Source organism: Malaclemys terrapin, chromosome 12 (genome assembly GCF_027887155.1).
Source record: "Malaclemys terrapin pileata isolate rMalTer1 chromosome 12, rMalTer1.hap1, whole genome shotgun sequence".
Lineage (NCBI taxonomy): Eukaryota > Metazoa > Chordata > Testudines > Emydidae > Malaclemys > Malaclemys terrapin.
In genome coordinates this window covers 48,190,137-48,261,086 of record NC_071516.1, presented here as the reverse complement: position 1 = coordinate 48,261,086, position 70,950 = coordinate 48,190,137, and the positions used below count along the sequence as shown (strand labels likewise).

The following is a 70,950-nucleotide window of genomic DNA, read 5'->3' as shown; positions in this document are numbered from 1 at the left end:
TGCACAGAACACAGACAGGATTGGTTCCCATATGGTTACAGAACTGCAGTAAAGGGGAACAATTTTCAGCTTGTGTGATTGGAGGATGTCTGGATACATATTATAAGACTGTCCCACATAAATGAGGAAAAGTTTATTATTCTTTTGTTCCACTCTTTCTTTCTATGGGGAATTTGCCAATGCAATATCACTGTCTTCCTTTTAAACAAATAAAACTAAAAAAACAAAAAACCAACCAACCAAACAAACAAAAGGCAATGGCTGTTGAAAATAGCAATTCCAGTCCTAATAACCACTGGGAAGCATTTCTTGCTCAATTTATCCTACTTTTTCTACAGCAAGTTCCAGTGGATCAGTATATTTGATTGGGGAGAAATGAAGTAACAGCTGCCCAAACTGAGCGTGAGCACTCCTGAATTTTGAGGTGTTCAAATCTGGAAGGCAGGTGCTAGATTCCCTTTCTGAATATTAGCTAAATCTGGAAAGGAAAAGTCAATTTCTGCTTCCATGGCTCAGAAGTGGAAATCCTCCTACGTGCCTGGTACTGTATCTAAAGTTGCCCAGGTCCTAGCAGAGCCTCCCCTCCCTTACTTGTCATTTTGAATTCTAGTGGGATCCACACACCTCCCTTTCCAGGCTTCAGATAGAGAGGGGCACTGCCCATTTAGTGCACCCAATTCTTTCTTTGGGGGCTGCAAGGTGAGGACACACCAGTATCCCTAATCCAGGCCGGGGATGTCTTCTGAAGGGGATATCTGGGGCAAAGCCGCCTACTCCTTGGGCTGGGCACACATGTCCCCCACTCACAGTGCCACCCCCTTCTAGCAGCCACCTCTCCACCCACAGCAAGCTGCAGCATGGCTCAGCTACCTCACTCCCTCCCCCTCCCTTTCCTGTTGATAGCTGCCAGGGAATGCTGGGAAATGTAGTTCCTTCCCTGCTCCAGGGTTGGCTCTATAGGCAGGAAGCTAGGCAAGGAACTCCCAGGATCCCGTGGGTTCTCCACTTCTGCAGCAGGCCCCCAAGCAAAAAAAAAAAAAAGAAAAAAGGATGGCCCGAATGCCAGCCCCTGCAAATGTGCTGCCTCAAGCACCTGCTTGCTTTGCTGGTGCCTAGAGCCGGTCCTGACAAACGGGGAGAATTCATCTGGGCTCCAGAATTGAAATCTCAGCTTGTCTCTACCTGCAGAGAATTAGCCACGGTGCATATGGCCATAGGACCATAGTCACGGCCAGATGGGGTTAGACCCAAGTTCCATCTAGTCCAATATCATCTTTCGGACAGTGTTTTGTCACAGATGCTTCAGAAGAGAGTGTAAGAAACCATGCAGGGGGCAGTGTGTGGTAATCTGCCTTCCACATTAGATCTCATCCTGATGTCCAATAGTGAGAGACTGGCTTAAACCCTGAAGCACCGGGTTTAACATCCCTTTCAAATATATGTTGTGATGAGTTATGATAACTCTGGGTATTCTTGAGATCCGTATAAATGTCCTGTCTCTTGAAGTCACGATTTGTGACAGGAGCCCTGCCTCTCATCCCGTGAAAGCCGGAGAGGAAGGATTACACTGTGGTTAAATCACTGAATTGGAAATGGAGAGAGCAGAATTCCTGTCTTCACTCTGGCACAGGCTGCCTGTTTGGGCAAACCAGTTAATTACTCTGTGCCTCAGTTTCCCCACCTGCAACATGGTGGATACTGATACTTTGCTACCTCTCAAGGGTGTTGTGAGGGTAAAATGTATTCATGATTGTGAGGTGTTGAGATGTGAGGAACATGGATCTGGACATCAGGCCCTGAAATAAGGGTTAAGCACGGCAGAAGTATGGTCACTTCTCTTCAGTGTGCCCCCAATGGTGGCATCGTTAAAGGGGCATTTCCTGGGCCAGAATACTGCAGAAGAAGTTTTCGCAGAGCGAGCTGTTTGTGGGGAGAGGGAAGGGAGGTGGAGCGGCCCTGAAAAATGTATTATTCTCTGGATGTAAATATTTAAATATTGTTTGGTTTCTGCGAAATTAACGGACAGAAAGAAAACATCAATGCAATTGATTTCTTCCTTTGTCTCGTTTCTTGTTGTTGAGGTAATTGTGGTTTATAGCCCTCAACCATCCCCCAGGGCTGAATATGTTGTTTTCAATCTACAGCGGGAGGTTTTTGCATGAGTATAAATTCATTTCCCCTCACTGTGTGTCTTGCACAGTAATACCGGGCAGTGTCCTTGGGCTTCAGGCCGGTCACTTGGAGATACACCGTGTTGACGGCGTTGTCCCAGGAAATGGTGAATCGCCCCTGAACAGCCGGCGAATAATGTTGCGTGGATCCAGTCAGTTTGCTAACCTAGGGTTACCATTCGTCCGTATTCCCCCGGACAAGTCCGGATTTTTGAACTAAAAATAGCGTCCGGGGGGAATTTGTTAATGTCCGGACTCCGCCCCCCCCCATGCAGAGCACGCGCGGCTAACAGGGCAGTCGGATGGTGCCACTTACATGGGGCTCCGACAGCGAGAGAGAGTCCCTCCTCCCCCTGCAGCAGAGCTCCCTCCCTCCCTCCCTCCCTCCCTCCCGGCATTCGCCTCCGGCAGTCTGGAGCTCCTCCCCCACTGCTGCCCAGCGTGCCGGGAGAACGGCTCCGGCCGTTCCTGAGCAAGCTCCCAGAGAGACCTTAGGAGAACCGAAGGCCAACGACAAGGGAGCCAGGGGGTCGGAGAAGGGGCAGGGAGGTTCTGGAGGGGGCAGTCAAGAGACGGGGGGGAGGTGTCGGGAGTTCAGGGGGGGCTTTCTGGGGGTGTGGATAAGGTTTTGGGCAGTCAGGGTACAGGTAGGGTCCTGGGGGGCAGTTGGGGGGGTCTTAGGAGGGGGCAGTTAGGGGATAAGGAACAGGGAGGCTTAGGTAGGGGGTGGGGTTCTGGAGGGCAGTTAGGAGCAGGGGTCCCAGGAGGGGGCAGTCAGGGGACAAGGAACGGGGGGGGGGTTGGGAATTCTGGGGGGGGCTGTCGGGGGCAGGAGTGGGGAGAGGGATCGGAGGAGTCAATGGGACAGGGAGCAAAGGGGTTTAGATGGGTCGGGAGTTCTGGGGGGGGGCTGTCAGGGGGTGGGGAGTGGTTGGATGGGGCGTGGGAGTCCCAGGGGTCTGTCTGGGGGTGGGGGTGTGGATAAGGGTTGGAGCAGTCAGGGTACAGGTAGGGGGTAGGGTCCTAGGGAGGCAGTTAGGATGGGGGGGAGGGTCTCAGGAGGGGGCAGTCAGGGGACAAGAGGCAGGGAGGCTTAGGTAGGGGGTAAAGTCCTGGGGGGCAGTTAGGGGCAGGGGTCCCAGGAGAGGGCAGTCAGGGGACAAGGAGCTGGGGGGAGGGTTGGGTGTTCTGACGGGGGCGGGAAGTGGGTGGGGCAGGGGCGGGGCTAGGGCAGGACAGGGGCGGGGCTCCTCCTGTCCTCTTTTTTGCTTGCTGAAATATGGTAACCCTAGCTAACCAGAGCCACCCATTCCAGTCCCTTCCCTGGAGCCTGTCGGACCCATTCCATCTGGTAGTTGCTGAAGGTGACCCGGAGGCTTTGCAGGAGAGGCGGAGGGAGTCTCCGGGCTTTTTCACATCCCCTCCGGACTCCACCAGCTGCACCTGGGACCAGACACCTGAGAATAAACACATGTTAATAATCATGTTAGTTTCAAATATGACAAAATTCCTCTGCATCCCCAGTGTACTTAAAGAGAGAGAGAAAATACCTTCCAAAGCTGCCACAATCAAAACTAAATGGAGCCAAAGCCTCATTTTCCCAAGAGCTGGAGGGGAAAGTTCTCAGGGGACTGGCTGGTCACTGCACAGACCCAGGGGCTGCGGATTGTGTCTCCGGGTGCAGCCTGGGCAGAGAGGGGCACCAATTTAAACAGGAAACTGTCTCCCTCATTTGCATGCCCCGCATTATAAGAGACACACACTCCTGCTGCCAGTGATCTGACTGACTCGCCCTAGGGCTCCGGGTGCGGGAGTCAGACTGTCCCGTCCCGTGTGTCTGTGCAGCGCCGGGCACAGGGCGCTGGGTCCTCCTGACACTATCGGACCCCTGGGAGGAATGAACAGCTCCCTGCAGTGACTGTATTTCCTCACCCAGGAACTGAGGGCCTGGCTATTGTGAGGTGACATTGGGGATTGGGGGGACTCAGTTCCGGAGCCCCGTTCCACGTGCACAAGGGCCATGAAACATCCGGTCAGGGGGGTCAGTGTCTGGGGAGGGGTCGTGCCCCAGGGATCCATTGGGCTGGGCCACCCCCTGGAGAGGGAAGATTTCCCGTGGCGCTGGGAGGGATTTGGGATGGAAGCCCCTTTCCCTTCCCGGCAGTGACTGGCTACATTGAAATGATCCATGACACTAGGAACGTGATCTGAGCAAGCCTGGCTCATGTTTTGGACCAGGTCTGGGGCCGCCTGTGGGTGCAGGTGGGAGAAGCTCGGGGGGCAGGGTGGGAGTCTGAGGACAGAGTTAAGGTTTTGCAGTGGAGCCTCCCTGACATTAGTGGGCCGAGAACAGCATGTCTGGGAGTTTTTCTTTAGGGGAGAGTCGAGGGGAGATTCAGGCTACAGTGAAGGAAGATTATTCTGCATGGCTGATATTTATATTCGTGTTTATATTCTTATTCCCAGTCACACTCCACTTCCCATTTACACTCGGATTGTAAACTCGGTGGGACTGAGAGAGGTTTTATGGTCTGTGTTTGTACCATGCCTAGGACTATGGGAGCCTAGACTATAATTAAGGACATAAGAATGGCCAAACTGGGCGAGACCAAAAGTCCATCTAGCCCAGTGTCTTGTCTCCCAACAGTGGCCAGTGCCAGATACCCCAGAGGGAATGAACAGAACAGGGAATCACCGAGTGATCCACCCCCTGTCGCCCATTCCCAGCTTCTGGAGACCCTAGGCGCTAGGCCCACAACCAGCACCAAATCTGTCCCCACTAAGTATCATCATACAGATCATTTACTTAGTTCATTATTAATAAGCAATAAAGTGTAGACAGAAGCTTTCTCCTGGTTGTGTTTAAAGAAGTTGTATGACATGAACACTATGTATTTCTAAACCATCCCCAAGATGTAATATTGAGGGATACCAACAAAAATATTTCCATTCCCACTGACTTTCAGACCAGTATCATCATTCACCCTGAAACACAGATCTCCATTCCCATTACCACCCTTGTTCCCTTTCATATCCCCACACTCATTCCCACACACTGGAGAGAGAGAGAGAGAGAGAGAGAGAGAGAGAGAGAGAGAGAGAGAGAGAGAGAATGTTCTCGGGGAACGTTCCATAGACAGTTTCACTGAAGGATGCTCAGAGGATGAGGGTGGGTGGCTGGCTGGCTCAGTGCTGTAACAAGGGCCAGGCGAGTGAGGCACTTGCCTGTGGCACACAAAGTCAGGAGGGAGCAGAAAGTGGTGGAGAGGAAAAAAAAGCTGCTGGCAGGGAGATATTTATAACCCAGGTGATCTCCCCCCCCCCGACCCCCGTCCCTCAACCTGCTTCCACCCCCTCTTTCTGACCTGGAGCACTGGAGTTTGGTGGCTTCCCAACTAGACCAGGAGACATTATGGTAGAGGAGTGGGTCAAGTCTGTGAAGGCGGCTCTGCGTGTGCTAAGAGTACCTGAGGAAGATCGTGTGGACTTCATAGAGGAATACCTCAAGGGCCAGGCCAAGGCCACAGTAAAGTTCATGGCAATGGCAGACAAGAAAGATGTGGAAAAGGTGTTTGAACTCCTCCTAAAAGTGTATGGAGACAAGGTACCTGTTGGAACCCGACTAAAGGAGTTTTTTGAGAGAAAGCAGGAGCCTGGTGAAACTGTCCGGGCATACGCATATGACCTCCAGGAGAGAACAAGCAAAGTGGAGCGGCGAGACCCTCAGCGAGTTCCAGACCCAGATACGGTTCTGAAAGAGCAGTTGGTGTTGGGGCTCCGGGACGACTCCCTCCGACGTGAAATGAAAAGGAGGTTTAAGGAAGAGCCCAGTAAGAAGTTCCATGAACTCATGCAGGCTGCCATTATGTGGTCGGAAGAAGAGGAAGTTCCTGTGGCAGAGACGGCCAAGCCAAACCCGCAAACACAAAGTGGGGGCCTAGTGAATGCAGCTGCTGGGGAAAAGCTCCTGCCCCAAACACAGTTAACACTGGAAAGATTAAGTGAAGCTGTCCAAAAACTGGCAGTCCAACAGGGGGAGATGCTGAAAGTGATGACTGAGGTGATGAAAGGAAAAACCTCCATTAAAATGCCAAAGTATCCAAGGACACTGGGCAGGACCAGCTCTAGGCCCCAGCAAAGCAAGCACGTGCTTGGGGCAGCACATTTCCAGGGGCGGCATTCTGGCCATCCTCTTCCCAGGAGTTGAGGCTTTCGGGTGTTGCAAGGAAAAGAGCACTGGCCCGTGTGCTTACTCGAGATTCACGGGGTTTATTGTACAATTGCCCACTAGAAAAGAGAAGCTGGGTGCATGGAAAGCTAGAAGGAGCTCAGGTGCTGGGAACAGAGTCCAGGGCTGGACCAGACAAACTTCTGCAGGGTCTAGTTCTCGTTAAGATCTTCCCTTCCTTACTAATGGGACTGACCCCACTGGCTCTGGTGTAACAATTTGTGGGGTAAGGATTACTCAGGCTAGGAAGGGTTTTCAGGGCCACTCTCAAAATCCCAATGGAGCTGAAATCAAGAACCTCTCCGAGCGCAGACCTCACTGTCTCCAATCAGGTTTGCCTCTCTGGGCTCCAATCCATGTAGGGTTTAAACGGAAATCGGTACCGTTTCCAATCTAACCAGTTTGCATCACACTCAGAAACCCTCAATCCTGAATTTCAGGGGTGTGCAAGGGGCCATCACATCTGGGAAGAGGAGAGCACATAGGGGCTAGCACAGACGTGTCAGCCAATGCAGGGTCCCTTCGCTGGGCTGTCTTGTAGCCGCAATGGTTTATAATGTAAGAACGCAGTAAGGCACCTGACGGGAGAGATCAAACAGCTGGTTTATGGCTCTCCAGAATGAAGTTCAGCGTGACAGCTAGATCCCACGTGCATCGACCCTGTCCTCTAAGCGAACGTGGACTGGACCTTGGCAAGGCTAACACAGAGTTCAGAAGATTTCACACTCGTGTGTCTGGATGGAGAGAGAGATTCCAGACCGGGCGCTCCTAGGGAAACCTAGGGGGACCTGTCTGTACAGATAGGCAGCGTACACAGAGGGTCAGGCTGATGTACCCAGCCCCATTTCCGCCCCACCATCACCGCTGGAGCCCAATCCCCCAATCGCTCTGTATGGCTGTAGCAGGCTGCCCTAGCCAAAGGTGCCTGATCTGACAGAGCAGTGTCAAAAGAAGACATGACTCTAAAGAAACAGTGACTGGCCAGAGGGACAGGGCATAAGGACACGTTTCCAGGAGAGGCAATCTCCTCTCTCTGTGTCTCTGTATTTCTGCAGCACCCCGATGCTTCCACTGAGGCGGCTTTGGGAGAAGCAAAGACTCCCGTGAACGTAACTGTCAGACTCAAACACACTCCTAACAAAGGCGACACCAGACGCCATCCCGGGCTCATTCCACGCTACTCTGGACACCACGAGGCGAGTCAAGGACAGGCTAACTCCCCCCGCGTGTTCTTTGCTTGTCTGAGAACCAAGCGCTTTCCTGAGCTGCTGCCCATGGTGCTGGCTTGCAACCAGAGACCCACACGTGCTCCCTCCTGAACACAGCCCCTCTTCCAAGCAGCGCCCCGGAGAGATGGGCAGGTGCTGCCCTTGTCGCGGGAAAGACGCGAGGCGCTGGGTTGCCTGACAATTGGCTCCTCTCCCTCTCCTGTGCGGGCACATCCACACAAATACAAGATCTGCAGCGGCACGTGCTTTGCAGGGCTGCATGGAAAGGCACAGGGCTGGAGCCTACCCCCACGGGGCACTCAATGAGAGTTTTGCCCCAGGAAGGGCTGGAGAGAGAGGACTCCACCATCCTATTTCCAGCCTTACTCCTTCCCCAAGCTCACGACGGGTGGTGAGACCCCGCACAACACAAGCCCTGGGAGAGCTCCCCCGTGTCAGGGTGTAGCTGACAGTGGGGAGGGGGCCACAACAGATGTATAGATCCTGTCCAGACATTCTTATAAACTCCTGGGGAAGGAATCGACAGCGGACTGGCGGGGATCCGGATCAGTTCAGTACCAGGACAGGGTCCTTGCTGACAATGTTCCCCCAGAGCTGGCACCTTCCTGCTCATGGGGGGGGGTCCAAGCTCAGGAATTGGCCCGTGGTTTCCCTCAGCACATCAGCATCCACTGGCCTGTTGCACTTCGCAGCCATGTCCTCGCCGCGGGTGCTCGATCAGGGGAGAGAGGAAAAGGACCCCGCTAAGGCAGAGTTTTGTCCTCCCCTGTCCACCCAGCAGGGCAGAGTCTAGGGAAGGCAGGTTGTGTAGGTGGATGTGGTCTGTGGGGGTTTTAAGAGCGGGTCACTTGGTCCTGCAAACAATCGCCCTGTTCACCGCTATGGAAGCCGTGTGTGAAGCAACCGCAGCTCCCCCAGCAGGGATGTCACCGTGTGGAAGAGCTCATTGGATGTCAAAGGAGAGAAAACTCCGTCTCGGCCTGGGGCAGGCTGCTGTTTATACCTGTTGGGACTCCCCCGGCCAGCCAGTCGTGCTCAGGAACCCAATCCCACAGTGTCATGCGGGGATCGACAAGGATCTGTGCTGACTTCTCTCTCATGAGAGCAGGATCGGGGCCGCGGGTGGCGGAGAGAGTCCCGAACCCGTGTCACTCTTGCTAGGTGTAGCTGAGAAACACCTTTGGGGGCAGCTCCTCAGATGGTGGGAATGGTCAGCGCTGAAGTCAGTGTCAATTCACACCAGCTGAGGATCGGACGCTGCTTTCCTTTGGTCTTTTTGCAGAGCGATCAGAGCTGCAAAACCCGGAGAGGGAGGGGATACCCAAACCCAAGCGCCTTAAAGTGCAGCCCTGCTAGCGAAAGAGCATCCAGTAACTCGTGCGGATTATTGTCGAGCTGCGTGTAAGGATGCGGGACTCACCGCTGCAGCGCCTCCTGCTGGTCATCCTTGGGAATTAGCTCGCCAGCCATCGGAGCGCCCCCTGCAGGCCAGTGATCCACTGCTGCTTGGTCCCCGTGTCCCTCCCGGACCCTGTGCCCTGTTGTCTGGGGTGCTGCCCCCTGGCAGTTACCCCTCACAGCTCTGGGTCTCCCCCTCCCAGGGGAACCCCCACCCACTATCCCCACTGCGCCTCAGTCTTGGCTACTGCCCAGTCTCCATCTAGCCCCCGTTCACTGGGGCAGACGGCAGTGTCAGCCACTCATCACAGGCAAAGGGGTTCGGACCTGCTGCCTCTGCCTACCCATGGGCTGCCCCCTGCAACCAGGAGCGGTGCCAGGGTTTTTGCCGCCCTAGGCGGGGGTCCTTCCGCGCTCCTGGTCTTCGGGGCACTTCAGCTGCGGGTCCCGGAGCGATGAAGAACACTCCGCCGCAGAATTTCCGCTGAAGACCCGGAGCGAGTGAAGGACCCCCCGCCACAGAACTGCCGCCCCCCAAATCCTGCTGCCCTAGGTGACCGCCTAGGTCGCCTAAATGGAAGTACCGGCCCTGCCTGCAACCCAGTACCTAATAGGCCTTACCAGGCCTGCAGCCTGGGGCTTTCCTAGGCCGGAGCTCCCCGGCTCCCTTGGCCTTTCCCCAGCCCTGCTCCACTCCAGGCAGGAGAGGTACAGAGGGAAATTCCCCTGGGGTTCGATTCTCTATAACTGCCCCTTGCAATGTTGATGCAGTTGGCGTTACCGCTAGAGGAGGTAGGCGAATGGACTAGTTTGGTGCCTGTTCTCATCCACAGTGACAATGTCCATCTTCCTACGGAAGCCTCCTTTGTCCATTTGTTAACTATTTAAACAAGTAGCCATCTGCTTTTCCCCGCGGCTGCCCCTCGCCTTGGGAGCGGGATAGGCTGGGGGGAGTGGGGAATTTGGTTAACGCTGCTCATTATTTCCCTTCAAAGCGCTCCTAAAATCCTCCTCTGCCCTGGAGCATAAGAAGGTATTGACAACGGGCGGCTGGTTTGCTGAGGGGTCCCTGCCGATCATGCTGATCAATATTGTCTCACTGGTTCCTTGTCTCCCCTCCCCCATGTATCTCCCCCTGCCCATCTGTTGTCTCTTGTCTTACGGTTCATAAGCTCCGTGGGGCTCTGACCGGCTGTTTGATCTGTTTGTGCAGCGCCTCGCACAATAGAGCTCTGGCCCATGACTGTGACTCCAGGGGCCATCATGCAAAATGATAAACTAATCATTGACTTCACTTGGAGCAGTAGGAGCAGCTACTCCCTGGTGCCTGAGAGAAGCAAATAAATGTCACATACTAATTAGTGCTTAACTGTTTTCCTTTCCCGGCCTGTGTTTGATTGAGGCAAAGGAAGACAAGCCGCAGGAGAGACAACCTGGCCCTTTTGCACGCGTTTGTTTAAAGGATTGTGTCAGTCCTGTTGGTGCAGGGAGAGGAGGACGAAGGAGACAGACCAGCCTGTCCCGGCTGAGTGTGTTTGCTGCCATGGGCTCCCTGCTGTGTGTAGCTCCGGAGTGCCACCTGCTGGGGGCTTCTTTTTAAATTAACACCGGGGGAGGTTTGTGTCTGAGCTCAGACCGGCTTCTCCTCACTGTGTCCCTCGCGCAGTAATACACGGCGGTGTCCTCCGCTCTCAGGCTGGTCATGTGTAGGTAGAAATTGGAGCTGTCCTTGGAGGCTGTGAATCGCCCCTGGATGGTCGGGGAGTAGCTGTTGCTAGACGATGAATAATAATAAAGCAGCCACTCCAGCCCCTTTCCCGGAGCCTGTCGGACCCAGTACATGGTATAGCTGCTGAGATCAAAGCCGCTCACGGCACATGTGAGTTTAGTGGATTCCCCGGGTTTCTTAACCTCCGGGCTGGACTGGGTCAGAGCCACCTGTGCCCGGGCCCCTGGAGAGAAACAAAGCGGGCTGTTAAAAGTAATGTTTAAAAACAACAGATTAGAGACACTGACAGATACGGGTCTGTCTCCTTCTCTCTAGTGTATGTAGAGATTAATCTAAACACGCCCTAGTGACTCCCCGGATCTCAATGTCTTCCCACACAGGATGAGTTGTGGAGGGGATTTTCTAAAGCACTCACATTATTTGGGAGCACGAGCACTATTGACTTTCCTAGATACACGTTCCAAGATAACTTGGGAACTTTAGGGAAAAACCCTCAGCCCATGAACTGCAGAGTGATCTAAAACCGACGGGTGAACAGAGAAACAAACTCACCTGAGAGGCCAAGCAGGAAAACGCAGATTCTCAGCAGACCCAGCATGGTGATGGGATGGGAGCGCAGCTCTGTAAGTCCCTGGGCCAGATGCGGGGCCTTTGGCTGAGATGCCGGAGTCAGCGGTTAAGTAGGGAGTCGGATGTGGCAGCTTTGCATATTCGGGGCGAGCCGGGCGGGTGGGAAATAAAAGGGTCTGAACTCAGCGAGTGGGCAGGGCCGGGCGAGAGGCTGATGGGGGTGGGGGCGTGGCGCAGTGAGGGTCGGGGGGTGACCTGGTACAGTAGAGAAGAGACCAGAACTCTGAGCTGGAGAAGGGGGCTATGTGAAAACAGAAGGGGAAGAAGGATTCCCTGCCCCAGACTCGGGACAGGACCTACAGACAATCTGAGAGCGATGCTTCCTCACGGCCTGTTCCTGTCAGTTTGGCCCCTGGACCAAACCCCTCTCCACTGCTGTTTCCAACCCGCTCGCCCTGTCGAAGCCCATTGCATGAGAGCCCTCCCCAGGGATGTAGAACATGAAGCTGGGACAGGCACAGGCCCCACCAGTCCCTCTCCTGATGCTCCAGAGTTTCATAGTTCTCTGCAAAGAGCACGATGGGGTGTTTTATGGGCTGTGAATCAGGGACCCTGGGGTCAGTTTTGTCTCTGCTACAGATTCACTTTGTGCTCTTGGGCCAGTCACTTAGGCTGAGATTTTCAAAGGAGGCCGAAGGAGCGAGGAGTCCCATTCCCGTTGCCAAGCAGTGGGATGCAGGTACCTAAATCATTTGGGTGCCTTCGAAAATCCCAAACGAAAAGGGCTCGGTGCATTTCTTGGGCAGTGTCCGAAACAGCTGTGTTCAGGTGACAGCCAGGTGGGTAGGAACGATCCTGAAGTTACACAGGAAGCAAAACTGAACCTTTAACTACCTCCCCCCACTTGTCCTGATATATCACAGCCCGGTCTTGAATTGTTCAGCAGCCACAACGTGCTGCACAAGCACCATTCAGCCTTCTGCACATCTGTGCGAATAGTGGCAAAATGTTGGTGTGCAAACACTGGGGGGAGAGGGGATATTCCACCACCAGTCGTTATACAATGTCTCTGGCGTTTCTTCCTCTTAGTTCATGTTTACAAAGCGGGCTGAAGGGACGAAAGCTCATTATTCATAGTAACTGAGGCGGATTCTATTTCTGCATTGCCAGCCACTAAATAAGATTCTCTCTATTCCAGGGGTGGGCAAACTTTTTGGCCCGAGGGCCACATCTGGGTGGGGAAATTGCATGCAGGGCCATGAATGTAGGGCTGGGGCAGGGGGTTAGGCAGAGTGTGTGGGGGGTGCGGTGTGCAGGAAGGGGATAAGGGCAGGGTGTTGGGGTGCAGGGTACAAACTCCGGTCTGGTGCCATTTACCTGGAGTGGATCTGGGGTGGCTGCCACTGGCACCCTGTCCCCACTCTGTCCCCACTCTGCTCCTGGAAGAAGGCTCCACGTGCTGCCCTCATTTGCGGGTACCTCCCCGGAAACTCCCATTGGCTGTGGTTCCCCGTTCCCAGCCAATGGGAGCTGCGGGGGGTGGTGCCTGCAGGCGAGGGCAGCGGACAGAGCCCTCTGCCCCCCTTCCCCCAGGGGCCCCAGGGACGTGGTGCCGGCCGCTTCCCCTGTTTAGCCCTGCGGCACCATGGGGTGGCAATCCCGTGGGCCAGATCCAAAGCCCTGATGGGCCGGATCCATCCTGCGGGCCATAGCTTGCCCATTCCCTGAGCTAGGCCTATCCACGTGCTCCGGTATTGATTCACTAAACCCCCAATCCTGCAAACGCCTCTGCATGGGAGCCCTCCACAGGCACAACTGTTTGCAGGATCAGTGTCTAAGACAGAGCAAATAGCATAAGCAGCTTCTTAAAGTGACACCAATGAAAATACAATCACAGATCGATTTCTTCAAACCTTGGATTGCTCCACTTTATCCATACGACCACTCCCAGGTAGCCACATGCCCCCAAATGCCAGCAACTCGCCAGAAATCTTGGCACCTCCCCACGAAGCCTAATTCCCCCACCCCCACAGCCTGCTCTCCCCAGCCCCTCCATCTCCTGCAGCCTGCTCTCCCCACCCCGGCTGGGGCTGGGACACTCCAAACCCCCCACCCCCACCTCAACCCACTGACCCACCCATATCTCCTATTTCTCCCATCACCTCACCTTCTTCCACCTCCTCTCCAGGGTCCAGGAGGCACCTAATTAGTCGAGCTAGCCTAAGGGGCTCCGTTAATTAGGTGGGGGGGCCCTTCATTCCCTTCAGCAGGAACGTCAGACCGGGGCTCCTCCGGGCGGGGGTGGGGCTGCGTCTGGCTCCTCTGGCTGTGGGGCGTCTCCAGGCTTCGGCCGCGGGGGAAGGGTGCAGGCAGAAGGGGTGGAGCCGGGGGCTAGCCTCCCATGCCAGGGTGATTTAAAAGGGTCCTTTACCCTGGGTAGGGTTACCCACACGTCCGGGTTTCCCCTGGACATGTCCGGCTTTTCAGTCTTTAAATAGCCGTCCGGGCGGAATTTGTAAAGTTAAAAATGTCCGGATTTCCCCTGGACGGCTATTTAAAGACCCAAAAGCGGCGGTGAGCTGGGGCAGGGGGGCGCGGGGAGGGCTGCCTGCAGTAGGTAACCTGGGGGGGGCGCGCAGGGGAACCCCGCCCCAGCTCACCTCCGCTCCGCCTCTGCCTGCTGCCTTGAGCGCACAGCCGCGCCGCTCCGCTCTGCTTCTCAACCCTCCCTCCCAGGCTTGCCGCCAAACAGCTGTTCGGTGGCAAGCCTGGGAGGGAGGGGGTGAGAAGCGGAGCGGCGCAGCTGTGCGCTCAAGGCAGCAGGCAGAAGCGGAGCGGAGGTGAGCTGGGGTTGGGGCAGGGCAGGGAGCGCAGTGAGTCAAGGGACAGGGAGCGGGGGGTTGGGTGGGTCAGGGGTTCTGGGGGGGGGGCTTGTCAGGGGGCAGAGGTGTGGAGAGGGATTGGGGCAGTCAGGAGACAGGGAGCAGGGGGAGGGTTGGATGGGGTGGTGGTTCTGGGGGTCTGTCAGGGAGCAGGGGTGTAGAGAGGGATTGGGGCAGTCAGGGGACAGGGAGCGTGAGATGGGTTTGGGGTTCGGGGGGGCAGTCAGGGGACAGGCAGCGGTTGGATAGGTGTGGGAGTCCCAGGGATCTGGCGGGGACAGGGGTGTGGATAGGAGTCAGAACAGTCAGGGGACAGGTAGGAAGTGGGGTCCTAGGGGGGCAGTTAGGGTGGGGGGTCTCAGGAGGGGGCAGTCGAGGACAAAGATAAGGGAGGCTTAGATAGGGGTCCTGGGGGGTGGTTAGGGGAAGGGGTCCCGGGAGGGGGCGATCAGGGGAAAAGGAGCAGGGGGGGTTGGATGGGTTGGGGGTTCTGTGGGGGGCAGTCAGGGAGCGGGAAGTGGGAGGGAGTGGCTAGAGGGTGGGGCTACTCCCTCCCCCAGAGTGTCCTCTTTTTTCTAAATTCAAATATGGTAACCATAGCCCTGGGACAATTGCCCCCTTTGCCCCCGCACCCCACAGGATCAGGCCTGGGGACCCAAGAGCCCAGGAGGGGTGGGAGGCTGGTTGAAGTGGCCCATGGACTCCCAGAGGGAGAAACCCGGGGCCCAGTACCCTCACAAGGGAGGAGGGGAACTGAAGTCTAGCCCCTGAAATGGGGAAGGACCTTGGTTCAGAGCTGCCCTTGGGAGGGGACTGAACTATTGTGTGATGGGCTGAGACCAGGAGGCCCAGTGGGAGAACCTGGAGAAGACACTGGCTGGGACTGGCCCTTGCGGCTGAGAAGGGGCCAGGAGAGGGGTGTGAGAGGAGCCGTCCCCTGCAACTCCCCATCTGGGCAGGTGGGGCTGCCCTAGAGGTAGGGATGCAGGTGTAGAGATGAGTTAGGTGCTTGATGATGGGGTCTGCAAAAACCAGCGCAGTGAGCGGGGAGCTGCCTCATCTACCCCCTAGGACAGGGGTGGGCAAACTTTTTGGCCCGAGGCTCACCTCAGGGTTCCGAAACTGTATGGAGGGCCGGGTAGGGAAGGCTGTGCCTCCCCCAACAGCCTTGCCACAGCCCCCCCTGCCCCCACCCACTTCCCGCCCCCTGACTCTCCCCTCAGAACCCCCGACCCATCCAACCCCTCCTGCTCCTTGTCCCCCACCCCTAACTGCCCCCCAAGGACTCCACTCCCTATCCAACGCCCCCTGCTCCCTGTCCCCTGACTGCCCTGACCCCTATCCACACCCGCTCCCCCTGACAGCCCCCTCCCGGGACTCCCATGCCTATCCAACGCCCCCTGCTTCCTGTCCCCTGACTACCCCCCGGAATCTCCTGCCCCTTATCCAACCCCCATACCCCCTAACCATGCCACTCAGAGTACCAGGACTGGCAGCCGCACCGCCCAGCCAGAGCCAGCCATGCCGCCACACTGTCTAGAGCACCGGAGCAGGCCGGCGGCTCTCGCAGCTGCCCTGCCTGGCAGGAGCTCGCAGCCCCACTGCCCAGAGCGCTGGTGGCACAGCGAGCTGAGGCTGCGGGTGACGGGGAGAGCGGGGGGCTAGCCACCCTGGGCCAGCTGGGAGCTCAAGGGCCGGGCAGGACTATCCCGCAGGCCGTGGTTTCCCCACCTCTGCCCTAGGAAATGCTGAGGAGCGGTTTCAGAGGGGTAGCCGTGTTAGTCTGTATCAGTAAAAACAAGGAGGGGTCCTTGTGGCACCTTAGAGACTAACACATTTATTGGGCACAAGCTTTCGTGGGCTAAAACCCACTTCATCAGATGCATGGAGTGGAAAATACAGTAGGCAGCTATAAATATACAGCACATGAAAAGACGGGAGTTGCCTTACCAAGTGGGGGAGGGGTCAGTGCTAAAGAGGCCAATTCAATCAGGGTTCAGAGTAACAGCCGTGTTAGTCTGTATCCGCAAAAAGAAGAACAGGAGTACTTGTGGTTAGTCTCTAAGGTGCCACAAGTACTCCTGTTCTTCAATCAGGGTGGAAGTGGCCCATCCCCAACAGTTGATGAGAAGGTGTGAGTATCAACAGAGGGGAAATTATTTTTTGTAGTGACCCGGCCACTCCCCGTCTTTACTCAGGCCTAATTTGATGGTGTCAATCCTGCAGATTAATTCCAGTTCTGCAGTTTCTCGCTGAAGTCTGTTTTTGAAGGTTTTTCTGGTTGAAGAATGGTGACTTTTAAGTCTGCTATTGAGTGTCTGGGGAGACTGCAGTGTTCTCCTACTGGTTTTTGAATGTTACAATTCTTGATGTCTGATTTGTGTCCATTTATTCTTTTGTGTAGAGACTGTCCGGTTTGGCCAATGTACATGCAGCGGGGCATTGCTGGCACATGATGGCGAAGAAGCAGTTTGCTAGATCAATCACTGAAAACCACTTTGCCTCGGGCGGAATACTTTCCATCAATGCGGTCATGTCTGCCACCACTGGAGCCCGCTGTGGGGTGCAAGCATTGATCCGGCCGTAGTCTATAGTTAGTCGCCAGGTCTTCCCGTCTGCCTTGCGGACCGGCCAGGTGGGGGAGTTGAAAGGAGAGGGAGTTGAACGAACCACTCCCTGGGCTATCAGGGCGTCCAATGTCTCACCCACAGCGTGCTCTGCCTCAGGAAGATACTTGTCTTGTTCCTGGGGCGGCACCGGGGGACCCTGAACGACAATGGGCCCCCCCTTCCAGAGACCACAATCGGATTTATCCTGAGCCCCGACCCCGGGAATCTGCTTTTCCCATTCATCTGTCTCTGGTACCTCCACAGCTGCCACCCCCAACATAGAGCGGGTTAGCACCCCAGAGACCCTTCCTTGTAGATCTTCCCCCCAACCCACAGCGGGGACCTGCCACACGCAGCGACTGGCACAATCTACCACCAAACGGAGCTCTCTGGGCTGATCAATCCCCAGGATAACTTTGCCTGCCATCCGCCAATGAACCCAGGGGAGGTTAGCCACCAAATCTGCCAACTCCCACCTAGGTGCTGACAACAAGTTTCCTCTCCCCTCCTGGTCCCCATAAGCAGCCAGCACAACTGACCGAACTTGCACACATTTGGGGGGGGGGAGGGTAAAAATAAAACTGCTGCACCAGTTTCCACCAGTGCCACGCAGGGGGTCCGTGTCATTCCTACCCTCATTTGGACTACTAGACGCCCTTCTGATTGGGGGACAAGGTGGCTACCCATCGCCACCTGTCCTCTGGGCATCTGTCCTCCTGTGGGCTCCCCCAGGGGACTTGAACTGGCCGATCCAAGCCGGCTGGTGCTGCTCCTGATGGGGCCGGGACACCACTCTGCTCCCCTGCAGGAAGGGGTATCCCCAACTGCACGCACCGGAGCATCAGCTCCCCAGTGGGTTTCCCTCCCCCTGTTCCTCCTCCTGTTCCAGCAAAACCCACCAGAGGTTATTCCGCAGGCAGGACTGCCCCCTCCGGTTTCCAGACCGAGAGTCTGGTCTGCTGAGGTTTCTGTGATCTACTGCCGCCCCTTAGAAGCCTTGCCCATTGGTGGTTGTGGCACCGTCGGGGCGCTGAGAGCAGCCTGCCTGACTGCGTCCAGCTGGGCTTCCACATCCGCGGGTTCCCCGGGTCTCCACCTCCCGATCGCCTGCTGTACGTGGACTGGGAGACCCTGGGCGACCAGCCTCAATTCCTCCGGAGGCAGGACTATTTGAGCTATGGTCGGGGGAACCTGCCCTCCCTCTATGGCAGCCACACCCCGGCCACACAAACATGCCAGGTGAACCATTCTCTCCATGAACCGGACGGGGTCTTCCCCAGGCACAGCAGCCACCGAGACAAACTCTGCCAACAACGCGCACGGCCCCACGGCAGGCGTCATCCCCGCCAACATATCAAAGATACTATTGGGTGCGGCATGACCAGTTTGCTGCCGAGCCGCCCCTGCTAAATCTCCTCCCAACCCGGACGTGGCTTTTAACACCCGTCGGGTCTCAGCTGGGTTCAGTCCCTGATCCAAACACAGGGTCACCATGTCCCAGGCCCACCCGCTGAACCCGGAGCGCGAGGGGCCACCCAGGGTTTTTGCTAACTCTATTGCTTGTGTGGGAGTCATCTCAGTCTCTGCCATAGTGTGTCCAGTACTTGGGGCTGCCCCGCCCCTGGGGGCACAGGCCCATAGTTTTGGACCACCACAACACGGTGTCTGGGGTCCGGCCACCCGGGGCCTGGATCCAGGGGATCTGGATCACACCAGATATCCCCGTCCCAATCATCATATGGTCCCACCCCGCCCTGGGCTTTCACCCCAATGGCGGTGACCCAGGCTGAATAAGCCCCCCGGGCCCTGTTCTCCCGGGCAGACCCCTCCAGGACCAGATCCTTCAGGCAGGTAACTGCCTGGTTCAGAGCGGCTCCTGATTAACGTAGGTGCTTCTCAAAACTTCACAGATCAACATCATTTCTTCAGTCAGTCGTTTTCTGTCTCTTTCTCTATTTCTCTTTCCCGAGCAGTGTGGAAGGACGGGGTTTGCTAGTTAGTTTCTCTCTCAACCCCTTGGAATGTCTGTAAGATTGAATTTTGCTGGACTAGAACCAGTAGCGATTTTAGAAATATTGCGACCAGGGGGTTGAGGCTTGTCACTAAAGCTCATGATCCTCCTCTTTGTTACATCACTTTGGTCCACAGATATGTAGAAAATTCCCTCAAATTCCTTACCCGCCTCCCCTTCCATTTTCTTTCACTTACATGCATTTCAATGATGGGAATAACAGCTCTTTCCATTCTGATTGTCTCCCTGCACTGGTCAGAATATGCTTCCCCTTTTTGTACCAGTCCCTGCTTTGCTGTGTCACTGTGTCTCTCTGGCACAGTAATACATGGCCGTGTCTGCAGCTGTCAGCGAGCGGAGCTGCAGGGAGAACTGGTTCTTGGAAGTGTCTTGTGTGATGGTCGTTCGACTCTGCAGAGAGCTGGCGTAGTTAGTGTACCACTGGCTCGGTCTGTAGTAAATGCGCCCTACCCATTCCAGCCCTTTCCCCGCGGGCTGCCGGACCCAGGTCCAGGTGACGCTGGTGCTAGAAACTGAGTCTCCAGAGATGGTACAAGTGAGTGTCAGGGACTCCCCGGGTTTCACCGCTCCTGGGCCCGTTTCCTTCAGCTGCACTTGGGAGAGGACACCTGGGAAGGAAACACAGAATGAAACCATGAGCCAGGCTCCTAACCCCTGGGAGTGGGGAACATGTGAAAATTAAACATCCTGAGACCGCGCCTAAGCTAGCGAGACACCCAAATGCCACTGAATTACATTAGGATCCGGGCACTTCATTCCCTTAGGCTGCCTTGAATGGCTGATCTTCTGCAGTCACTGCAGCAATGAACCCTCCTGACCCCCGATAGACACGTACCTGAAGGGGCCTCCAGCATGAACAGGAAAATCAGTAGCAGGTTCATTTTAAATGAAGATGCAAACTGTCCCCAGCAGCCAGGCCCGGGCAGTTCTGTGTCTGGGGAGAGACTGGGGCTCTTCCAATCCAGGGTTTGTATTTAAACAGGAACCCGTGGGGGGGCGGGGGCAGGGATTTGCATGCCTGTTTCACAACATGAATATAAGAGATGACAGAGTTTGATTTTTGTCTACACACGGGGATCTCGCCGTGGGACGCATGTTCCCCTGACACAGTGAATTCAGCTCAGCAAAGTGTGAAACCGCCTAAGGTATTTGGACGCCCAAATTAAATGTAAATAAATAGGATTTGGTCATTTAACACTCCTAGGGGTCTTTGAGCTTCTCAGAGAAATATAAGTGCAGGACAGCACCTTCTTAGGAATGAAGGAATATTTGGAGAAGGGAAATTATACCTCTTTTCTTGTGGTTTTCGTTGGGATTTCAAAAGAGCCCAAGGGAATTAGGCACTTAAATGCTAACAAAATTCAGTAGGATTTGGGCCCTTAGTTCCCTTACAGCATCTCTGAAATCCTATTCCTGTTCGATAGAGATTAATTATTCTGTTGGCAAAAGCACTATATTTACTGTACAGTCCTAGATCCATTTCCAGTTAATAAGGGCTTGATTCAAATCAGGTGAGTGAAATGGGAGTCTTTCGGCTGATATCAATGTGCTTTCGATCACATGAGTTACTGGAGTTATATTTGCTGCCTTCAGAAGATAGTAATCGTCTGAGAATATAAGCACTACAACAAACAAACAAACAAAAACCAGTGCGGTTAGTCTGTGTCTGCATCTGTGTGTGTGAGAGTCACAGACAGGCAGCTGAAGACAGGAGTTTTCTCGCTCAGTGTCTCTCCGCTGCGAGCTGTAGAACTCCAGCGCCCCCCAGTGGAGAGTTTGTGCTTAGCCAGCGAGGGCAGGTTTTTGTCTGAGCTCAGCCCGGCTTCCCCTCAGTGTGTGTCCCGCACAGTGATACCGGGCGGTGTCCTCGGGCTTCAGGCCGCTCATTTGCAGATACAGCAGGTTGTTGGGGTTGTCTCTGGAGATGGTGAATTGGACTTTCACTAAGTCTGCATAATACTGTTGGCTCCCATCAGAATAAATGCATGAGACCCACTCCAGCCCCTTCCTGGGAGCCTGTCGGACCCAGCTCATAGTGTAGCTGCTGAAGGTGAACCCGGAGGCTTTGCAGGAGAGGCGGAGAGAGTCTCCGGGCTTTTTCACATCCCCTCCGGACTCCACCAGCTGCACCTAGGACCGGACACCTGGGAATAGAAAGTTATTATACATCGCATTAATATTCAGAGCAATAATAGACAGTTACCTTCCCCCGTCCTCTGCCAATGGGTGTGAGGGGAGAAAATACCTTCCAAAGCCACTGCAAGGAACACTACATGGAGTCAAAGCCTCATTTTTCCGGGTGCTGGAGGGGAAAGGTCTCAGGGGACTGGCTGGTCACTGCACAGACACGGGGGCTGAGGACTGTCTCTCCGGGTGCAGGCTGGGCAGAGAGAGGCACAGATTTAAACAGGAAACTCTTACCCTGGTTTGCGTATCCTCTCCTTATAAGACACACAAACTCCTTCCCTAAGTGATCTCATTTCTTGCCCTCCGATTCCGGGAGAATGTGTGTAGCGCTCTGACCCAAATGCCATTGAAACCCAAGGGGATGTTTAAGTGGCTTCAATTGATATCAGATCAGGTCCCATGTGTTTGTGTGGAGTCCAGCACAATGGGAACCTGTCCTGACTGGCTCCGGAAAGGGGCTTTATCAAAAAGGAGAAACAGAGGAAGGGGGAGTGAGGGATTGTAGCATAAGAGAGAGAAAGGGAGCTGCAGTCCTGCTAATGACAGCCCAGTGCCTCTAATTCCCTGTGAATCATTATTATCATCTTCATCATCGTCGTCTTCATTCTCCTCTTCATCGCCATCTTTGGCACATTCTCAAACTTTAACAGCAAAAATTTTATATAATTGTTCTTGATAGCTCCTCATCTCTAAGAAGGGGACAGCAGCATTTCCCTGTCTCACGGAGGAGTTGTGAAAGCAACTACATTACAGACTGTGAGGGGCTAATGTATTCCCCATATTGACTGGGAACATGTCACCTCAGGACGAAATGCAGAGACAAAATTTCTCGATACTTTAAATGACTGCATCTTGGTCAGCTGGTACGGGAACCCACAAGGGGAGAGGCAACTCTAGATTTAGTCCTGAGTGGAGAGCAGGAGCTGGTCCAAGAGGTAACTATAGCAGGACCGCTTGGAAATAGTGACCATAATACAATAGCATTCAACATTCCTGTGGTGGGAAGAACATCTCAACAGCCCAACACTGTGGCATTTAATTTCAAAAGGGGGAACTATGCAAAAATGAGGAGGTTAGTTAAACAGAAATTAAAATGTACAGTGACTAAAGTAAAATCCCTGCAAGCTGCATGGGCGCTTTTTAAAGACACCATAATAGAGGCCAAACTTCAATGTATTCCCCAAATTAAGAAACATGGTAAAAAAACTAAAAAAGAGCCACCGTGGCTTAACAACCATGTAAAAGAAGCAGTGAGAGATAGAAAGACTTCCTTTAAAAAGTGGAAGTCAAATCCTAGCAAGGTAAATAGAAAGGAGCATAAACGCTGCCAAATTAAGTGCAAGAATGTAATAAGAAAAGCCAAAGAGGAGTTTGAAGAACGGCTAGCCAAAAACTCAAAGGTAATAACAAAATGTTTTTTTAAGTACATCAGAAGCAGGAAGCCTGCTAAACAACCAGTGGGACCTCTCGATGATAGAGATACAAAAGGAGCGCTTAAAGAGGATAAAGTCATTGCAGAGAAACTAAATGGAATCTTTGCTTCAGTCTTCACGGCTGAGGATGTTAGGGAGAGTCCCAAACCTGAGCTGGCTTTTGTAGGTGACAAATCTGAGGAACTGTCACAGACTGAAGTGTCACGAGAGGAGGTTTTGGAATTAATTGATAAACTTAACAGTAACAAGTCACCGGGACCAGATGGCATTCACCCAAGAGTTCTGAAAGAACTCAAATGTGAAATATCGGAAATATTAACTAGGGTTTGTAACCTCTCCTTTAAATCGGCTTCTGTACCCAACGACTGGAAGATAGTTAATGTAACACCAATATTTAAAAATGTCTCTAGAGGTGTGTCACAGACTGTGGGGGAGTCAGGACCCTGCACCCCTTTGCCTGCAATTCACCGTGACTCTTAGCCAGCCAGTAAAACAGAAAGTTTATTAGATGACAGGAAAACAGTCCCAAGCAGAGTGTGGAAGCAGAGAAAGAACTGACAGGAAGGGGATACAATGCATGACAGTTTGTTAGCAAGAGTCAGGCTAACTGTAACCTTAATAATGCGAGATTTGTAGAAGCGAGGAATGTGTGAGGCGAGTGGGAAAGAACTGTGTGAGAAGTTGTTGCGACCTTGTGTAGATAATATGGAATGTAGACTAAGCGTCTACATTAGTGAGCAAAACAAGATATCAGAATGACCTTTGTATAAACAAAACGCAGCTGTTGCTCATTATTGTCTGTAACAAAAGGTATAAATGCTTGCTGTCATTGTTTACCTGTTGAGAGACCTGTTTAGCTCTCTCCCTCTACGCAATTGATAGAGAGCTAAATAAAGTATCTGACTTGCTGTACCCAAACAAAAAATGAGAACTCTGTTATTCTCCGACAATTTGGGGGCTTGTCTGGGATGGCAATGCCCGCAGAGGCACCGGCAGCTGCTATGGATCATTCCCCTTCGAATCCCATGGCACCACAATAGAGGTAGGAGACCTTTTGAAATCTCTATTGGGGTGTCGGAGGAGGACTGTCCGTGGGGCCGTCTGTCCCTGTTGGGCTCACGCCATCCGAACTTATAGACTGTGCAGGAAGGTCAGATGCAGAGTGGTTCTGGGGAAGTGTTTTGCCGCCCCCAATAAGGTTGTTGTATGCGGTTCTGGGGACCTGTTAGTTTGGCCGCCCCCATATATGCATATGAGAGATGCATGGGTATGCAACGGTGCTGAGGGGTTTTTACCGCCTCAAGAAGGGTTGTTACAGCCTCATAGTGTAGATGCATCATGGTACTTGGGAATAGTACCTGGAAATAGAGGCCTTGGGGGGGGGTGTACACCAGTGTGAATTGAGTGTTACCGGAAGACGCCCAGAGTACTCTGAGAAGTCTTTTGGCTCGTGACCAGAACTACTCTAACACAAGCCCGGTAACTAGAGGATCTTTTAGGAGATCCAACCCACGGTGGGCTGATTCGGCTTGGCATCGTCCGGCGAGGAGGCTACCTGGGTCTAGGAGTGTGTGAACCCATCTTCCCTCCCCTTTTCCTCTCTGTGTGAGCCACTGACAGTCTGATCATCTCACTGGATACAACGAGAGTAAGCGGCGCCGTCTCTCTCAGACTAGCCGACACTCTTTGCTGAAGGGAGGTGTAGGAGGGTTGTGGCCATCCTCGTTAGTCTCTCCTGTGTGAGTACCCTGTAGGGAGAGATCCTTAGTTTATGTGCCGCTAGCGTGGACAGGGCATCCTCCTCCCTGTGTGTGTGATTGGAAAATGGGTGGGGGACAGTCTAAGGATTCCCTCTCACCCACTAAGGGTACCCCAGCTTATTTCATGTATGTACATTATGGTCCTGTGGAAGCAGAGAAAAGAACTGACAGAAGGGAACTGCAATGCATGACGGTTCTTAGCAAGAGTCAGGCTTCGTTAGCAGGACTCAGGCTTTGTTAGCAAGAGTCAAGCTAGCTGTAACCCTGATAACCCTGATAACGCGAGATTTATAGAAGCAAGGAATGTGTGACAGTCCTAAAACCTGCAGGTATTTAGAGAATTGGATTCATTACACACATGAAAATTCATCTAAACAATGCCCAGTAGAAGGTACCTTCAATCTAGATAAGATCATACATCTCAGAGGAGCTTTTAATCACCAAAAAGCCTCTGACACACAATGGGAGCAATTTTTCTATTGAGGAAAGGAACGGGTTAATTTGAAATTTAGCTTGGTCCAGAGATAAAGAGAAAGTTAATCTGCGTTCAAGGTCAACAATCAATGCAGACCAGGCTAAATACAAAGAAAAACTGCTTTCGGCCCCAGCTGACTGTGAAAAAAATATAGACAGAGTCAAACCAAAGGCAATACAAGTTACAGGACTGAAATTACATTTGCAAAGCTTAACTGTCAGTGAGATCAAACAGTCTGCCTTTGCGACCCTGGAGCTGGTGTGGTTTGGGGACGCTGAAGAAGCCACAGGCAGCCGGCCTGGACTGGAATCACTGAAAAGACGCCCCAGGAGACCTCAGGGTGTAAAAGAACTGCCCTCCCAAGAGAGGAAGCAAGTTGGAGATTGCACAGCACCTTCTCTGAATGTTATACACAGACGTGGCCAGTCTGGACGTACGTGTGTGAGTATGAAAGTGTGCCTACTCTCAGCCGCAGTAAGTCTGAGAACCGGAGAGGGGTTTAGCATTCCTCTTTCCACCCCGGCTGACCGGGAAGGGTGTCAGGTGGATCTACCCCAGTCGTAGCAGGACTGGGCAATAGAGAAGTTGGAGAAAAGGGAAGAGTTGTGTACTTGATAACTAGAATTGAGCAATTAAGAGCATAGATCATGAACCAGGCAGCAACTCAAACCTACGCCCAGGGCAAGTTGCAAGCCTTGAGACAGGACTTCCAGGCAGAAAAGGAAGCACTGGCTAAGCAAGTACCGGTCCTTCAGGGACTTGTCAAAATTTAATCATTTGTGCTCAGTATATGCTGTAACAGCAGTGTGTTTGCCACAAGAGAAAATTGAATAGTTAAATGCCAGCGAGCCATGTGTTTTGCCCAAGTGGCAAGCCTCACGAGGGAGGACTCGGGTAGCCTTGTGAGTAAGAATGTTTAAGAGAAGAGACCAGGAAGGGTGGGGGCTAGTTGAGAAGCCCACCCTCCTATCTAAATTGGTAGTGAAAAAGCTGGTGCCTATGGAAGGGATGGTTCAGCGAGAAAAGCAGGATCGGGCCCAAGCGGACAGGTAACAGATAGAGAGATTGGAAAACAGGTTGGAAACTTTGAGGGCATAGTGGAAGGAAAGGAGTAAGTAATTATAAGCATGGGGGATTTCAAATCCCCTGGATAATAATTGAAATGGTAAAATGTGTGTAAGACAGAGTCTTTGTACCAAGGTGCAAGGCTCTCCTTTCTTCTGCTGAATAAAGCAACTCTTCCTTATCCCTGTCTGGCTGTTCTTGGCTCTCAGCTAGGTGGACCCGATATTTTAGTGACAGTTACTGGCGACTTCGGTTAATGAATTTCTGTCTTATACATTTAGGTGTTAGGTGTGTGGACGGAACTGAGCCTCTCATTTGTAATTCCTCAGAGTGGAAGCCATCGCATGCAGTGAAGCTCTGAGGTTGAATTGGAATCCTTCTGTCCCGTCCCCTGTAGCGGTCAGTATTAGTAGAAATTCCTGTAATAGGATCCTATTAGGCCATAATTCCCTCTGTTCTCTGTGTAATTCTCTGTTAGAGTGTCAGCAGGCAGATGGGTGGGTCTCTGGTAAAACCCTCTAAGGATAAGTTTCAGAGTAACAGCCGTGTTAGTCTGTATCCGCAAAAAGAAGATATATGCATCCGAAGAAGTGGGCTGTAGTCCACGAAAGCTTATGCTCTAATAAATTTGTTAGTCTCTAAGGTGCCACAAGTACTCCTGTTCTTCCTCTAAGGATAGCCCTTTGAATTATATGTTAAGTAAATGGCCTTTATCCGGTGTTCAAAAAAAAAAAAAAGAAATAGTTACACTTTGTGTAGAAATTGATGTGGCTAGTGTTGTGGAAATTGAATTGTGGAGAGGAGGTGCATTTTCCCCAGAACATGTGCAGTGTATATTGTAGCAGAGGTAAAAGAAATGCAAACCTACCAATATAGGTTGTGTTGTCTCTTTCAGATCACTGGGTGTTTGAAAGCAGGAGTTAGAAGTAAAAGGCAATCAAAAGTCTGGGAAAGTTAATTGTGTCTCTTTTTAAGTAAGAATCTTTAAGCTGTGGATAGCTTTGAATCTGGAAGCAAGCCAGAAAGCATCTGTATTAATGCAATTTTTTAACTAATAAGGTAGAAGCCACTGAAACCTGGGCTGCCTATGAAACAAATACAAGGAAATATGGGGTAATTCCTCTGTTTTGTCTAAAATCAACAAGAGTATGTGTATATAAAAGAAATATTTTAAGCAATGACTGACTACCCAGAAGGGGTAGACCTCTGTTCTTTTGTCTTTCAGATCATCAGAGAAAACGGATTCCAGCTGAACAGCATTCAATGTACCATGCATTTACTGGTACAATAGGAATTATTTTTGTGTTCTATGTCCTGTCTTGTGGGGTTTGTCTTGTGGCCAGAATTGTTGGGTTTAATATTTTCATATAAGACAGTCTAGTTCAAAATTAAATAGAAGGGTTAAATCAAAAAGCAGATACTTGTTTTATTCAACTTGGAATACAAAGTGTTTGGATAAATCAGGAAAATGTGATATACTAAAATCTAATACATTTGCTTAAGTAAGAAAAAGAAACTTCATTGGCCAGATTTTTTTAATTGAAAAAAATTGTTGTTAAAATTTGCATACCAACAGTCTTTGGAAGCAAGGACATGGAAGGTTAACCCACTCCCCATATTGCCCATGGGATCCTTCTGGCTACTTCAGATTTCTAGCCAGAGGGCTGGGGAGGGAGTAAAGCTATTGGACACCTGAGGTTGTACTGAGTGGACTCCTCAAAAGTGGGTGTGCTTGTCCTGGCTTGTTGCTCCAAAGCTCTGTAATAAAGTTATTTTACTGGAAGGGTGTACATGGCATACATTGACTAATGTACTGTATAATGGCAATGTGTATGTGTTCATTGTTGGGAAAAGGTGTATGAGTGAAGAGTGGAAGTTTCCTTTGTAAGTTAAAAGAAGCCAAGAAGGGGAGAAGGAAAAAGAACAGAACGAGTTAACTGGAAAAAATAGCTAGCAAGCTCAGTCCAAAGATAAGACGCTGGCCACATCCAAGGACACTGCCCACAGCTAAGACTTGGCTGACAGCCAAGAAAAGGGGGGCCTGAATGTGCCCAAGCAACTATGAGATCTGCAAAACACTGCCAGGCATTAATGAAATGTGTTAGGTTTCTTTTCTCACAGATAAAAGAAGTGCTACCCAAAGACCCTAGCAGCCCTGCCATTCATTGAAACAAGGAGACTGAGTCTACGTAAAGTCCATCAACGAAAGACTGCTTTGGCTCCACACTGGAAAGGCCCTTTCCAAGTCCTGTTAACCACCACCACCACCACTGTGAAGTGCCAAGGACTACCTGCCTGGACCCATGCTTCTCACTGTAAAAAGACCCCTCCACCTCGGGAGGACTCTCCGACTGATGATAAGCCTATTTCTCCTTCTAGCTCTGCTGTGCCTTCTGGACAGCAGGAAAAAGAAAAAAAAAAAGACAAGGTGAAGTGCTAGTAACCTCTCCCTTGTCCACTGACAGACCTACTGTGCCTTTGGATTTTTCTAGAAGAAGCAAAACCATTACAGGGTGATGTGCTAGTAACCTCTCCCCTGTATGATGCTGAACCACTCTGTTTCAGGAAAAGAGAAGAAGGAACACTTGCTTCATTGAAACCACAAAATCCAGGAATTCCTGACTACAAAAGACATTAAGAACTGACCCTGGTGAAGAAACAAAGAATTATATGCTGGCAGGGAGGCTCTTACCCAGCTTATGAGTAAATATTTTCTAACCACTGGCCTTAGACCCCTGGCCTCCCAGGTACAGGCTGAATGTTTAGTCTGCCAAAAAGACAACCCTCAACCTGGAGTGTCTGTGCCATCAGCCACTCTAGAACCTACCCCAGGCCAAGGACTGGTTTGGCAAATAGACTTTACTGATGTCAAGTATCAGAGGGCTAGCCGTGTTAGTCTGAATCTGTAAAAAGCAACAGAGAGTCCTGTGGCACCTTTAAGACTAACAGAAGTATTGGGAGCATAAGCTTTCGTGGGTAAGAACCTCACTGGACAGTCACTACGTAAGAGGATAAATGGACCCAAGTCAGATATCAGGAATGGAAATATACAAAAACCTGTAGGAGAACACTTCAACCTCCCTGGCCACACAATAGCAGATGTAAAGGTAGCCATCTTACAGCAAAAAAACTTCAGGACCAGACTCCAAAGAGAAACTGCTGAGCTCCAGGAATGGAGGGAATGGTTTAATGGTAAAACATAATTGGTGGGGAATACCGAGCAATAGCAGGTAAATAGTATAATGACTAACAAGGGTCAGGCTGGAGACTCTTGCCTACATGCTCGGGGGCTTACTGATCGCCATATTTGGGGTCGGGAAGGAATTTTCCTCCAGGGTAGATTGGCTGAGGCCCTGGAGGTTTTTCGCCTTCCTCCGCAGCATGGGGCAGGGATCGCTAGCAGGAGGGTTCTCTGAAAATTGAAGTCACCAAGACACAGGATTTGGGACTTCATCAGCACAGTCAAGGGAAGGGTAGGGACGGTTTTGTGGCCTGCAGCATGCAGGGGGTCAGACCAGATGATCATAATGGTCCCTTCTGACCTTAAAGTCTATGAGTCTATGAGTCTATTTGCAAATTTGACACCATCAGATCAGGATTAAACAAAGACTGTGAATGGCTATCCAACTACAGAAGCAGTTTCTCCTCCCTTGGTGTTCACACCTCAACTGCTAGCAGAGCACCTCACCCTCCCTGATTGAATTAACCTCGTTATCTCCATAGTGATTTATACCTGCCTCTGGAGATTTCCATTACTTGCATCTGAAGAAGTGAGGTTCTTACCCACGAAAGCTTATGCTCCCAATACTTCTGTTAGTCTTAAAGGTGCCACAGGACCCTCTGTTGCTTTTTACAGACTTTACTGTGTTTCCCCGTACCCAAGGATTCAGATACCTTCTCGTCTTGGTGGATCGATTCAGCAGATGGCCTGAAGCCTTCCCATGCCGTAACAACACTGCCAAAATGGTGGCTCTTAAATTTGTCAAGGAGATCATTCCCTGCTTTGGACTCCCCCAGTGGATGGAATCTGACAACAGAACACACTTCACATCCCAAGTCGTTCAAAAGATATCGGATGCCCTGCAAATCCCCTGGAAGCTCCACACTCCATGGCGACCGCAGGCCAGTGGGGTAGTGGAACACACAAATCAGACACTTAAGCGGCACCTCTCAAAGGTCTGCCAAGAGGCTTCCCTTAAGTGGCCTGATGCCTTACCCCTTGTTTTGCTCCACATTCGCACTCTCCCAAAGGGCAGGTTAGGGCTCAGTCCCTTCGAGATTATGTTTGGAAAGGCATGGCCTATGAACGGTACCCCGGTTCTGGCAGGGGAGGGGGAAATGGGGTGTGGCTTTTTATCTCAGTACATGTGCTCTCTGTCTGCTGTTCTCTGTTCTCTCCACAGGTATACCAGAGATTTACAGCCTCTCCCGCTGGATGCCCCTGTCCACTCCTTGCAGCCAGGCGATTCCATTCTCGTTCGGACCTGGAAGGACGAGCCTCTCCAAGAGAAGTGGAAGGGACCCCACACCGTCCTGCTGATCTCCCACACAGCAGCAAAGGTGGAGGGACACAAGAACTGGATTCATCACTCCCGTCTGAAGGCAGTGCCCGCTCCTGAACGGTGGACCGTCCAGCCTAAGGAAAAGGACTACCAGCGACGACCTGGGACTTAAACTGTTATTCAAAAAAAACAATAAGATCTGCTGGGAATGCCCTGTGATCCCCACGGGTGACACCCACCCACTGCTTCAGCTGAGGCCAATGAGAGATACAGGATCTGAGCATCTTCTGGAGATCAGGCCTGAAAAGGTCTCAGTTAAGTGCCCAAAATATGAGGTATCCCGAACCATCACCCCAGTCTCGGTGAGTCCCTGGGTGCACATTTCAGTGCGCAGCACAAGGAAGAGAAGTGTTTGAAATTCCTTGGTGGGATGGGGTGGGAGGGGGTGGGATGTAGGGGAGAAACGGGGGTGGCTCCTGAGATCCCGCTGTTGGCAATGCCCTGTCTGTCTCCTCCCCTGGGGCACAAACCGAGTGTTGCACTCGGCTGACTATTTAGAAATCCGCTTCCCATTTCTGTGCCAGTCCCGGCTTTGCTCTGTGTCACTGTGTGTCTGGCACAGTAATAGGTGGCGGTGTCTGCAGCTGTCCGGGAGCTGAGCTGGAGATAAACTTCGTCCTTCGAGGTGTCCCTGGTGCTGGTGACACGAGGTGTGAAAGCCGAGTTATACTCTGTGCTGCCCCCGTTAACTGTGTGTCGGATAAACCCCATCCCCTCCAGCCCTTTCCCAGGGGGCTGCCAGACCCAGCTCCAATAGTAGCTGCTGACGGAGACTCCAGAGACTTTACAGGTGATACTGAGGGTCTCTCCGGCTTTCACCGCTCCTGGTCGGTCTGGATCAGCTGCACCTGAGGGAGGACACCTGGGGAAAGGGAAACAAAGAGAAGATTCTATGGATCAGTCCCTAATTTCCCTCCTTCCCCAGAGACACTCAGAGGCAGGGGCGGAGAACAGGGAAAGGAAAAGCAGCAGAGATTTCATTCTTGTTTTCCTATGAGGGCAATCCCGCAATCGGCAGGACCGGGCAGTTCTGTGTCTGGGGAGAGACTGAAGCTTATAGAACCAGGGGTTGGTATTTAACAGGAACCCCCCAGGGCAGGGATTTGCATGTGGGTTACCGGGATGGGTAGAAGAGATGACGGGGGTGAGCGCTCAGTACATGGCAATGTCCCCCCGGGGACATGTGTCCCCTTTACACCCCACGGAGACCCCTTGGGTAGGGATTGGCAAGTGGGTTTCGCTCAGTGGGGCCAATCTACCAAAGCTTGCCTTTGTGATAGGTGGTCCTTTACACCAAAAATCACAACAATAGTTGGGTTATTGCCCTTCCCCGAGGACCAGTCACTTACCCCAGGTCAATTACTCTTTAGATCCGACATCAAAGACAAGACTTGTAGCCAGTCCTATAATTAGTTAACTAAAGATTTATTGGCTAAGAAAAAAGAAGGCGATTTTACATGTCAGCTTCACAGACTCTCCAGGCTTCTTGATTTCTGCCCCAGACTGGGTCAGCTGGATCTGGGAGCTGGCACCTGTAAATAAACAACAAAAACACAGTTAATTCCATCTTTTCCTTCTGTTGCCCTTCTCATGACACTATCTGATCTGCTTGTATGTAATAACGAATTTATCTATGCCACACTGCTGGGAAGTACAGTTATCCCCATGTTACAGATGGGAAACTGAGGCACAGAATCAGCCTGAGATTTTTCAAAGCTCCCTAAGGCATTTTGACACCTAGTTCCCATTAAAGATTCATGAAAATTCAGTATCAATATCCTGTTTATGGCTTTAAAATTTCATCCAGTGTGATTTGTTCAGATCTATAGGATTTAGAATCCAGAATTCCTGAATCCACCTCCTACATCTTAGCTTTAAAACTGTCTTTCCTGTCCTAGCCCAGCTGTCCTAACCAGACACCTGTAGGTTCATCCACACACCTGAGAAAGCTGCCAAAAAGAAGAACCCCAGACAGATCATTTTCATTCTCCACAACAACCTGGCGGGCTGCAAAGCAGTAACTCGTCCTCTGCTGACAGCTCTTCGGTGAGGGTCGCCTGCTCTCCTTCATCAGTCAGTTTTCCTACTTCATTTGCACGTGGGTGTTGCTAAATCATTTGACTAAACCTCAGCTTCGTCCACCATCACAAATAAATGACCTCAGAGTTTAGAAGGACACAGTCATGAAGGATGCCAGAGTATGTTAATGAAATTTGGGCCCCAATCCAGGGAAACACTAAAGCCACTTTAACATCAGTGGGACTTCAGTGTGAGCTTAAAGATAATTGACAAACTCAGATGTTAAGATGCCCAATATTGGGTTATCAAAATGTAACACCCGGTAGATATAAATCTGAAATAACAGAATCACTGGATGTATAAACACTAGCACCCTTCACTGGTGAAATACATACGTGAGGTTTGATTTCCAAATCCTCCACGGAGCACTGGGTAACCCATTCCCACTGGTTGGAAAGAGATTTGGGGGGGTCAAACCCTCACTTTGAACATTCCAGTCTTCGGTGCCGAGGGTGATAATTCATTGTGTTTATTCCCAGGTTGAAAGCAAGACAGGAGAAGTAATTCTTCCGCTCGACATTGCACTGATTAGGCCTCAACTGGAATTTTGTGTCCAGATCTGGGTGCCACATTTCAGGAAAGATGTAGACAAATTGGAGAAAGTCCAGAGAAGAGCAACAAAAATGATTAAAGGTCTAGGAAACATGGCCTATGAGGGAAGATTGAAAGAACTGGGTTTGTTTAGTCTGGAAAAGAGAAGACTGAGAGGAGACATGACAACAGTTTACAAATATATAAAAGGTTGTTAGGAGGAGGGAGAAAAAATATTCTCCTTAACCTGTGATAGGACAAGAAGCAAAGGGCTTAAATTGCAGCAAGGGACGTTTAGGTTGGGCATTAGGAAAAACTTTCTAACTGTCAGGGTGGTAAAACACTGGAATAAATTGCCCAGGGAGGTTGTGGAATCTCCATCATTGGAGATTTCTAAGAGCAAGTTGGACAAACACCTGTCAGGGATGGTCTAGATAATACTGAGTCCTGCCATAAGTGCAAGGGACTGGACGTTATGGCCTCCCTTCCAGTTCTTTGATTTTGTGTGTGTGTGTGTGTGTGTGTGTGTGAAGTAGAAAAAGGGGTGAGAATAGCTCTTAGCATGGCAGTGTCTGAGGTGGAGCAATTCCAGGGTGAATCATTAAAACCCGCATAGAACTGCAATGGGCTTGCAAATATTTATAATCCAGAGCACCACATTGCCCCCCCCCCCCCCGACCCATCTGTCTGATGCACCCGTCACCGTGTTATTTGGGGTCTGTGGCTCACAGCGCCCGTCAGGCGGTGAACTCTTTGTGTTGCTGCTTTTGTCTGATCCGGACTGGCTTTATGTTTGATGCATCCACAGTAATTGTATTTGTGTGTCTGTGTGTTTGTTTGTGTTTATGTGTGTACTTGTTCGTATGTGTGTGTTTCTGGGTGTATACAGATGGATACGTTTATTTGTTTGTGTCTTCGCAATTGATTTTTCATGTGTGTTTAGAGGTGTATTTGCTTTTGAGTGATTGTATGTGTGTTTGCACGTTTCCTCGCTGTGTGTACTTCTGTGTTTTTGTGTAGCAGTGATTGCCTGAATGTGCTTGTGTGTGTGTATGTGCGTATTTTTCTGTATGAAGCACTGTTTTGTCCGTGTGTCTGGAATAGAAAAAGAGGGAAGAGAATAATCATTACAACACAGTGTCTGATGCTCAGAGGAATTCCAGGGGGAGTGTTGCCAGCACAGAGGCCCGAGGACAGCAACAGCGGGTTCGTTGCCCGGTGTGCTTCGCGCCAATAAACACACCAGGGGGAGAAGCAAACAAAGTTTATTTGGGATCCCAAAGCGGTGCTAGGAGACAGGGACATCTCAGATCAAGCACACCAACAGAAACAGTTTTTCTTCTTTTATACATTTTGCAGTTAAGCCTCACCCCCCCTTCTCCTCTAGCCCTCCCTTTCTCCCCCCCCCCCATTCTTCCCTCTACCCCTCCCATCCCTGGTAATAGTTACTAAGCAAATAACGATTACATTTAAGCAGTTAAGTCATTCTTGGCAGCTATAAGCTTGGCTTGTTAGTAACTTCTTTAAACCGTTATCTTGTCCTTTTTCCCCTCAGCCAGAAACATGCAGGCCTCATTATTACCGCTTGAGCAGGGGGTTGCACACAGATAACTGGTTGCTTACATATTCCAATTGCACCTGGCTTTTGAGGTTGATTAGAGTTTAAACTTGGAAGGATAGAGTTTGGTTCACTTAGGCCTAGTGCAGGAAGGCTTCACTGACACTTTGTGGCCTTCCACCCTCCCGAGTTACCTAGGGGGATGCCTAGTGACGTCAACAGGAGTGAATTAAACCAGTGATGAAGTTATGCCAGTCTGCAGCTATTTATAGCCTGGGAGACTTTCTCCAGGCTGCTCCCATCACCTGTCCCTGGCAGTCGGGGCTGGTTCGCGCCCTCAGCAGGGACACGTTGCGCTGTTACTGCAGGGGAAGGTTTTTGTCTGAGCTCAGACTCACTTCCCCTCACTGTGTAACTTGTGCAGTAATACACGGCGGTGTCCTCCGCTCTCAGGCTGGTCATTTGCAGGTAGAAGTTGGTGTTGTCCTTGGAGTCTATGAATCAGCCCTGGACGGAGGAGGCGTAGTGCTTGTTTGCCTCACTGTAATACAGCGTCAGCCACTCCAGCCCCTTTCCCGGCTCATGTCTGACCCAGCCCATCCAGGTGCTGCTAAGAGTGAACCCGCTGGTGGCACATTGCAGCGTATGGGACTCTCCGGGCTTCTTCAGTGCTGGCCCCGACTGGGTCAGAACAACCTGCGAGTGGGCCCCTGGGGGAGAAGGGGGGAAAGGGACAGATTGTAAATAAAGCTCAGTCAGCAGAGGAAACCAGTAATTTATTAGCCCCGGGTTCAAGGAGCGAATGAAAATAACCAGGGAACAGTGGGAGAACCAGCCACACTGGGCACTTTATACACCAGTCGGGGTGAGATGACAGAAGAGAGACGTGTCACACACCACATCGATAGCAGCAGCAATAATACCAGATACCCACCCCCTCCGTGTATTAATGGGGATAACGTACCTTCCAGCGCCGCTACAAAGAACATGAAGTGGAGACAAAGACTCATTTCCCGGGTGTTGTTGGGGCAAGTTGTGCAGGCGACTGGCGGTTCACAGACCCAGGGGCTGCGGATGGTCTCTCCGGGTGCAGCCTGGGCAGAGATAGAGACAGATTTAAACAGGAACCTGGCCCCTTATTCGCATATCCTGCCCCTTATAAGAGACACAAACTCCCTCCCTGAGTGATGTGAATTATTCACAATAGGGCTCAGGGAAAGAGAGTCAGACTGTGTCTTGCTGTGTGTTTGTGCAGTGCCTGACACAGTGCGAGGAGCTCCTGAGTATACTTCTGCATTAGAAAGAAATTAACAACTCCCTGGAATTACCTGACATCTGTAGAGTCAAATATAAAGCCTAGTGCAGGGTTTATTGTATTCACTGAGTAGACGCCCATCCCTGTTAGTAGGCTTTGTATCAGAGCCTTAGAGAGAAGAATATTTCCTAGAAAACAGGGCAGATGCAGAAGACCTTGTCTTGGAGTGGGACGCCCAGAGGTGTGTGAAAGCAATGCTCTCTTTGCAGGCTATGTGGGTACTATAGCTGTAGGCAACTATTTTCAAAGGGGACTAAATTAGTTAGTAGCTCAACTTCCAAACAGTTTCAATATGATCTGGGCCCCTAACTCCACTAGGCCCCATTGCAAATCCCACCTGGAGGTATCATACTGCATAGTTCCTTCTCCAAATGGCAAGAACATAAGAATATAGGAATGGCCAGACTGGGTCAGACCAAAGGACCATCTAGCCCAGTGTCCTGTCTTCTGACAGTGGCCAATGCCAGGTGCCCCAGAGAGAATGAACAGAACAGGGAATCATCAAGTGATCCATCCCCTGTCGCCCATTCCCAGCTTCTGGCAAACAGAGGCTAGGGACACCATCCCTGCCCATCCTGGCTAATAGCCATTGATGGACCTATCCTCCATGAATTTATCCAGTTCTTTTTTGAACCTTCTTATAGTCTTGGACTTCACAACATCCTCTGGCTAGGAGATCCACAGGTTGACTGTACTGTGTAAAGAAATACTTCTTTGTGTTTGTTTTAAACCTGCTGCTTATTAATTTCATGTGGTGATCCCTAGTTCATGTGTTACCAGAAGGAATAGAAAGAACAGGAGTACTTGTGACACCTTAGAGACTAACAAATGTATTTGAGCATAAGCTTTCATGGGCTACAGCCCACTTCACCGGATGCATGTAGTGGAAAATACAGTAGTAAGATATATATATATATACACAGAGAACATGAAACAATGGGAGTTACCATACACACTATAAGGACAGTGATCAGTTAAGGTGAGCTTTTATCAGCTGGAGAGAAAAAGAACTGTTTGTAGTGGTAATGAAAATGGCCCATTTACAGCAATTGACAAGGAGATATGAGGAACTGTGGAGGGGCGGGGGGATAAGCACGGGGAAATAGTTTTACTTTGTGTAATGGCCCATCCACTCCCAGTCTTTATTCAAGCCTAATTTAATGGTGTCCAATTTGCAAATTAATTCCAATTCAGCAGTCTCTCATTGGAGTCTGTTTTTGAAGGTTTTTGTTGTTGTAATATTGCGACTTTTAGGTCTGCAATCGAGTGGCCAGGGACATTGAAGTGGTCTCCAATTGGTTTTTGAATATTATAATTCTTGACATCTGATTTGTGTCCATTTATTCTTTTGATAATCAAAGTGAATGTTCAGAGACTGAAGCCTGGATAAAGCACTGGGGACTTTACAGTCTGTTCCTCTCGGTCTGACCGCTCTGTTCTGGCAGTGACTGGGGATACGGAGAGGGCGGGGGATTCACGCTGGAGGTTTTTGTCCTAACCGCAGGAGGTTTCTGATCACTGTGTCTCTCGCACAGTAATACCGGGCGGTGTCTTCGGCTCTCAGGCTGTTCATTTGCAGATACACCGAGCTGCTGATTTCACGGAATCACTGTAATATGCTGCTAAATTATTTACAGGCTCAAGTATCTGTGCGACCCACTCCAGTCCTTTCCTGGGAGCCTGATGGACCAGTCCATGAAGTAGCTGCTGAAGGTGAATCCGGAGGCTTTGCAGGAGAGGCGGAGAGATCCCCCAGGGGTTTGAATCCCCACTCCGGACTCCACCAGCTGCACCTGGGACCGGACACCTGGAAAGACAGAAGGAGAATCACATTCACCCCCGGCCCGGCTCAGAGCCCGTTGGAAGCAGCAGAAAGGTTCCCAGTGACGTCACTGCGCTTTGGGTCAGGGTAGGAATGTGCAGCATCCCCTGGTGTCTCCAGTCCATGTAGCGGGGAAGGGAATAAAATTACCTCAAAGGGCCGCTAGAAAGAAAACGAAGGTCAGCCACGGTCTCATGTTTCTGACACTGGAGGGTTTTCTGGTGCGAACTGCTCGGACACCCGGACTTGCCCCTCCTCCCTTCTCACACTGTGGGGTCCCGGAGATCACAGGGTTTCTATAGCGCCGAGGCACTGAATTAGCATCTCCTGCTCTTTATAAGACACATCTTGGACCTGAGCCCTCAACAAACTCAGCCTCCCAGAGATGGGTGTAGCAGGAAAGGGTTGTTTGAGTAATGGAGAAGAGTAAGAACTCCACTCACAGAATAATTTCTGCAGTGGTCGCTACAATTTTTGGAGAGAAAATTCCCTATTGATTGTTCACCTTCCACGAACTCCTGTCTGCTTGTCCCGCTGCTCTTCTGAGACCCGTGGAGCAGTGTGACCTGTCGTGGGACATGAGCCTGGCACTTGAGAATCTGGCAGTTTGTTCCTGGCTCTGCTACTCGTACGATGGGTGACCTTGGACAAGAGACTTACACTCTCTGTGCCTCGATTAGTATGTCTCTAAAATGGGGGAAATGATATTGACCCTCCTTTGTCGGGGCTTTGAGATCTAGGCATGGAAACCACTATGGAATCGCTCGGTGTTGTTAGCTCAGCTAGAAGAATTAGAGAAAGTTTACTGAACTCCTTCTAGCAGTGCTGGACTAGAAGACAGAATTAGTATTTATTATTATTCTACCAGCACCTTAACATTAGTGGGGATTTGGGGGTCAGGATCCCCTCTGTTGCTGTGAGAGTGGAAGCCCCAGAGGTGCCAGGGTGCGGGGCGCTGCTCAGTCAGGCAGTGAGTGTTATCTCCCGGGTAGGAGGCAGTGCGCTCCGATGCCGGCTCAGTTCCCTTTAGGGGTGGGCGACCCTTTGCAGAGATTGGTTTGCAAAATCCGAGAGGTGGGGTTGGGATATTGAAGGGTCCTTAAGGGAGAGAGCAGCTCACTGGGTCTCTGAGCAGCGCCATGGGCTCTATACGGCCGGGGGAAGATTTGTCTCGTGTCACTGAATCATATGGAAATACCTAAACACCCGCTAGTATTTGTGTGCACCAGGCGGGTTAGACACAGGGTAAGGTGCAAGTCACGCCCTGTTCCCTACGTCTGTCTGGGATGGTCACTGCCAGCAACAGCAGGAAGCTCCGTTTTAGTTCTCTCCTTGCGTTCTGCTCTCTCTAGTTCTTTGCCCTCGTGTGTGTTTTCTGCGGTGTGAGTGCAGTTATTTAAGATCGAGTTGTGTGTGTGTGTGTGAGGGGTGTGCGTGCGGGGTGTGTGTGTGTGTGTGTGAGGGGAGGGGGTGTTCTAGGAGTGATACAAGCAGGGACTTGAGTCTCCTGAGTCCCAGAGAGTGTCCTAACCCCTGGGCTGTAGAGTGACTCGCTTTCCTGCTCTCTCTGCCCCAGTACATGTCACCAGCCAGGCACCGAGGGGATTTCGGTGCCTACAGGGTGCAGGCTTTGAGGATCTCGGTGGCATGTCCGATTTAGGCACATAAGGCGGCAGTTAGGTGCTGAATTCCCTTTGTGGATCTAGCGCTGAACACTCATTGAAAGCCCCTGGCAGGTGGCTGTCTACGGCTCCTAGGATCCGTCCGGAATTCAACCCTATCTGCCCAGGCTGAGATTTTCCAAAGCTCCCGAGGGATTATAATAGGCATGAGGTGCCCGTGTCTCTAGGGCAGCTTGGAAACCCTCCGCCTGGCTGTTAGAGGGGGTTAAAGAACGTTTTCATTGGTATGTTTTCATGTTGGTTCTCTCAGCCTGGGCTATTGGGAGGTGCGGGGGAGGGGGTGAGGGGAGGGGGGTGAGGAGCGGAGTGAGGGGCACAGAGTGTGTTAGGGGGAAAGGGAAAGTTGCGGGCTGGTCTCTGCTCACAGTGCGGTTAGTCTGTGTCTGCATCTGTGTGTGTGAGAGTCACAGACAGGCAGCTGAGAACAGGAGTTTTCACACTCACTGTCTCTCCGCTGCGAGCTGTAGAACTCCAGCGCCCCCCAGCGGAGAGTTTGTCCTTAGCCAGCGAGGGCAGGTTTTTGTCTGAGCTCAGCCCGGCTTCCCCTCAGTGTGTGTCCCGCACAGTGATACCGGGCGGTGTCCTCGGGCTTCAGGCCGGTCATTTGCAGATACAGCAGGTTGTTGGGGTTGTCTCTAGAGATGGTGAATCGGCCTTTGACTGAGTCTGAGTAAAATTGTTGACTCCCATCATAATAAATGCGTGAGACCCACTCCAGCCCCTTCCCGGGAGCCTGTCGGACCCAGTTCATAGTATAACTGCTGAAGGTGAACCCAGAGGCTTTGCAGGAGAGGCGGAGAGAGTCTCCGGGCTTTTTCACATCCCCTCCGGACTCCACCAGCTGCACCTGGGACCGGGCACCTGGGGATAGAAACATAATGTAATTTGCATTAGTATTAAGAATAACAATAGACTGTTCCCCTGCCCCGCCAATGGGTGTGAGGGGAGAAAATACCTTCCAAAGCCACTGCAAGGAACACTACATGGAGCCAAAGCCTCATGTTCCCTGGTGCTGGAGGGGAAAGTTCTCAGGGGACTGGCTGGTCACTGCACAGACCCAGGGGCTGCGGATTGTCTCTCCGGTGCAGCCTGGGCAGAGAGAGGCACAGATTTAAACAGGAAACTGTCCCCCTGATTTCCATATCCCGCTGTTTATAACACACACAAACTCCTTCCCTGGCTGATCTCATTTCTTGCTCTCCGATTCCAGGAGAAGGGGGTAAACGTGTGTAGCGCTCTGACCCAAATCCCATTGAAACCTGGGGGGGTGGGGGTAAGTGGCTTGGAGCTACATCGGATCTGGTCCCACGTGTTAGTGTGGAGTCCAGCACTATGGGAACCTGGTGCTGAAGGACTCCGGAGAGGGGCTGACAAAGCAGAATCAGAGGAAGACGGGAGTGAGCAGAAAAGAGAGAAAGCAAGAAAGGAGCTGCAGTCCTTTGAATCATCATCTTCTTCAGTGCAGAATGACCCCTGCTGTGTTAGTGGGGCACTGAGGTAGTGGGGCTGTGCTGTCTTTCAGCAACATGGTTTATACATCTAGGATAGTCAAAGGAGCCCCAGGGTGTCAGTTTTGGGGTAACTAACTGATTTGGGTACTTAAATCCTAATCACTTTCTCTGGGATTTAGGGCTCCTAAATTTAAGTCACTATCAAAAGTTGGACTTGGGCTCCCTGCTCACTTAAACGGTTCCCGATTTACACAATGGGAATTATGTTTCTCTACTTTAAGATTCACTGATGAATCCTAAATGCAGCGTTGATGAGGGCCTTAAAATACCCAGATTGAATTAGCCAAGTGGAGAATAGAGGATATTAATAGGCGACTGGACTTGGCAGCTGTCTCTATTTCAGCTATTTCACCCTGGTTCCCCCTTACTGCAAACACTTGTGGGTACGCCAGTTATTCTTGTGGTTTGGTCTTTTCTTTGGGCAGTATCCTACACTGCTGAATTCAGGCTGATCCACCAGGTGTGTAGGAAGGATCCTGAAATTACTCGGGAAGCAAAACCAAACCTTTAACTAGTCCCTCAGCGCTTGTGCTTTTGCATTGCAGTGCAGTCGTTAATTGTTCAGGGCAGACAATGTGCTGCAGAAGCACCATTCAGCGTTCTGCAGCTCTGTGCAACTAGTGACCAGGGCGTCTCCAGGCACCAGAGCACCAAGCGTGTGCCTGGGGCGGCAAGCCGCAGGGGGGCGGCCTGCCGGTCGCTGTGAGGGCAGCAGTCAGGCTGCCTTCAGCGGCGTGCCTGCGGGAGGTCCGCCGGTCCCATGGTTTCAGTGGTAATTCGGCGGCGGGTACGCCGAAGCTGCGGGACCAGCAGATCACCCACAGAAATGTTGCCGAATCGCGTGACCACGGACCGCCCGCAGGTACACCACTGAAGGCTGCCTGACTGCCATGCTTGGGGCTGCAAAAAACATAGAGCTGCCCCTGGGGATGGGATATTACAAAGCTTGGAAGTTCATACAAGTGGTAACTTGAAAAGCTTGCAAAGGTTACAAAATTTGAAAGGCTATGCTAACAATAACTGAAGTTACAAAGTCTGCAAAAAGGTGGCAGAACTTAATGATACAAGTTACAGGTCTTACAATCGCATTTAAGCGGAGGCTTTACATAACAAAAATAAAGCTATTTAACTTTATTTCTGCAAATAATTTACTGGAAGAAGAACAGCCCCGGGAGAGCTAGAAGGAAAAGAAGAAATCCAGAGAAGGTGCTCCTGATAATGGTGATGAATGAAGAGAAGTGGATTTCTGGCTTCAGAAAGTGGGGAGGTAGTTTGTAAAGTGTGTGTAGGAGCTCAGGCTTCAAACAGAAGTTTGGATTTGCAGGATTGTGTTTCAAGCGCACAAAGAGGGACCAGATGGGCTCGTGGTTAAACCCCTGGAGCCAGGGCTGGTCTACATACAAACTTACAGTGAAATAGCGACATCCTCTTTTGAATTCACACCTTCCAAAAGTGCAGTAAGGTTGAAGTGGGACACACTTTGAATTGGAAATGCGGGATCCACACCCAGATGGGCACTGAACCATAAAGGTTTAAAATCAGTGTAGGTGTTTGGGTCAAAGTTCATGGTGAAATTTGACTTTCAATCGGACCTGCGTGCTCCTAAATCACTTAGGACCATGGGCTCAATCACGTGAAAATCCCAGTAAGAGCCTATCTGCCAATTTAGGGGCTTGATCCACAAAGGCTGAGGCCTGGCGTTCCTAACTGTAAGACTCTGTCACCCAGTACAATCCCACCCCCTGAGTTAGGCACCTCCAGCCCCTATGAAACAGGGGGCAGATGTCACGGGGCCTTTTGAGGCCAGCTGGACTCTGCCTGGCCCATGACTTTGCAGCTATTCCTCAGCCTCACTAATGAGCTGGGAACATCGGAGCTCATTAGTGACCCCAGCTGGGTGTAATGGGGCTTCATTAGAAACCCTGAGCCCAGCTGTGGTGGTGAAGGAGGGTGAGCATTGCTTCAATACAGCTGGGAGCTCAGTAGTGGGGGAGAGGCCTAGAGGGAGGGGATCCAGGCAGAGTTGCTGGAGGAAGGTCTAGTTAGTGTGAGACAGGCTGTGGCCAGAAAGCAGAGCTATGTGAGTGGGGTGAGCTCCTGTGGTGGGGCCCTAGTGAGGGACGGAGCCCTGAGCTAGGGTTTGTGAGGACCAGGGAGTGAGCTAGAAGCCCATTAAGGGTGGAAGGCTAGTTTAAGTGGCATATGGACTCCCTGAAGGAGGATCCTAGGGGCCCTGTACCCTCACAAGGGGGGGAACTGAAGGCAAACCCACTAGGTGGGGGAAGGACCTTTGGTTCAGAGCTGCCCCCTGGAAGGGGGCTGAACTGTTGTGTGATGGGCTGAGGCCCAGTGGGAGAACGTGGAGAAGACACTCCAAGCACATCCGTCGGCCCAGGCCGCTTCGCGCAGCCCCCATTGGCGGTCGAAGCAGGTAAACAAACCAGGCCAGGTGCCAAAGGTTGCCGATCCCTGGTTTAGAGGGACACAGTCTTGGGGGATGCTAGAGCATGTTAATATAATTTGGGCCCCAATCCAAGAAAACACTAAAGTCACTTTGACATCAGGGGGGACTTCAGTGTGAGTGTAAAGATAATTGGTAAACTTGTGTGTTAAGGCGCCTAATAGTGGGTTACCAAAGTGTAACACCCAATGGTTATGAAACCAAAATAACACAGAATCAATGAATGTGTAAACACTAGCCCCTCTCCACTGGTGAAATACGTGTGTGAGCTGTGATTTCCAAAACCTCCGAGGAGCGCTGGGTACTCAATTCCCATTGATTGGAAAGGGATTTGGGTGAGCAAACCCTCACTTTGAAAATTCCAGCCTTCGGTGCTGTGGACAATAATTCCTTTGGATTGTTCCCAGGTTCCGTTAGTATGACTCTTCGCTGCCCCCAGGTGGGTCTGTCCCTTTGGTAAACATAGAAATTATTTCCCCCTGTTCTTCTTTTAGATTTAGGTAACTTGGTTATTTTGTCTCCTGTAAACCATGGGGTAGGAGGGTTTCTTTAAAGGCTAATTTTGTTTTACAACTTTTTCTAGGGATTTTTCACTGTATTGAACAAAATCCATCTATCGTCCTATTCATAAGAAACCTCTCTCTCTGAAGTGCCTTTCACTACTGCTTTCTGGAAGTTTGGCTTCACATCCATCCTCCTTAGTGTAGCAATGAGAAGTTTTGATGTGAACATCCAGCAAACAGGTGATAAATGTTATATGTCCGTGTTATATACAAACAGGAGGTAACACTAGATCAGGGATCGGCAACCTTTGGCACTCGGCTCACCAGGGTAAGCACTCTGGCGGGCCGGGCGGTTTGTTTACCTGCCACGTCTGCAGGTTTGGCCGATCGCGGCTCCCACTGGCTGTGGTTTGACTTGTTGGCGTTAGACTTGCTGGGGTCTGGGGCCAAATCCCAGGGCTGAAGCCGTAGGCCGAGCCCCGCTACCTTGTGTGGCAGGGTTCAGGCTTCGGCTTCATCCCTGAGCAGCAGGGCTCCGATTACAGGCCCCCTGCCTGGGTTGAAGACCTTGGGCTTCGACTTTGGCTCCCCTGCCTGGGGCAGCTATGCTCGGGTTGGCTCAGGCTTTGGTCCCCCCTCCGGGGAAGTGTTGTCATTTTGTTGTCAGAAGGGGGTCGCGCTGCAATGAAGTTTGAGAACCCCCGATAACTTCTTTAGGCAGCTTGGAGAAATCTCATTCTTAATTATGAGCAAGTGACAGCCTTTCTCTGTGCTGCCCCAGGGGTTTTTGCAAGGCTGTGAGTGGATTTCTTCTCACTGTGCCTCTCGCACAGTAATACACGGCGGTGTCTTCAGGCCGGTCAGTTGCAGATACAGCAGGTTGTTGGGATTGTCCCTGGAGATGGTGAATCACCATTTGACCAAGTCTGGATAGTAGCTATCTCCCCCATCCTGCCTAATTTTTGGCCGCCCCCATGCCCCCCCCCACTTTTTTGTGTGTGTGGCTTTTACACATTTGCACTTTGCAATGTTGTTGTTTTGTTTTGTTTGTTTGACTGGGTGCGGTACTGATGCAGCATTGGGCAACGACTGCATCTGAATCTGCTTGAGCCGAGTGTATCTGCCTGAATTTCTTCTTGAGACAGAGGAGCTGAAAAGCCCCCTGGGCCACTAGAGCCCCTGAGTAACTCGTGCGCCTGGGATATGTGCGCAGGGGAAATACAGACTAGAGAGGGACATTTCCAGAGGCTTAAATCCCCGCGTGCTTTGCTGCCCCGTGTCACGCCTGGGTCTCTTGAAAGAAGGCTGCGGGGTTGTGCAGCCGCGGTCGGAGGCTGAGCGAGAGCCCTCAACAGGGGACAGTTATCTCCTGAGACAGCCCTGGGCTTTCCTGGGCACGCTCCGTAGTTCAGTCTTACTGGGAGCTGGGCTGCTGCTTCCGAGCGCTTTCTGCTCCTTTCGCTCATTTCAAATGAGCCTGACGTTCCCCAGATCATTCACTGACATGGGTGAGGAGCGCGCTGGAGAATTGCCTGCTGTCCGACGGTGCTAATCCCGACACTGCCACTTGATCAGAGGTCGGGTCATTATCTTTAAAAAGTTGTGCCTGAATGAAAGGATTTCTGCCGGCTCAGATTCATTCCCAAGGGGTTGGGGGGGGAGAGAAGAAGGGGAAAGCCGGGATAACCCTTGAAGGGGTATTTCATGGCGCTCTCTCCGGGGCGTCTCCCTGAGCCCCACCGGCTGTACAGCAGTGCAGGGTTACCTGGCTGGCAGCACTGACGGTGTTATTGGCCGCTCGGGGCTTCCTTCCTCACCCTGGCAAGTTCTCAGCGGCTTTCTCATTGTTCCTCGGGGGACTGGGACTGCAGGGCTTTAGGAACATGAAGTTGCTATTGGCAGACTCCGGGGTCAGGCAGACTTTGTCGCAGTAGCCCGGAGGGCCACTGCCCGCCACATTCAGGCAGTTGCTGAGCACTTTGTTGCCCGAGGAGAGCTGGGGCTTGCTGCTGGAATTTTTGAAGTCGTCGGCGGAATGCCGCCCCTGGAAATGTGCCGCCCCAAGCACGTGCTTGTTTTGCTAGTGCCTAGAGCCGGTCCTGCACTCTGGGAGCCTGATGGAACCAGCACATGCAGTAACTGCTGAAGGTGAACCCAGAGGTTTTGCAGGAGAGGTGGAGAGAGTCTCCGGGTTTTCTCACATCCCCTCTGGACTCCACCAGCTGAACCTGCGAACGAACACCTGCAAATAAAAACAAATTAAGGGGAATGTAAGTATCTAGGTCAACAGAATAACAACCCCTACCTCTCCAATACATGAAAAAGGAGAAAATACCTTCAAACGCTGCTGCAGTGAGAATGAGATACAACCAAAATCTCCTTGTCCCTGTGTTTGGAGAGGAGAGTTTTCAGGGGGATTGTCTGGTCACTGCCCAGAGACAGGGGCTGCAGATTGTCTGTCCGGGTACAGCCGTAGAAGTGAGAGAGACAGCTTTAAACAGGAAACTCTCACCGCTATTTGCATATCTCCCTTCTGATAAGAGACTCCAATTATTTCTCCCTATCACTGGGGTACCCCCCTCTCCCAGTCGTGGTGCTAGCACCACTGGATTAGAGCTTCCTATGTGACTATAAGGAGTCCAGTTCACATCTTCTGTGTCCTTTCCCTAACTCCCACATTTACCCCTAAGCCTAAGGATAAACCCGAACCTTAACCTTTGTATTGATCTGAACCTGAGATCTAAAGGGATACCTTAGTTCTATCCCTAAATCCTGACTTCTTCTCTGAAGGCAATTCTAACCCTCAGTGTAAATTTGAACCCTGACTTTTAATATTAAGCCTCACCCTCCATCACTACCATGAAACTAACACTAAATGCCCTCCTAAGACCTAACGATAAAGATAAAACCATACCCACAATTTAACACTTAACTGCACACAAAACTAAAAATGTATAAACTAATTATAAATTTGGCCCTAATATTAAACATGACGTGTCCCATTATCCTTTAACTGTAACCTGAACCTCACATTTATTCTCTGTCTCTAAATCCTAACCCTATTTGTAACCCTAAACCTAGAGCTAATCTTAACACTAAATTTAATCCTACCCAGAGGCCTGAAGTCTTCCCTAAAGTCTATACCTTAAACTGTAGCCTTAATACTTGGGCGGATAGGAGTTACGTGATAATGTTAATGGAGGGGGGCAGAATAAATAGAATCACATAATGTTTAGTAGCCTTGGAGCCAGAAGTGTCAATAGTCTATTGTGGTTTATTGAAAACTGCTTTAACGTTTGAAGCCATCACTTTACGTTTGAAAGGAGTTTCCTTCTCCTGCATGCAGGCTGTTGGGCTCCGGAGGGAAACTTGTGAACTGGATTTTTAACAGTCACTTTGGAAAGAGCCATGGTAGATCAGGATGGGGATGGGTTGTGCCTCTCTCCCTTCGGGAGCAGCCTGCTTAGTCTCTCTCTGTCTTTGGTTCTTGTGTGTTAGGGGTCTGGATTCTGAACAATAATAAAGTACTATAAAGTGGCTGCCTTTCAGGAAGAATATTGTATGTGTGTGTGAGAGAGAGAGAGAGAGCTTTTCTGTGTGCATATCCTTTAGGCTGCTTGTGTAAATAGAGATGGAGCTGTCTTTGGAGGTTGTGAGCCTCTCCCCCCGCCACTCCCAGGGTTGTAGGCCAGTAGCTGTTGGTATAGGAAGTATGATAGTAAAGCGTCCACTCCCACTTCTTCCCAGAAGCCTTTTGGATCCAAGGCATGATGTAGAGGACCTTATATCCGTCTACAGTGCATGTCAGACTTTTTCACTGCTGGGTCTGATTGGGTCAGGACAATCTACCAGAAGACGCCATGGAGAGGAAAGCAATTGGTGAGAAGTGATATGAATAGTGAATAATTAAATTAAAAAGGTCAGGGGGCCCGACTCTGCCTTGAGGTGAACCTTATGAGGCCATTCCCAGCTGTGCAAAGAGGAGGAGGAATGATTTGCACCCACTTTGCTCTTACATTCCTTAGGTGTCAGGGGAGTTGTATGTTGGTTTCATTTGTGTCAAATCAACTTCCCAGGCCAGTCCCTTGAGTTAGAGCAGGGATGACTCTGTCCTCAAAGTGTAGTTCAACTGTATGTTCCAAAAATCGACGTGAGCGTCCAGTCGGTCAAACGAAGTTTCCTAATGCAAAGAGCATCGTGGTGGGACGGGAAGGGAGCCCCAGTGAGTCAGGTCTTTTCTCTGAGGTGCTACTGTCAGTATGTAACCAGGAAGTGGGAGGTGTCAGCTTTGCATGTACTGGATTGACCCGAAGGGGGTTAAGCTGGAAGCAGGGAGTGTGTGGGACCTGGGTAGGTGTATGGAGCGCTGGGTTCAGGTGGGTGGCCAGAGAATCTAGCAAAGGCTGTGAGGGTCTCTCTTTAATACATTGTCTGATACTTGATCAGAGATCACACACACTATGGAGCGATGGGCAACTCAATGGAATATTGTCTGGGGATTATATACATAAAACCTGACTTTACTCCTGGCCTGATGACACTTCCTATTCCTGCGCCCAGTGGGGCATTGTCTATGGATCTGCAGCCCTCTGCGGCCCATGGGATAAGGGGGAATCCACAGCTTGTTGCACAGTAATTCCAGGCAGTGTCCTCAGTTTTCAAGTTCAGGACCGGCTCTAGGCACCAGCAAAACAAACACGTGCTTGGGGCGGCACATTTCCAGGGGCGGCATTCCGCCGACAACTTCAAAAATTCCAACATCAATCCCCAGCTCTCCCCGGGCAATAAAGTGCCCAGCAACTGCCTGGGTGTGGCTGCAGCGGCCCTCCGGGCTACTGCTACAAAGTCTGCCTGACCCCGGAGTCCGCCAAGAGCGACTTCATGTTCCTAAAGCCCTGCAGCCCGAGTCCCCCGAGGAACAACAAGAAAGCTGCTGAGAACTTACCAGGGCCGGGAACGAAGCCCCGAGCTGCCAATAACACCGTCAGTGCCGCCAGCCAGGTAACCCTGCACTCAGGGCCAGCGCTTCCATTTAGGTGACCTAGGCGGTTGCCTAGGACACCAGGATTTGGGGGGGTGGCAATTCGGCGGTGGGGGGGTCCTTCCACGCTCCGGGTCTTCGGCGGCAATTCTGCGGCGGGTCCTTCACTCGCTCCGGGACCCGCTGCCGAAGTGCCCCGAAGTCCGGGAGCGCGGAAGGACCCCCCCGCCGCAGAATTGCCGCTGCCGACCGGGAGCGCAGAAGGACCCCCGCCTAGGGTGCCAAAAACCCTGGCGCTGCTCCTGCCTGCACTGTAGTACAGCCAGTGGGGCTCTGTGAGACACACCGGGAGACAGCGCCATGAAATACCCCTTCAAGGGTGAGCCCGGCTTCCCCTTCTTCTCTCCCTCCCGCCCCCTTGGGAACAAATCTGAGCTGGCAGAAATCCTTTCATTCAGGCACAACTTTTGAAAGATAATGACCCGACCAGTAGCATAGCTGGGGGGGAGCAGGGGGAGCGCCTGCTCTCCCGAGCCCAGAATTCCCCAAGTGGCACCTTTTCCAGCACCGCTCCGTCTTTCAGTGGCCCTGCGCATGCGCCGCTCTGGCTTTTGGCGGCATTTCGGTGCATGCGCAGGGCTGCCGAAATACCGCCAAAGGACATGCGCCTTTTTCCTCCACCGCTCCTCCTCGGCCGCAACCCTGGCTACGCCACTGCTCCTCCTCCAGCCAGGCTGCCGCCGCGGCTGGGCTCCGCGTTCCCCCGACCCCCAGGGGCTGCAGCGGCTCCCCTCTAGCTCGCAGCTGGGACCGGGGGGACTGGCTGCGGGAGAAGCCTGCCCAGGCTGCCGGCTGCCTGCATAGGAAGAGTTTGAACTCAGCTGTTCCTTCCTTGGGATTAGGGGCCATTTCTGGCATCCTTGTGAATGTCACTTACAGTTGTTGGGGCTGGAGGAGGAGGGAGGAGAGAAACCGATGTGACAGTGACTTTTCCCCTTCCACTGGCTTTTGTTAGCTCTGGATTTAAACTGTGCAGCCAAGTGCCTATTTTATTCTGCCCCTGCCTTGGTCTCACCCCTGCCCCCACAACTGTCAGTGACATTAACAAGGATGCCAGAAATGCCCCCTAATCCGCTCTGAGCCGTGCAGTGAACAGCTACATTTAAACTGTTTCTATGCAGGCGGCAGGCGGCCTGGGCAGGCTTCTCCCTCAGCCAGACCCCCTGGTCCCTGCTGCGAGCTAGGGGGGAGCCGCTGCAGCCCCTCCTGAGTGCGGGGGTCGGGGGAACGCGGAGCCCAGCCGCGTCGGCAGCCTGGCTGGAGGAGGAGGGAGGAGAGAAACTAATGTGACAGTGAGTTTTCCCTTTCCAAGCTATCATTAGCTTTGAGTTTAAACTGGTTTTTGTGCAGCCCAAAGAGATGAAGTAAGCCAGTACTGAATGCTCCACTTATTTGCCGGTACGCTGCTGCACCTATTTTTACCGGTACTCCATACCGGCTTACTTTCACCTCTGGATTTTGGGTGTGGGAGGGGATTCCAGGTTGTGTTGGGGGGTTGGCGTGAGGGAGGGGGTGTAGAAGGAGGTGCAGGGCCCCGGCAGCGCTTACCGCAGCATGCCTTAGCCCCGGGACCCTGCTGTGCTGCTGACCAGAATTTTAACAGCCTGTTCACCGGTGCCCAAGGGAGCTGCCAGGGCCCCCTTTTGACCAAGTGTTCTGGTCAAAAAACAGATATCTGGCAACACTACTGGACATGTCAGCTGCCTTTCGACTCTGTGCGGGCAGGAAGGGACCAGCTGTGGGAGGGGGAGAAAGAGATGAACTCTGCAATGATACGGGCCAGGTCATCCCTTCCCCTCCCGCTCCTCCCCTGTGGCTGGAAGCAGCTCCTGTCCCTTCCTTCCCACAGTGACAAAAGGCTGCTGCTGGCCACATTCTGGTGTGAACCCTGAAAGAAATCGGGACGGGGGGGATGTGACCCTGCATGCCCCCTCCCCCATGTGGTGCCTCGGGAAGACACGGTGCCAGGTACCGGGAGAGGCGGGTCCATCCCGGGGGCCCAGCCAGTCATGGAGGGCGGAAAGCACTGGGCAGGGAGGGTCAGGTAGGCCAGTCACTGGCCCCCTCCACCGCCATGTGAGAGAGGTGTACAGAAGTGTGTGCGCATCACCTCTCCCTCTGTGTGTGTGTGTGTGTGTGTGTCACCCCTCCACGCATGAACCCTAAAGCCTTAAAGATAAGAAGGTAAATAAAAAGAAGCCAATTACGGGCAGTATTTCTTTTTAACAGGGTCTCAGGCAACTTGGTGTTAATGTGAATGTTTGTACTACATAGTTCTGACTGATTGCCATTGAACTCACTTGAATACAAGTAATTTTACAGGTGTCCCATATTCAGCATAGGGAAATGGTCACCCTAGTCAGTGTAGACACCGTGTTGCTTACAGCAACTGTTATTGGCTTTCAGGAGCCATCCCACAATGCCCCACATTGACACTACAATCAATACAAGCGCTCCTGATGACGACGTGCACCGCTGACACAAGGAGCAAAGTGTAGACATGCATAAGCGATGTCATTACTGTGGCAGCTGTATGTCAACATAAGTTAGGAAGTCTTAATTTTGTAGTGTGGACATGGCCTCGTTTTCCATAACATCACTATCGGCACATCTTTTACAGTAATCTTGTGACCTACTGGCGTAGAGTTAGTCCGAGGTCACCCACTCATGTCAAGTGTTCTTAAACCTATGGCCTACTCTGGCTGAACTAAAATCTTACAGGCCTCAGCCTGCCGGCCTTTCATTCCAGCCATGCTTTACTTATACACGTAATCCACACTTAGAAATACTTGTCCATCTTGTCCGTCTATAATCCTACCATTTCAATCTATTGAGCATACATTGATTAGATAGGAAATAACAGGAATTGACCATAACATCAAATAACACACTGATAAATGAGTAATAGAATACACTAATTGGCTACAACCACCAACACACACAGACCCGCCCCCTCCCCACAGTCCCACTCTGGGATATGATATTATTACAAACTTACACTTCAAAATAGTCCTTTGTGAATCACCAACTTCATATACAACTAAAATATTTATCCTTGAAGTAACATCCGTTGCCTTCATTATTTTGTTCTTCCCCATTCTTCACTTCTCTTTTAAGCCTCGCCTATCTGTTGTGGCTGCCAGTTACTTCATAAATAATACCACATTTTGCTTTGTTCTATTTCATTGTATATGGCACCTCTAAACACCAGGGAACAGTTTAGAGGTGCCATACACACCCTTACAGACCCCCCCCCGCCACCCCTCAGGGCTGAATTCCCATTCGTCAATCTGGCAGGGTAAAGCGTAAATAAGAATCAAACCCGTTATCCAAGCCGTGTGACAAGTTAGAAGCTGCCCATTTCTTTAAAGGTAACAAACTTCTGTATGTTCAGTTTGCACCAATTTGCACATATGGAACCCTCTGAGATTTCTTAGACATTCTTATCTCCCCTGAGTGGGTGCCAGTCTCCCAGTGAAATAATAACACTTCTCCAACATTGTTTATACAATGAGTGAAGACGAGACACGTTTCTCCCTAATCAGAACAGCGGAGACATGTTTTTTTGTTTGTTTTCTTTTGCTGTAAGATCACGGCATTGAAGATTCAGCTGAATGAGAAAGGTAAATCTTTCAGGTGGAAATCATTAGGCTTAATGTAGCAAACCATGACATATCAGTTTATTTTGATTTATATTTTGATTACATTTTCTATGCTGGAAAAAAATTCTATTAGCAAAAAAACCTAGTAGCAAATATTACCGTTTCTTATCTGAAAGTAGTTAATTAAACCTATGTTACAACAATCTCATATGCCTAATTCAGTGTGGAGGAATTGATTCAATCATTATAGATTCATGGTATGAGTTGCTCAGTGTTCTGATCTGGTGGATAATTTATCTTTGATTTATGTATTTGGATGCCTCATTCCCACCCCATCCCTTAGGCAGCTTTGAAAACTGTCACACTAAGTAAGAAAGGGTCTTTTTCCTATGAGCTCCGTGAACTCATCCTCAAGTTCTTCTTACTCTCTTCACATTTAAATGACTTTGGAAGACCAATATATGTTTTTCTACCTACAGGGTATTTTGCCGATCTTAATTTCCTTTTGCCTTGTTATTGCATGCAATGGCTGAAAAAGGCAAAGCCACCTAGATGATACAGATGTCCTTTAAAATTCGTAGGAGTTAGGCAAGAAAATCCCTTAGCTGAGCATGAAAACCCAATACTTTCATTAGCTCTTCCATGATGGGGATCTTAATTTTTTTCAATGCCAGTTCTCCATTCTCCATCCTGGAATCCTTCTCCCCTCTAGCTGGGTTGTAGCCAGGAACCCTTCCTGTTTAGCAATATGGGAATGGCTGAGAAAGGGGGAGTCTTAGTTCAGGGATAGGAAACATTGCTCAATAGATAAGAGAGTATCTTATGATTTGGGAGATGTGGAATTCAGAGCCTTTGTGATCTTGGGAAAGTCACTTCGTCTAAGCTGATCCCATCTGTAAAATTCAGATAATACCTCACACAGGTGCTGTAAGAATCCACCAGTATTTGCGAGGTTCTCTAATATGAGAGTGACAACGATCCCATGTATCAGAGGGGTAGCCATGTTAGTCTAGATCTGTAAAAAGTGACAATGAGTCCTGTGGCACCTTATAAACTAACAGATGTATGGGAGCATGAGCTTTCGTGGGTGAATACCGACATGCGTCTGACGAAGTGGGTATTCACCCACGAAAGCTTATGGTCCAAAACATCTGTTAATCTATAAGGTGCCACAGGTGTCTCACAACCCTCCAGAACACGGATCGGCAACCTTTGGCGTGCGGCCCACCAGGGTAAGAACCCTGGCGGGCCGGGCCGGTTTGTTTACCTGCGACAACGGCAGGTTTGGCCGATCACGGCTCCCACTGGCCGCGGTTTGACGTTCCAGGCCAATGGGGGTGGTGGGAAGCGGCGCGGGCCAAGGGATGTGCTGGCCGCCCTTCCTGCAGCCCCCATTGGCCTGGAGCAGCGAATTGCAGCCAGTGGGAGCTGAGACTGGCTGAACCTGCAGACGCGGCAGGTAAACAAACTGGCCTGGCCCACCAGGCTGCTTACCCTGGCGAGCCGCATGCCAAAGGTTGCTGATCCCTGCTCCAAAACATTGTGGTTGAATCCATAAATGAGATAGCTAAAGGTTCATGTTCTTATTTTTTTATTGTTGCTCTTTCTACAGGGGAAACTGAAATTGGAAATGGAGGAAGCAAATGAAACCACAGTGGGTGAATTCATGCTCTTGGGGTTTTCCGGAGTTTGTGACAAATTCCAGATGTTTCTCTTCTTTGTTCTTTTACTGACCTACTTGGTCACACTAACCGGGAACGCATTAATCATTCTGATAGTGTGTGTGGATCACCGACTCCACACCCCCATGTACTTTTTCATCAGCAATCTGTCCTTCTTGGAGATCTGGTTCACCTCAGTCACAAACCCAAAGATGCTTTTAAACTTTCTCTCAGACAGCAAAACCATCTCCTTCCTTGCCTGCATGGCTCAGTCCTACTTCTATTTCGCCCTGGGAGCTGCAGAATTCATCCTTCTCGTGGTCATGTCCTTTGACCGCTATGTTGCCATCTGCCACCCATTGCGATACGCTGTCATCATGAAACAGAGACTCTGCATTCAACTAGTTTTTGTTTCTTGGGTGGGAGGTTTCCTGGTTATAAGTTTACGGATGGTCCTGGTGTGCAAGCTGAGATTCTGTGGACCGAAGGTGATCAACCATTTCTTTTGTGACAGCACCCCGCTTTTCCAACTCTCCTGCACCGATACCCAACTAATTAAGAGGGTGGATTCCATTTTGCTGTCAGCCATAGTGTTGACTTCATTATGTTTAACCACGATCTCGTACGCTTGCATCTTCTGCTCTATACTGAGAATCCCATCTGCCACGGGGAGGCAGAAAGCCTTTGCCACCTGCGCTTCCCATCTTACTGTTGTAGCGATGGCCTATGGAAGCTGCTTTGTTTTGTATGGCAGTCCCTCAGGATACTTATCTCTGGAAATCAACAAAGGGGTGGCTCTGCTGAACACCGTAGTGTACCCATTCCTCAATCCCTTCATCTACAGCCTCAGAAATAAGAGTGTTCAACTTGCCCTGAGAGTTGCTTTCAGTCATAACAGGACAAAGTTGTTCCCCAAGTTGTGTTGCACTTCTTGATGGAGGCAAGACGTGTAATAATAATAATTAGAAAAGCATAAATCAGTGTTGCGACATGTAGCCAAATTCTGTGCAATAGCCTCTTCTACATCTACTTAAAAAAAAAATTTTTGGTCAAGTCTATTGTCTGGGGAATTAATTCAAATTCTTTATTTCATTCTTTTGAAAAGTGCTGCACTAGGAAACAGTGGATGCCCATGTGTATTGCACCGCAGCCCAGACACAACATTGAGAGAAGCGAGTTACACTGAGTTTACAACCACTAAGTGCCTCATAATCATTGATGGGTTTTATCTTCCCAGTCTCACCCCCCAGCATCTATAGATGGGAAAATGAGGCACAGGATAGGCTAAGTGCCATGCCCAATTTTACACGTGATGTAGTTAATTTGGTCTGGAATTTTCAAATGAGTTTTTAATTTGGATTCAGTGGAAGTGTGGTGCCTTACTCAGGCTTCTTGGAAAATCTCAGCCTATTTTCTTATCTCTCCACCTTACCTCTGGTTGGAAAGTTTTGAATTAAGGCCCAGATCCTTCTCAATAGTTCTGACACTTAGTGCTATGTTGTCCATTCTGAAGTTGTGCAATTGTTTTTTCCCCCTTCCTAGTGTACTGACTTGTAATTGTCTCTCTTGAATTTCATCTTGTTGATTTCAGACCAATCACCTAATTTGTCAAGGTTATTTTGAATTCTAGTACTGTCCTCCAAAGTGTTTGCAAGCCCTCGCAGCTTGGTGTCATCCATAAATTGTATAAGCACTCTGCTAATTAGCCAAGTGTAGTGAGTCGGTGTGGCTCCCCTCCTGCCCAGAAGAGGGAGCCCACGTGCCGGCACCAGAGTGGGTGGGACCACCACCGCCTGTCCCCGCCCCCCGGAAGTCAAGGGGCGGGACAGGAAGTATAAAGGCCGGCCGCCAGAGCTCAGTTGGCGGCCAGCCACCACAGGGAGCAGACGTGCGGCCGGGAGCTCCCGGCCAGGAGACCGTCGAAGACCCTAGCTGGCCTGAGCTACCCCGGGCCCGCTACGAGGAGGAGCCGCCGGAGCCCGTTCACGCCCGCCACTGGGAGAACCCCTGGGAACCGAACCCCGCGAACCCTGAGGGTGAGACTGGACCCGAACCCCTCAGCCCCTGCTGCTATCCAGAGGAGCCGCCTGAGGACCATTGGCCGGACTTCCCGGCAGAGCTACCAGACTTGCCGCCGAGCCCGGGCAGAGAGGAGCCCATGGAGATGGACTGGCCCGATCCCGGCGTAACGAACGAGGTAGGCTGTGAGGGGGATCACGGAAGTAGCCCGGGGGTAGCCGACCCCGGTCCGGCTGCAACTGAGTGTGAGCCTATGTCAGTGTGTTGCGGTCTGGATACCCCACTGACCAGCAGCGGTAGCAACCGCTGTTAGGGCCCCGGGCTGGAACGCAGTGGAGTGGGTGGGCCTGCGTTCCCCCCTGCCACCCTCCGTACGGGTGGCAGGCTTCCCCCTCACCCAACGCTCGGCTACAGAAGCCTGGGCCTTGAACTATTTGCCTGCTCAGCCCCTGCAACAAGGGCCTGAGCCTAACTGTGTTTGCCCCGCCCTGATCCAGGGCCTGGGCTCTGAACTATTTGCTCGCTCAGCTCCCTGCAACAAGGGCCTGAGCTTAACTGTGTTTGCCCCGCCCTGATCCAGGGCCTGGCCTCTGAACTATTTGCTCGCTCAGCCCCTGCAAACAAGGGCCTGAGCTTAACTGTGTTTGCCCCGCCCTGATCCAGGGCCTGGGCTTTGAACTGTTTGCTCGCTCAGCCCCTGCAACAAGGGCCTGAGCCTAACTGTGTTTGCCCCGCCCTGATCCAGGGCCTGGGCTTTGAACTATTTACCCGCTCAGCCCCTGCCATAAGGACCTGAGCCTAACTGTGTTTGCCCCGCCCTGATCCAGGGCCTGGGCTCTGAACTATTTGCCCGCTCAGCCCAGCAAGCAAGGGTCTGAGCTAACTGTGTTTGCCCCGCCCTGATCCAGGGCCTGGGCTCCGGAGCTTTAACTGTGGTTGCTCCGACTCTGCACCAAAGAGCCGGAGTTTCAGGACTAACTGACTGCTTATTCCCAGAGTAGTGAGTCGGTGTGGCTCCCCTCCTGCCCGGAAGGGTCGAGCCCCGGCTAGGACCTACTACACCAAGTCATTAATAAACATATTGAGTAGTACTGGACTGAGGACTGATGCCTGTGGGACCCCCACTAGATATGAACCATTCATATCTAGTCTCTGTGTATGGTCTTTAAACCAATTTTGTACCCATCTGATAGTAATTTCATCTAGACCACATTTCCCTAGCTTGCATATGAGACTGCCATGTGGGATTGTGTCAAGGGTATTACAGTCTAGATACATCACCTCTAGAGCCTCCCCCATTCATTAGGCCAGTAACCCTCTCAAAGAAGGCAATTAGCTTGGTTTGGCATGATTTGCTCTTGACAATCCATGCTAGCTATTCTTTATAATCCTACTATCCTCTAGGTGCTTACAAAACTGATTGTTGAATAATTTGTTCCAGTATCTTTCTACGTATTGAAGTTAGGTTGACAGGTCTAAAATTCCCTGGGTCCACCTTGTTTCCCTTTATAAAGTTGGTTTCTCCAGTCCTCTGGCAGATTGCAGAATCAGGAGTCCAGATCACCATAGTGGCTTGGAAAGTCTCAGCAATAGAGGAAACAGGGCCTAATAGACATAACTGAGATTTCATTACTCAGAGAAAAACTGTAGAACCCTGTAATCTTCCTAGATTATAACTGTATGTATGTAACCAATGTTCAGGCAAGCGTGTCCTGTAGTGAGTTTCTGATACCATATAAACCAGTAGTTCTCTAAATTGTGTACGGTTGGTCCCTTTCACATAGCAAGCCTCTGAGTGCGACCCCCACCCCCTTATAAATTAAAAACACTTTTAAATATATTTAGCACCATTATAAATGCTGGATGCAAAGTGTGGCTGACAGCTCGTGACCCCCCGTGTAATACACTTTTGACCCCCTGAGGGGTCTCAACCCCCAGTTTGAGAACCCCTGATATAAACTTTAATTATTACTGCAATAATATCAGTTGTCTTGACTTGGTGTTGCTTATCTTTGGATAGAAGTTTATTCTCTCGTCTTTTTTAGTCGTGGCCTCCAAGATAATACTATTCGCAATCTTCTATTGGAACAATAGGCTAACCTTTCCATTTCATGTGGTAAAGAGAATGTCATTTCGGCCCCTCTAAATATCAAGAAATTCATACAAAAACACGTATAACGCACATACAGATGCTCAAGTCTTTTTGATCTAAAACACTGATTTAGCAACACTGAAAGGTTTTGGAAATTTAATGTTGGTTTCACTGAATTGGGTCAACCACTTTTTTTTTTTTTTTTTGGAAAAAATCAAAATATTTCATTGCAGCATTTTCCACATGAAATGTTTCAGTTTTTTTGAGCAAAACAATGTTGTCTCACTTTTATTTTTTTAAAATAGAAATAATTTTAAAGGGTCAAAATGGAAACAATGCATTTCAGTTGTGTCATTTGATGCAAAAGAATTTGTTGGTTTTTTTTACTTTTGCATTCACCAAAAAAATATATTAATTTTTGGTTCAACTTCAAACCATTTTTATTTTTTTTCAATTGCAAGCTAACTGAAAGTCACTATTCACTCAGCTACACTCACAAACACACACTAATTTGCTATTCCACCTACAATCTGTTTGTTTAAGAATATAACCAATAGAAGTGCTTTCAAAATGGGTAAAGAATTTGTGAATATTTAAGAGAAATATTTTTCAGTTTGTTTTGATAGCATCATTCCAAACTTTGATGGAAAAAATCATGAAAAAATCAAAATTTGGGAAATTCAAAAAACCTGAATTAATCACCCAGTTCTGCTTTAAAATTTTATAGTAGGATTTTCAAAGATTCCTAAGGGATTTGAGCACCTGAATCCCATGGGAGCTCTGCACCTAACTTCCTTAGGCTTTTTTGAAAATGTGAGCCATAAAAAGATGACCATTTTTGTATTCAAGTTAGGCACATATCTCATGGTGTCCTATGAGATTTCTTGCACCTGGTAATTTCCCACTGGTAATGCCGGAGCTCAGATGAAGTCGTAGCACTTTCAAAACCTTTATTTATAGAGTGGCTGAAGGCAAAGTTTATTTCCCAGATGGACGGAGGCAACATGCTGAGAAGAGCAACAGAGACAGACAGAGAGAGAACAATACAGTGAAAGAGAGAGCGAGGTGTTTATTTCATTCCTAAATGACAGCATCCATTCCTCAGCCAGTCTGAAAAGATAAAGGTATGTAACTGAGGTACACCTCTTCCTATTTTTTGATGTTCCACAGTTCAGAAATTCATAGATGAGAAGGGACTACTTTGATCATTTTGTCTGAAATCCTGTGTAACACGGGCCAAGAACTTCACAGGAAAAACTCCTAGAGCAGATCTTTTAGAAAAAAAAATCCAATCTTGATTTAGAAATTGTCCGTTATGAACAATCCACCACAACCCTTGGTAAATTGTTACATGGTTAAATTATCCTCACTGTTAAAATTTGCACCATATTTCCAGTTTGAATTTCAACTTCCATCCAATGGCTCATGTTATGTGCTTCTCTGCTACATAGAAGAGTCCATTTGCTCCTCATGTCGGTACTTTGGACTCCAACCAAGTCACCAGGATCTTAAATTGCTCTTTGCCAAACTGAACAGATTGAGTTCCTTGAGTCTATCACTAGAAGGTATATATAAGTGGAACTTTAGCTACTGCATTTATGTCACTGCTCTACAAAAGGGGTAAAAAAAGAATTTAGCAAGGAATACAGAGTGCTGGAGCAACACAATATAGTAGTGAAAATCAGTCTGCTTTTAGATTATTGATAAAAACGGTCAGAGATGACTTTGTGGTGTACAAGTGCCTACATGGGGAAAAGATAGTAGAAGATTCCTTAATCTAGCAGAATAAAATATCCCATGGTTGGAAGCTGAAGTTAGACACATTCAAACAAGAAGTAAGGTGCAAATTTTTAAGGGTGAGAGCTATTAAGTATTGGGGCAATTTACCTAGAGATGTAGTGGATATTCCATCACACAAAGTCTTTAAAATGAGTTTGGATGTCTTCCAAGAAGATAGCCTCTACTTCAACCACAAGTTGTGGGCTAACTGGCGAAATTACGAGATACAATGGTATGGTTTATGGCATGCTGAGGGCAGATTAGAACTTTGTTTGGCAACTGATGAGTTGTGTGCTCTGGGGGTGGTGACATGAAAGGCAATCGGGGGTAAATGTGAGGCATTGAGTTTTTTTATTATAATTCTGACGCAAAGAAAATAAAATTTCCCAAATAAATAAGAGGTCATTAAAAGCTTAAAAGTTTCTGAGCGCAAATGTATCAGCTGTATTAAATAGGCTTATCATTGTTATCATTGATAAATATTTTACTCTTTATAGTAAATATAATGGGGTTTAGAATAAATATAATGGTGTTGGGAACATTTTTTATTTTAAGAGTTCACCAGCTATGAAACATTGAAAAATAGTACTCCAGGTCAAGCATAAGTGTGGAGATGGGACTATATTAACTTGAAATTGCACTGTGTGAGATGCAATATAGCAGGGATCGGCAACCTTTGGAACGCGGCTGGCCAAGGTAAGCACCCTGGCCGGCAGGGCCGGTTTGTTTACCTGCTGCGTCTGCAAGTTCGGCCAATCACGGCTCCCAGTGGCCGTGGTTCGGAGCTCCAGGCAAATGGGGGGGCGGGAAGCGGCGGCCAGCACATCCCTCCGCCCGTGCCACTTCCGGCAGCCCCCATTGGCCTGGAGCAGCAAACGGCGGCCAGTGGAAGCCGCGATTGGCCAAACCTGCAGACGCGGCAGGTAAACAAACCGGCCTGGCCGGCCAGGGTGCTTACCCTGGCCTGCCGCGTTCCAAAGGTTGCCGATCCCTGTGTTATAGGATAAGTCTTATGGAAAATCAACTATGAAAAAGACTCAAGGGTCATGGTGAAAAATCACCTGAACAAGTGCTCCCAGTTCGGAGCTGTGACCAAAAAGTCTAATGCCATTCTTGGGTGTAAAATCAGGGGGATACTTAAAAGGAAAAGTGATGTTCTTTTCCCTCTGTATTTGGCACTGGTGCGACCACTGGTGGAATCCTGTGTCCCGTTTTGGATTGCACAGCTGAAGAAGCATGTTGACAAATTGGGGAGTGTACAGAGAAGAACCACAAGAATGATTGCAGCTTTGGGAAAGATTCATAGATTCTAGGACTGGAAGGGACCTCGAGAGGTCATCGAGTCCAGTCCCCTGCCCGCATGGCAGGACCAAATACTGTCGAGACCATCCCTGATAAACATTTATCTAACCTACTCTTAAATATCTCCAGAGATGGAGATTCCACAACCTCCCTAGGCAATTTATTCCAGTGTTTAACCACCCTGACAGTTAGGAACTTTTTCCTAATGTCCAACCTAGACCTCCCTTGCTGCAGTTTAAACCCATTGCTTCTGGTTCTATCCTTAGAGGCTAAGGTGAACAAGTTTTCTTTGACACCCTTTTAAATACCTGAAAACTGCTATCATGTCCCCTCTCAGTCTTCTCTTTTCCAAACTAAACAAACCCAGTTCTTTCAGTCTTCCTTCATAGGTCATGTTCTCAAGTCCTTTAATCATTCTTGTTGCTCTTCTCTGGACCCTTTCCAATTTCTCCACATCTATTTTAAAATGCGGTGCCCAGAACTGGACACAATACTCCAGCTGAGACCTAACCAGAGCAGAGTAGAGCGGAAGAATGACTTCTCGTGTCTTGCTCACAACACACCTGTTAATACATCCCAGAATCATGTTTGCTTTTTTTGCAACAGCATCACACTGTTGACTCATATTTAGCTTGTGGTCCACTATAACCCCTAGATCCCTTTCTGCCATACTCCTTCCTAGACAGTCTCTTCCCATTCTGTATGTGTGAAACTGATCTTTCCTTCCTAAGTGGAGCACTTTGCATTTGTCTTTGTTAAACTTCATCCTGTTTAACTCAGACCATTTCTCCAATTTGTCCAGATCATTTTGAATTATGACCCTGTCCTCCAAAGCAGTTGCAATCCCTCCCAGTTTGGTATCATCCGCAAACTTAATAAGCGTACTTTCTATGCCCATATCTAAGTTGTTAATGAAGATATTGAACAGCGCCGGTCCCAAAACAGACCCCTGCGATACCCCACTCTTTATGCCTTTCCAGCAGGATTGGGAACCATTAATAACAACACTCTGAGTACGGTTATCCAGCCAGTTATGCACCCACCTTATAGTAGCCCCATCTAAATTGTATTTGCCTAGTTTATCGATAAGAATAAATTCGAATAAGAATAAGATAACTAATAGTAACAGACTCAAGGAACTCTGGGTAACTTGATCACAGCCCCGGGGAACAAATAGTTCAGTCTAGCAGACAAAAGTATAACTAGAGCAAATGGCTGAAAGTTGAAGCTAGAAAAATTGAGACTGCAACTAAGGTACACATTTTTTTAATAGTGAGGGGAATTAACCAGTTGAATCATTGTGTTGTGGTTGATTCTCCATTCCTGGTAATATTTAAACCAAGATTGGATGTTTTTCTAGGTTCTAGTTCAAAAGGAATGATTTTGAGAAAGTTCAATGGCAGAAGTTATACAAGAGGTCAGACAAGATGATCATTCATGATTTTCTAGATCTCTACCTATCCTCCCATAATCCTCTCTTTTCCAAGCTGAACAGTCCCAGTCTTTTTAATCTCTCCTCATTTGGAAACTGTTCCATACACCTAATAATTGTCATTACCCTTCTTTGTACCTTTTCTATGTCTAATATATATTTCTGGGATGTGTGGGCATATTATGGATTATATGGGTTTATATGGTGGCATCATGATATTTACTGTCTTATTATCTGTTCCTAACATTCTGCTAGCTTTTTTGACTGCCACTGCACAAAGATGGCAAAGTTGGCAGATGAGACAAAATTACAGAAGACAGTTCAATGCAAAGCAGAGTTACAAAAGGATCTCACAAAACAGGGTGATTGGAAAACAAAAAGGCCGATGAAATTCAATGTTGAAAAATGCAAAGTAATGCAGATTGGAAAACGTAATCCCAAGTATACATGCAAAACGTTGGGGTATAAATTAGCTGTTATCACTCAAGAAAGAGATCTTGGAGGTATTGTGGATAGTTCTCTGTAAACATCCACTCAATGTGCAGCAGCAGTCAAAAAAGTGAACAATGTTAGGAACCATTAGCAAAAGAATAGATAATAAGATAGCAAATAACATAATGCAACTATATAAATACATACTATGCCCGCACGTAGAACACTGTGGGCAGTTCTGGTCACCCCATATAAGAAAAGATGTATTAGAAATGGAAAAGTTACAGAGAAAGGTAACAAAAATGATTAGAGGTATGGAACAACTTCCATATGAGGGGAGATTAAAAGGACTGGGACTCTTCATCTTGGAAAAGAGATGACTATGGGGGGATATGAGAGAGGTCTAGAAAATCATGAATGGAGTGGAGACAGTGAATAAGGAAGTGCTATTTACCCCTTCTCACAACACAAGAATGAGGGGTCACCTGATAAAACTGATAGGCAACAGGTTTTAAACAAACAAAAGGAAATATTTCTTCACAAAACACACAGTCACCCTGTGGAGCTCATTGCCAGGGGATGCTGTGAAGGCCAAATGTATAACTGGGTTCAAAAAGAATTAGATAAGATCATGGAGGATAGATCGGTCAAGGGTTAATAAGGCAGATGGTCAGGGATACAACTCCATGCTCTGGGTGTCCGAGCCTCTGATTGCCAGAGGCCGGGAGTGAATGAAATGGTTCTGCTAACTGAGAGAAAGTTCAGCATCAGCCTAGGGCTCGTGACTGAGGTGAACCAGATTTCCAAGAAGGACAAATTGGCGATGAAAAAGTACATGGGAGAGTGGAGTCGACGATCAACACACACTATGAAAATGATGATCACATTGCCTGTTACTGTGATCAGGTAGGTGAGGAGAAGAATCAGGAACAGGAAAATCTTCAGTTTGTCACTAAGACTGGAAAATCCCAGAAGGATGAACACAGACACCGCCGTTTCATTCCTTTCCTCCATGTCCGACATCAGCCTTGTATCACCTGATAATTGCCCTGATTTGTTCATTTCCTCTGGGGCACCTAGCATTGAGCACTGTCAGAAGACAGGATACTGGGCTAGATGGACCATTGGTCTTACCCAGTTAGGCCGTTCTTATGACAACAAGTTAGGGGAGTAACAGAGTTACTAGGTAAAATCCTAAGAAGTTGGCTGTAGCTTATGCTCTAATACAGGGGTCGGCAACGTTTGGCACGCGGCTCGCCAGGGTAAGCACCCTGGCGGGCCGGGCCAGTTTATTTACCTGCTGACGTGGCAGGTTCGGCCGATCGCGGCCCCCACTGGCGGCGGTTCGCCGTCCCGGGCCAATGGGGGCGGCGAGAAGCCGCGGCCAGCACATCCCTCGCCCGCGCCGCTTCCCGCCGCCCCCATTGGCCAGGGACGGCGAACCGCCGCCAATGAGGGCCACGATCAGCCGAACCTGCCGCGTCAGCAGGTAAATAAACTGGCCCGGCCCGCCAGGGTGCTTACCCTGGCGAGCCGCGTGCCAAACGTTGCTGACCCCTGCTCTAATACATTTGTTAGTCTCTAAGGTGCCACAAGTACTCCTGTTCTTTTTGCGGATACAGACTAACACGGCTGCTACTCTGAAACCTAGGTAAAATCCTGTGTCAGATGTTTTGTACAAAGTGGGGCTAGAAGATCACAAGGGTTCCATCTGGCTTTAAAATCTATGAATACACAAAAATGCCATTCACTTATTTTCACTGTTACTCTTTTTACAGATAAGGCTGATGTCGGACATGGAGGAAAGGAATGAAACGGCTGTGTCTGTGTTCATCCTTCTGGGATTTTCCAGTCTTGGTGAGAAACTGAAGATTTTCCTGTTCCTGATTCTCCTCCTCACCTACCTGATCACAGTAACAGGAAATGTGGTCATCATTTTCATAGTGTGTGTTGATCGTCGACTCCACTCTCCCATGTACTTTTTCATTGCCAATTTGTCCTTCTTGGAAATCTGGTTCACCTCAGTCACGAGCCCTAGGCTGATGCTGGACTTTCTCTCAGTCAGCAGAACCATTTCATTCCACGGCTGCATGGCCCAGACCTTCTTCTATTTTGCTTTAGGGATTACAGAGTTCTGCCTCCTAGTGATCATGTCCTTTGATCGCTATGTTGCCATCTGCCACCCTTTGCAATACACCACCATCATGAATCAGAGACTCTGCATCCAACTGGTTCTTGGCTCATGGGTGGGAAGTTTCACAGTTATAAGTTTACGGATGGTCCTGATTTCGAAGTTGAGATTCTGTGGGCCGAATGTGATCAACCATTTCTTCTGTGACAATTCTCCCCTCTTCCAGCTCTCCTGCACTGACACCAGTGGGGTTAAGAGGGTGGACTCCATTTTGATCTCAACTTTAGTACTGACTTCATTATGTTTAACAATGTTGTCTTACATGAGCATCTTCTTCTCTATTCTACAAATGCCAACAGCCACAGGCAGACAGAAAGCTTTTGGTACCTGTGGCTCCCATCTCACATCTTTGGCAATTGGGTATGGAAGCTGCATTGTTTTGTACGTCAGGCCTTCAGGAAGTGCCTCCTTGGATGTCAACAAAGGGGTGGCTCTGCTGAACACCGTACTCTACCCTTTCCTCAACCCATTTATCTACAGCCTCAGAAACAAGACTGTCAAACTCGCCCTGAGAGAAACCTTTAGTCGTAGTACTGTAATGTTGTTCCCTAATCTGCGCCATGCTTCTGGATAGATATAAGAAAAGGAAAACAAACCAAAAAATACCTACCACCATAATGAATCTGTTATGATTAGAAAATTATGTGTAATAGTCCTCTCTCAATCTGTATTTTTTTTAAATTAAAGTTTAGTCAATTCTACTCTTCAAAGAAATAATTAGATTTATTCAGTCTCTCTTGAAAATGCTGATTTATCACACACTTGAGACAAATGGATAATTATCCACTGATCAAACACTTCACTGATCGTAGCAGGGCAAGCTTCCTTTGGGCTACACAAAAGCACTTGGGTAACAGATATAAGCTAGGCAATATTTATTCTTTCTGTCTGTAGTTCGAGAGGTTCTTCAATTATTGAGCCTGGGTTTTAGGCTACATGCATGGGATGTGAAAGACACCAGTTCAACTCCCAGCTTCAAATCAGGCCATATGGTGATTGGAACCTGCATGTCCCGTGTACCAGACATAATTGAAGCCATTGGGTTGTAGGGACAGAGCTGAGCTCTCTAGAGTGACCAGTAATACCGCACTGGAAGAGAGGAACTGTTTTACACAAAATATCAAACGGTCTTGGTTTCATTCTGATGCAGAAGGAAAACACACTTTGAAATCATAAAATGGAATTCAAGATTTCCGACTAGTATCTCTCTCCTTCCCCCTCCCTTTCATTTCCATGGTAAAAGATCAACGAAGATCAGACACACTCATTTTTACAATGCTTTTCTATTTCACCTCTAGTTATAAGTGTTGAAAAAACATTCACTTTGAAAGATGGAACACAAATAGTTAATCCCAAGAAAGAATGTGCTGAAATAACATCACGTGAGGCATAGACTTTGCTTTTACTGTTTAAAATTAAATATTCCCCCCAACCTCCCACCCCCACCGTGTATCAGAAAACAATTTAACTGATTAATCTTCCTGAAAACATTTTCTCTGGTGCGGCGAAAAGGCCCCTGCAGGCAGCCCCACACTTCCTAGCACCACCCCGGGGCATTGGCCTCAACCTTGACTCAAAGACAACAGCAGCCTATATTGGGTCAAGCACACGGCTGCCTGATGTTCATGGGATCTGTGCTGGCTCAGACAGGAAATCCGCCCCCCGTTTCTTGCACCACAGTGCAACTTTTCACTTTGCCCTAACTTTCCTAGTACCCTAGACATGTAGGGCTGTTTAGCCTTTATTACCTTTAGCTGTAACGCAAGGAGCCTCCAAGCCTGTATCCTGTAAGACATTAGCTTAAGCAGGTTAGCATAAGTGTAGTGACATATCATAGGCCTGTAACCTATGGCATAGATAAGTGGTCCAAAAGTTACCCTCCGATTCGGTGGAATTTGGGCTAGCTTGCTCAATGGCAGGAGTTGGAACTTAACCATACACGGCAACAGCAGGAACATGCAAGTAATAACCGTAAACCGGCTTAAACAAGAAGTGACAGGTATCCTAATGAGTGAAAATGGCATTAATATGTATGAATATGTTAACCTGTAGAAGAAGTACACCGCCGTGTTATGTGGCTGAGGAAGTTAGATTTGGGCATGGAAGCTTGAGCATTAGCATGAATATTCACAATGGTGCACAGGTCTGATAATAGGGCAGACCACCGTGTGGAGAGTTAGTTTTCTGGGCTTAGCTACCATTTGACCCTTCAGCTCTATTGTTATCTACCATCAGTCTTCAGCATTGAGGAACCTGGACCATCGGACTCATTTGGCAGGCCAGAGACAGGGCTGGTCCTTCGTCTCTCATCACCAGGTCCTCAACAAAGGGTGTAAATAAGCAGATTTAAGAGCTCATGCCAAGAATGATACCACAGATATCCCCAATACTGTGCTACTCCTATCTTTTTATGTGGCTCAGAGCTTTTCTGGCTTTGTTCATTATTCTAATAAAGATCTATCATCTTTACCATACACCCCAAGGTTCCCAACAAGATATTGAACTTGTTGGTTTTAATTCTATGTAGCCTGATTCTTGGGACAAGAGCCTTATGACCTTCTGATCAACTGCCAAATATGATTAATCTTTAAAAGAGTCAGGCAACAGCTGCACGGGGCATAGATAGCTCATTTAATTCAGCCCCCTGCACTGAGGCAGGCCCATATAAACATAACCCATCCCTCACAGATGTTTGTCCAACCAGTTCTTAAAATCTCCAATGATGGGGATTCCACATCTGACCTTGGAAACTATTCTAGTGCTTAACTGTCCTTATAGTTAGATTAGAAATTAGGGAAATCATTCTCAATCTCCCTTGCTGCACACTGAGTCCGTTACTTCTTGTCCTACCTTCCGTGGACACGGAGAACGGATCATTATTCTCTTTATACCAGCCCTGAACACATTTGTAGACTGTTAACAGGTCCCCCTTGCTCTTCTGTTCTCAAGACTAAACATGCCCCAATTGTTAACCTTTTCTCATAGGTCAGGTTTTCTAAACCGTTTTTCATTTTTGTTGCTCTCCTCTGGCCTCTATCCAATTTGTGCACATCTTTTCTAGAACTGGACGCAGTACTCCAGCTGAGGCCTCACCAGTGCCAAATAGAGTGGGACAATTACCTCCTGTGTCTTGCGTGCAACAATCCTGTTGTTTCCCCTGTATCTCCCATGGAAAAATCTAAGGCACAGTGTGGACAGGTCCTAACAGATGTACCTGGGATTTCATTACGCAGAACAAAATTGTAGAACCCGTCATTTTCCTAGATTATTGCTCTATGTAAGTGATGAATGTTCAGGTACCGAAGCTCCTACACCACATCAAATAATTATTGCTAAAATAAAATCACTAGTCTTGACTGGTGTTGCCTGTCTTTGGATGGAAGTCTAGTCTCTGTTCTTCCTTAATCTCGGCCTCTAAAATGATACCGTTAGCAATCTTGTATTAGAAAAAGAGTCTAACTTTCCCATTTCATCTCTTAAGTGGAATGTTATTGTGTCACATCTTAACATCAAGGACTTCATACCAAAACCTGGTGTAACACACACAAATTTTCATAAATAGAAGTAGTTGAAATTTTTCTGTTGAAACTCTTTTTGGTTGAAAATGCTGATAGACGGCACTGAAAGGTTTTGCAAGTCTTTGTTGGTTTCACTGAGTTGTGTCGACCATTTTTTACAAAAATCAAAACATTTTATTGCAGCGGTTTGAAAATGTAATGCTTTGGGGTTTTTTTAGTGCAAAACATCTTTTTTTGTCTGAAAATTTCCTTTGCTTTTGTTTGATTGGAAAACCTTTAAAAATGGCCCAAACATAAACAATTACATGTCAATGTTTTCATCTGACCCAACATAAATTTACTGTTTCTGTTTAACTTTTTCATTCACTGCAAATTCTTTTAAAAAATATTTCAACCTGAAACAATGTTTAATTTTTTAAATGGTCAGCTTACTGAAATAGCTTTTATTCACACAGCCATACTAAGAAAACACACATTAATTTGCCAATCTGTCAATTTAAGAACATAATCATTAGAAGTGTTTGGGGAAAGGGTAAATAATTTTGTGACTGTTTGAGGGAGATGTTCTTGTTTCTCTTCAGAGCATGATTACAAATTCTAATTAAAAATAATAAAAAAAACAAAATTTTGAAAATTCACAAAAAGATGAATTCATCTTCCTATTCTTCCTTAAAATTTGGTGGTTGGTTTTTTAAAGATTCCTAAGTGTTTGAGCATCAGAATCCCAGGGAAAGATAATGGGAGCTCTGCACCTAACTACTGTAGACTTTTTGAAAATCTTAGCCTTCAAGAAGATGACTATTTTAGGGTTCAATTTGATCAGGTATCTCAGGGTGTCCTATGAGAGTTCTTGCCTCTGGTAATCTCCTGTTTGTGTTGCCATGGCTAAGATTAAATTATTGCACTTTCAAAACCTTATTTAATGCGTGGGTGAAAGCAAGACGTTTCCCCAGATGGACAGAGGAGGAGAGATGGCAAGAGAGCAACGGCTACTGAGAGAGAGATTCAGATAACAGAGCTAATTTTTGTTTCTTTTCTAAATGACAGCAGCTGTTCCTCCACAGGTAAATATATAAAACTATAATACGACTGTTCATATGCTTTGGTGTCCAATAGTTCATTTATTTGTAGAATAGGATGGACCGTTGTGATAATCTAATATGATTTTCTGTGTAACACCGGCCAGAGAACATCTCAGGAAAAAGTTCCAAGAGTATAGACAAAAGTATAACAAGATCTAATGGCTGGGAGTTGAAGATAGACAACTTCAGACTGGACTTAGTGTCTATTTTTAACAGTAAGGAGACTTGCCCATTGGAATAACTTAGCAAGGGTGGTGTGGTGGGTTCTCCATCCCTGGTCAGTTTAAAATCAAGTTTGGATGTTTTCTTAAAAGGCAGGCTCTAGTTCAAAAGGAATGATTTTGGGGAAGTTCTGTGGCCGGAGTTAGACAAGAAGTCAGACCAGATGATCACAGTGGTCCCTTCTCACCTTGCAATTTATGAATCTATGACGGTGGATGTTGTGGGACGAACACCAAAAAGAACATATGCTGCCGGGTGCTCAAAGACAGAGAAGTTTAGACTCCTGGAGGGAGGTGCCACCTAAATGGCTTATTCAGATTTTTGTCATTGAGAATGGTCATCGGTTGTCTCCAAAGGGGAGCAGGAGCAGCACCACAGAGAGGATGTGGGAGCTGGGCCCTGACTAGGTCATGCGTTGATAAGATTAGGGTCTCCCTCGAGATGTAGGAAGTGGAAGGTCACTAAATGCTATATTTATGGTTATGTTTAGCTTGGTTAAATAAAAATATAATGGTTTTTCAACCCCAGAAATCAGAGGAGTGGTATCTATAGTTTTGGAAGAGACCTGTAATGTCCTTGGAATAGAGGAAGGAAAACAGCCAGGATCACCGAATATTTCCCGGCAAGTGTCCAGAGAGTAATATTCAAGGAGTATAAGGCCAGTAGCACCAAACCTGAGACATCAGTGTTGAATGAGGGAGGGGCAGTTCACGACAAGTGAGAGGATTAATGGAGGAGTTACAAGGTAAAATGCTATGATGTATCTTAGGCAAAAAATCTGACTA

At 49.3% G+C, this 70,950-nt stretch overlaps 2 protein-coding genes, 2 pseudogenes and 1 gene segment (V, D, J or C); 2 read left to right on the top strand and 3 right to left on the bottom strand.

Annotated features, from left to right (window-relative positions):
* Positions 1 to 2,133: 2,133 nt before the first annotated feature.
* Positions 2,134 to 3,767, bottom strand: LOC128846209 (Ig heavy chain V region 3-like; annotated as a pseudogene).
* A 15,360-nt stretch (positions 3,768 to 19,127) lies between these two features.
* Positions 19,128 to 19,764, bottom strand: LOC128846208 (immunoglobulin heavy variable 4-61-like). The segment is given in 2 exon segments: positions 19,128 to 19,456; positions 19,684 to 19,764. Coding segments are annotated over 2 exon segments (375 nt in total).
* An 11,381-nt stretch (positions 19,765 to 31,145) lies between these two features.
* Positions 31,146 to 40,318, bottom strand: LOC128846207 (immunoglobulin gamma-1 heavy chain-like; annotated as a pseudogene).
* Positions 40,319 to 54,065: 13,747 nt separating this feature from the next.
* On the top strand, positions 54,066 to 55,031 carry LOC128846206 (olfactory receptor 6M1-like). Its single transcript, XM_054045233.1, has one exon. The coding sequence runs from the start codon at positions 54,066 to 54,068 to the stop codon at positions 55,029 to 55,031; it is 966 nt and encodes a 321-aa protein (XP_053901208.1).
* Positions 55,032 to 64,939: 9,908 nt separating this feature from the next.
* Positions 64,940 to 65,917, top strand: LOC128846996 (olfactory receptor 6M1-like). Its single transcript, XM_054046314.1, has one exon. It carries the CDS (start codon positions 64,940 to 64,942, stop codon positions 65,915 to 65,917), a length of 978 nt encoding a protein of 325 aa, XP_053902289.1.
* Positions 65,918 to 70,950: the final 5,033 nt, after the last annotated feature.

Bases quoted from the DNA above. Each gene is read 5' to 3' on its own strand.
- LOC128846206 (XM_054045233.1), top strand. From the start codon at position 54,066: ATGGAGGAAGCAAATGAAACCACAGTGGGTGAATTCATGCTCTTGGGG.
- LOC128846996 (XM_054046314.1), top strand. From the start codon at position 64,940: ATGTCGGACATGGAGGAAAGGAATGAAACGGCTGTGTCTGTGTTCATC.